Source organism: Monodelphis domestica, chromosome 8 (assembly GCF_027887165.1).
Source record: "Monodelphis domestica isolate mMonDom1 chromosome 8, mMonDom1.pri, whole genome shotgun sequence".
Taxonomy (NCBI): Eukaryota; Metazoa; Chordata; class Mammalia; order Didelphimorphia; family Didelphidae; genus Monodelphis; species Monodelphis domestica.
Window position 1 is genome coordinate 73,288,281 of NC_077234.1, and position 60,948 is coordinate 73,349,228.

At 42.5% G+C, this 60,948-nt stretch overlaps 1 protein-coding gene across 1 annotated transcript; it reads left to right on the forward strand.

Moving 5' to 3' along the window:
- The first annotated feature begins 30,406 nt into the window (after positions 1-30,406).
- Positions 30,407-60,608, forward strand: IGFBP5 (insulin like growth factor binding protein 5). Its single transcript, XM_001363682.4, has 4 exons — positions 30,407-31,611; positions 52,433-52,662; positions 53,384-53,503; positions 55,195-60,608. The coding sequence occupies exons 1-4, from the start codon at positions 31,278-31,280 to the stop codon at positions 55,324-55,326; spliced, it is 816 nt and encodes a 271-aa protein (XP_001363719.1). The 5' UTR covers positions 30,407-31,277; the 3' UTR covers positions 55,327-60,608.
- The last annotated feature ends 340 nt before the right edge of the window (positions 60,609-60,948 follow it).

Here is a 60,948-nt window from a genome sequence, read left to right on the forward strand (position 1 = left end):
ATCCTCAGTATTTGGCACACAGTAAGGACATACCTGATACTTTTCATTTATTGGGATAGATCCATCACACTCAACCTTCAGACTTTATCTCCAGGATATTAATTCATGCTTTATTCTAAAACACTCCAAGGAATCATATCAAACATATCAATGGGTACAACTGGGAGTTAGTAAAATACCCCCCCCCAAGAGAATTCAAGAGGGACAGAAAAGCCTCCCCTCCCTGTCTTGTCTTCAGAGATAAAATGAGCAACCCTGGTTGAAGACATTAGACCCAGAGTCAGGAAGAGCTGAGCTCAAATCTTGCTTCAGACACTAACTTTGTGATCGTAGAAGATGTTTGGCCCAGTTTCCTCAGCTGTAAAGTGAGCTGGAAAAGGAAATGACAACTATCTTTACCAAGAAAACTCCAAAACAAATTTCTCTGTGCTTTAGTTCCCTTATTTATAAATGAAAGGGTTGGACTCAGTGGCCTCCAATATCCAAATTGATGATCCTGTGACTCTTGGGGGCCTTTTCAGGCCAACGAGGAGCTCATGGGATCTTAGAATGTTAAAGATGTATACAATGGTAAACGATCTGGTCTGAGCTCATTTTGGTGTGTTTTATGAGGCTCCAAGACCTTGCTCAAGGATTTGCTGCTGGTGAGTCTCAAAGCTCAGTTCAATGAAGTAGATAGGTCCCACCACTCCTCAAAACAACCAAGTACTAAGCTCCCTGACTGCCTTAGGGGGAAACAGTACAAAGACAAATGAGACAGAGCCAAGACAGCACAAAGGGAATTGGTCTTGCCCAGACCAGACAGAGATTCAGGTAGATCTGGTCCTAGTTGATACCTGGAAGGGAGAGAGAAAGCAGGGATCCTGCCCTACCACTTGAGCCAACTGACTACCTTCAGGCTGGGAATCCCACGACCAAGAAGAGGACACAAGCTTGCTGGAGTCCTGGGGTCAGTTCTACCATCTGAATCTGAGTATAAGGAAGCTAATGAGGTGGCTGGGACCCAACAACACTAATCTATGGGAGAACGTTGTACCCTCAGGGACTGCAGTTAAGCACATTTACACAAAGAACAGGCACCCAAGGAGGGTTGGAGCTGTTTCTAACTCTGAATACTACTGGAGGGCTTGGCCTCTGAGTGCAAGGTCTACTCCCTGGGCTGGGGCCTGAGATGACCTTGCCCCCTCTCCATCCATACTTTCCCAGTATGCCCAGCTATGGCCGTCACCTAACACCATTCCAACCCTGTCAACCCAATTACAGTAAATACAGTGACCACCCAAATCTCTATATAACAAAAATATTCCCAAACCTCAGACTAGAGGATGACCTATGTAATTAAAAATTCTGTTACAACCAAGGAATTTTGGACAGCTTCTTAGAGTTGGTTGTGACGGAATGTGACCCCAGCACTCCCCCCTCACCAACCAAAATACATACACACATACTCAAGGGATAGAGCATGGTATGAGAAGTGTTACACCCTCTGCACAGCCTGGGATCAGGAGAACCAAGGCTTCCTTTCCTCGATATACCATCTGGGACGATTCACCTCTGCCAAATTTCCCAGAGCCCCCACCTGGAATGGAGATTGTCTCTGCTCACACAGATGTCCAACCTGGATCCTTCTCTTGCCTTAGCCCTCCAAGGTAGTAAATAGAGGATTCAGAGGAAATTGGGGAGATCCCAACCTCTTTCTTAAGATCCCTATGGCTTTAGGCATTACTCCACCTCATTGAATCTCAGTATCCCTCTCTGGAAAATGAGGAGGTGGTACTAGATAACTTTAAGGTCCTTCCCAGCTAAGTCCCATGATTAAATTTCTCCTCAGTCATGCCTTAAGTTTCTGATCTCATTATGCCTCTTTCCTCTTACATGGGCACTAAGGGGCGAAAAAAATTAAATGAGGGTGATGAGAACAGCTCTAAATTATGATAAAAAGAAAAGGCTGTGTATTGCTCCAAGAATCCTGGGGCTAGCTCATTCCCCCAAGTGACTTAACAGGGAAATTTAATTAAGAAGATAATTCATGGAGGCTTCAAGAGAGCTTTGGAAATGTTAAAGGAACAATCTCTTAGAATCATCCAAACACAGAAAAACATGTCCATTTGTCTTTAAATGACAAAAAGAGAAGACAAGCATATAAATAAACCTTAATATATTTTAGTACTTCTCAGTTCTATATTTTCATCAGGGTGGACCTGTCATCCATTATTGTAAATTACAATGCCTCTAAAACTTCATATATGGTCTCTGAGCACTGCTGCAGATGTGAAAAAGTCATCACCAGACACCAATCTGACTAGGAGCCTGTCTCCAAACTTAATTGAGTTGGTCCTCATGTAATGGACATACTGTCCACTCTTGTAGAGGGAGGGGGTGTTCATACCCCACAAAATGTAAGCTTCCCCAATGGAATATATACTTCCTGAGGGCAGAAAATGTTTTCCCTTCTACTTATCCCCACAACCCAGAACAATGCCTTAATACATAGTAAATTTTTAATAAACCCTTGTTGGTTGACTGGTTTCCAGCTTGGTAAGGTAAAACCAACTAGGACTTGTGTTACACACACATACACACACACACACACACACACACACACACTTCATCAATTATGAAGCTCTCTTGTTTTCTTCATGCATCTAATACCCACTTATCTAAAGACTGGTGGTCTGGTGTCTAGAATTACCCAGCTTCCTCTGATTCTCCTTGCCCTCCAGGCTACTCGTACCAGGTTAAAAGTAACAGACCTTAAACCAAGTGGTAAATTAGAGGTGGGATGAGTTAGCATGTGAAGAGTTCCTCCAGTAGATGAGAACAATTTATTCCAATGGCTATGAAGCAAGCGCTATGGAAAGCTTAGAGCTTGGCCAGACATTAAAGATGCAAAGGTCATCCACTGCATCCTGGGCCATCACCCACTGACCTGACTTCTGCCTCACCACTTGACTTAGGTGTCTCTGGAAGAGAGAGTGAAGCGGACAACTTTGTGAGACTGTGCCTCACTTAAATTCAATTTATACTCAAGCCAATTCATCGTCCAATGATGTCATCTGTCCTCTTCAAAAAAGACAAAGGGGGCAGCTGGGTAGCTCAAAGATTTGAGAATCAGACCCAGAGATGGGAGGTCCTGGATTCAAATCTAACCTCAGACATTTCCTAGCTGTGTGACCCTGAGCAAGTCACTTAACCCCCATTGCCTACCCCTTACCACTCTTCTGCCTTAAAACCAATACAATACACAATAGTGATTCCAAGAAGGAAGGTAAGGGTTTAAAAAAAAAAATAAGCAACTCTCACCAGAGTAGTCAGGGATTTAAAGAGAATGGAAAATGGAAACTAATCAAAACTCATAGACATTTGGAACTATAAAGGGATGTCAAGAGATCATAGATGCCTAGATTTTGAGCTAAAAGGGACATTGAAGGCAATCTGATGAACTAAGGCCCAAAGAAGTTATGAGATTTGCCCAAGATTGAACAGGTAGGAAGCAGTAGAACAAGGAGTCAAACCAAAGTCATTTGACTCCAAACCTAGTACTCTTTCCATTGCACCAGTGTCATTCATTGACTACCTCCTGCTTCCAGGGAGAGCTCCAATCCTTTATGAAATAAGGAATTAAGGGAATTGGGAAGGAAGAGAGATTAAATGAACCCCAGGTCCCACAAACAAGTAAGGATGGAGAGCTAAAAATGGTCCTCTTTCTCCTTCCTCTACTTCCCCACCACACACACACACACACACACACACACAGTCTAGAGCATTGATTTTTGTTGTTGTTGTTTCTCAGCTGACATCATCATGATGTGCAGGAATAAGGTCTGAACGGAAGGGAGGGGCACCAGCTGTCTTAAGCATCCAATACCAGAGCTCCAAAACAGGTATCTATTGCACATTCAAGGGAGCTTTGAAAATGTTTAAGGAGTCATCTAAAAACAGGAAAATATTTTTTCTTGTTCTTAAAGGAACAAGACAAAAAAAATCACAACTAAACCTATTTCACCTATTTCAGTATATTAATTCTCAGATCTGCATTTTCATCAGCATGGGCCCACTCTGCACTTCTGCAAATCACCAACCCTCTAAGACTTAGTAGATGGTCTTTAAGAGCTGCTGTGTCTAAAAAGTCATTCCCCAGAACTATGTTTAAAAGGTTTTTGGCAGTACAAGGCAGGGCAGCTATGAGAGAGCTCTAAAAATTGTCCCATGTACAATCTAGGCTAAGGTCTAGGAACAGGTAAGGCAGAGAGCAGCTATCTCTTTCTGGGAATCTTTTTAATGGAGAAAACCCTCCCTCTTCCTAGTTTCCTTCACTGGGCACATGTTAACAAGACTACCTTGTGCCTCTGATTCACTCCCTCAGGTGAGCTTTGCCCTCAATGGGCCTCTGTCTATTGAGTAAGAGTTGGCAAGAGGTGGCTGTGGGGGATGGAGTGGCTCCTGATATGGCCTGCCTCAGACAGTAAAATCACCAATTATTATTGAGACAAACTGCAAAGCCTGAGCCTTCTCTGTCTAATCCTTTCCTTCTACAAGTGTAAAAACTAGATATTCTCAACCATCCAAGTCCTATATTTCCCAGGTATCTTGTTTTTTTAAACCTTACCTTTTGTCTTAGGATTGTTAGATTTGTGAAGACTTGTCTTAGAATGGGTAGATTCTTGATATTGACAGATTTGATTGATAGCTTGATTGATTGGTAGAATTGATGGATTGGTTCCAAAGCAAAAAAGTGGTAAGGGCTAGGCAACAGGGGTTAAGGGACTTGCTCAGGGTCACATGGCTAGGAAGTGTCTAAGGACAAATTTGAACCCAGGAACATCCTTCGCCAGACCTGACTCTATCCACTGAACCATCTAGCCCCCTTTATTCACTAAAAATCTTAGAGAATCATAAGGATAATGTCTGTGAAGGCACTGTGACCTTTCAGGAGGAGAGGGATAGTCTATATTTAAGATGTCAGTCTTCCTTACAAGTTGAATATCTCCATCTTCTTTCTCTGAGAAACTGAGAGGAAAGCATCTAGACTGAATAGAAGATGGGGAAAGGAATTGGAGAAAAAAGAAGGGTTACTAGACTGGGTGAAACAATGGATTGGAGCTTACATAAAAGGAGACTGGTTGAAATTAAATATGAGAAAGAACTTCCCAGCCATGAGTAGTTAGGTAGCATAGAAAATGGCCAAAAATTAAATGGAATTTCCTCCCACTGACATCTTTCAGAATACAAGAAAAACACTCATATCTATGTATCAAGAGGCAAAAGTGGGGACCATTACTCCACTCCTGGAGATATTAAGTTGTGAGCCTTGAAGCCTGGGAAATCAAAGGGGGACCTGCCAAAAGAGGAAGTTGGTTAGAAACAATTCCTATATTGCTCTGCTCAAAATAAGATGAAGGATCTGAGATTAGACACCAGGTCTCAGGAGAGAAGAATCCCATTAAGCTAAGGAGCAGGTCCCTTAGCCTCTCCTGAAGAGAACCACCTCCCAAGAATGTTTCCCTTTTACAATTAGAGGTCCAAGGGGAAGAAGGAGATGAGGCATCCCAGAGTTATCTAAGAAAAAGAGCAGAAGGGGTAAAAAGAACTAGGTTATCTCAGGGTGATGAAAAGAATATTCTTTTGATGGTGACTTGCAGTGAACCTGAGTGGTCAGAATGGTCCAGTTATGGCCATTTGGGATGGGAGGGTGGTATAGCTAAGGGACAGCAGAGAAAATGAAGGTAAAGCCCCCCCCCCCCCAATCTGCTCATTTTTCATTCTTTGTTTCTATACAAAAAGTTCCCATAAATATATGTATATGTATTCATATATATATGTAATATATATATGTTTGTGTATAAAATAGATATATACATGTAGGTATATATTATAATAATCATATATATGAAAAATATCCCTGCTGTTGCTCCAGTAACAGAGAAAAACCAGAGTGAGAGCTCCATGGGACTGTTGCCAGTACAGGAGGATTCCATCTCCCTTTACCCCCTCGACACCAACATTGCCATGACCAGAAAGGAAGATGTGAAGCCTGGTAGCAAGTAAAATTCAAAACTCCTAGCAAGGGGCAATCCAGTCTTCACCAGAACTAGGAAGATGGGAACAAGATGGTACATTCTGGAGGATGGGGGTGGGGTGGGGGGCTCGTGTGTCCAGGTAGAGGGAGGAGTTGTTAATGGAACCATGGAAGCATTTCTGGAAAGAGATGGGAGAGAAATGGAGGTCAACTCAGGAAAGCAAAGTTACAGAAAGGAGAAAGACAAACTCACCAAGCTACAAGAAGATAGACGGAAAGACGGACACGAATGATCATGAGCCAGATTCTGAAGTTGAGGCAGAAACAGGGCGGCTTTCTCTTGTTTACCCAGTGGAGCACATCTGGTTTGCTCAGTGAAATTCTGACTTGGGTCTTCTACCCAATTTTCCATCTGAGCTGAATGAGTTTCAAGGAGGTGGATGCCTGGCCTGAGACAGGAGCTGTGAGTCACAGGCAGATCTGAGCTCCTTCCCTCTGCCCCTCCACTCGGCCCTCCACCAGACCACACAGCCTTTGTCGGTCCCTTTTGCCAAGTCTGGCTTAGCCCAGAGTCCAGGTAGGCCACATCAAAGGGACTGAGGAGAGTCAGGGCTGTCACAGACCCAATTTGGGAGTGGACCTCAGAAGTCCTCTGAGCCAAACACTTCCCATCAATTTTCTTGAATTCTTTTTCCTTCTCTCACTTTACTAACACTTTGAATAACCTTTGGAAGATGGAGCTGGAAAACCTCATTCTTCACTGGGAATGTTGACCTCTTCAAGAAGCTTCATGAGGTTGTTTTTTTTTTTGTCCAGAATCTGGGAAGGATTTGTGATTTCTGTTGGACAAGGGCACTCCCCGTGTTAACTCCTTCCACCTAGCAGATCACAACCCTTTTCACATATAGCGACATTGTACAAGTGGGGTAGGGACTGCTTCATTTTGGTGTTTTTATTCCCAACACATAGTTTAATGGTTGGCATGGAGTAGATGATAAGTAAATACTTGTTGATTGATACATCTAGAACATGGAAAGGTATCATGGCAGAGTATATCACATATTTGGCCTTGGATCAAGAAGACCTGGCTTCTGATCACACCTCAGCTATGTGACCAGAGGGAAGACATATCTTCTCTGAGACTGAGCTTTCCTATCTGTAGAATGGGGGTAATAATACCTGCGCAGGACCTATCTCACAGAGCTACTTGTAATTTGTCAATATATGCCTTGGTAGGGAAATTCTGAGAGGCAGCTGCAGCTTAGTGGTTAAGAGCTTGGTATCAGGAAGACCAGAGTTCAAATCCAATCTCAGATACTTCCTAGTTGTGTGACTTTGGGCAAGTCACTTAACCTCTAACTGCCCAACGAAGTGATTTACTGGATCAACTGGGAAAGAAATGTCAAAGCATTACAGTATCCATGCCAAGGAAACCCCATGAATAGCTATGGTCCATGGGGTCATAAAGAATTGGACATGACTGAATGACTGCACAACAATGGAGAAATCCTGGGGCATAGCCAGATTATAGGATCTTAGAATTAGAGCTGGAAAAGACTTAAGGCTCATCAAAACCAACCACCTCATTTACAAATGAAGAAGACAAAGGCCAAAGAAAAAGTCTCCAGGACTCCTAGTCCAGGGCTCTGTCCACTCTATCATGTAGTCTCTTGTGGATTAAATGACTTACCCAGGGTAACAAATGGTATTTGCCTCCACTGGTTGGATGGGGAATGGGTTTTAGAACAAAACTAAGTTCTCCATATTTTTAATTGGCATTCCAGTATGTACTAGGACATATCATAGGTACCCAAAAATGTGTGTTGAGTTGAATTTAATGAAATAATTAGGGGGAATCTGGGAACAACATAGATCTTAATTTTTAAAAAAGACAATTTGGAGCAAGGAAAGCTTTATGAAGACTAGAAAGGGAGGTGGGAGGGGAGGAAGGACAGAGAATAACCATCATTAAGTCAACAAGAATGTATTAACTTCCTACCACATTAAGCCTTGAGACCAAAAAGGCCAGAATTGTCTGCCTTCCAGGAATTCACATTCCAATGGCAGAGGTAACATGTAAATAACTTTTGTTGTTGTTCAGTCCTTAACTTCATGACCCCATTTGGGATTTTCTTGCCAAATCCACTAGAATGAGTTGTCATTTCCTTCTCCAGCTCATTTTACAGATGGGGAAATTGAGGCAAACAGGGTTAAATGACATGCCCTGGGTCATGTAGCTAGTAACTATCTTGAGCCAAATTTAAATTCATGAAGATGAGTCTTCCTGACTTCAGACCCAGTCCTCTATCCAGTGAGCTACCTAGATGCTCCATGTAAATAACTAGGTACAAACAAGACACACATACAAGAGATGGGAAACATCTCCAGAGGGACCACTGGAGGAATCAGCAAAAGTCTTCAGAAGGTCAGATTTGAGATAAATCTTAGAGGAAGAAACTAAGAGCTGAAGGTGAGAGGCTTCTAGGCATGGAGGGAGGGAATAGAGCTGGGGGTGTGGTGGGGAATCAACACAAAAGCACAGAGATGGGAGACCATGAAAACCAACACTGGACAAGGTCATAGGAACATAGGATTCAGGTCAATAAGGGATGTTCATGTACCTGAGACCCAGAGAGGTTATATTGCCTACTGTTACCAAGACAGTAAATAGTAGAACAAGGTTTTCAGCTGTTCTCAGGGTCTAAAAGAAACTAAAGTGGGCATAGAGTAAGAACCCAGCTTAAAATTCTTAAGTTCAAAGAGATCTTAAAGACTTCTCTATTTAACGCCTTTATTTTATGGGAACCAAGGGGTGAAAAAAGGGAAATAACTTTCTCAGAGTGCTATGGCAGGACTAGAATCCACATCCTAGTATATTGTTCTTTCTACCACAGCATAAGAGAAATCAAGTAATTTCTCTCGTCCTTTCCTTTATTTTGGAAATAAATCTGAGGAGAATTTAAAGGATGTTTTATGGAAACAGGCTAAAGTTGTATGAGCCTAGTTTGATGGCAACAAAACAAGGATTTGAGGATGGCTAAAGCACAAAGGATAGAGCAATGGGCCTGAAGTCTTCCTGACTAAAGTTCAAATCCAACCTCAGACACTTGCTGTGTCACTTAATCTTTGCCTCAGTTTCCTCATCTATAAAATGAATTAGAGAAGGAAATGCCAAACCACTCTAGTATATTTGTTAAGAAAATCCTATAGTCCTTGGGGCCAAAAAAAGTCAGACATAATTGAGTGACAAGACAGGAGAAACAAAGAAAGTTAAGGATGTTGGTCAAAGAGAGCAAACCAAGGTATGCTCTTAGATCTGAATTTTTTTTTTTTGCCAAATTATTTGATTTACATTTCTGTGAGCACAGAACGATCTCATCATTCAGACGCCACTAAAAAGTGTGTCATCATTTAGACACCGCCTATCAAGAAAGGACTAGTTAGTTAATCAAATTAAAGTTTCAGCCAGCTGAATCTCTATTTTTTTACTACTTTACAGAATAAACTGTTTCCTAGCATCCTTCAAGCAATGAGATGCTAATTACAAACCCTTATCCATTCATTAAAGCAAACCACCTCAATTTCCAGCCCTCCCTTCCCCATCTCATAGGAGGTAACTCAGTTAGCCAAATTCCCATTACTGCATGTACTCCAAGTAATAGCATTCATTTCTTTCCAAAGATATATTTCAAAATTCAGGATTTAAACTAATCCAGGCTGGTCTGTCTCATTTAGGCAATGTAGAGACATTTGCACATATCCAATACTGATTGGCTCAAAATAGCCTTCAGGTAGTTATTTACCCAAAATAGTAAATACTGTTTGTGTTTCTGCTGCCTCCCCTCTTCCCCCCCCCCCCCAAAGACGAGGTTACTGCTCCTGGACATGGGCTTTTTTTTTTTAAATAAGGACTTTGAGGACAGTAACTAACATCCATTGGACATGTAACCTCTGGGATTTGATTTCCTTTAAAATGTGAAAGACTTTTTTTTTGTCTTTTTATTCCTGGAAATTAGCAGAGTGCCTAGCACATATTGAATACTTAATAAATTCTTAATAAATGCTTGTTAATTGATGGATGTTTTGGACCCGTGCCTCTGTATAGAAAAGATAACCAAGAATACCCCGATTATGGGTATCACTATTTACCTCTGAGGTTGGAATTTCCTCTTTTATTTTCTTATATTCCATTTTAGATGGTATCCCTCTAAAGAGAATACCTTCTAAAGAACACCCTCCTACTCTCTAACTAAACTTCTTTTTCTTGGAAAAAAATCACAGCAAGAATTCACCAATAGTGACCAAAGATCTAAAGGCCTAGGTAGGTCTTAGTCTTGTCATCCATTATCTTATTTTTTTGTTTTTACCCTTACCTACTTAGAATAAAAAATCAGTATCAGTTCCAAGGCAAAAAGAGTGGGCAGGGCAACACAATTGGCTTAAAGAATAAGTGACTAGCCTAGGGTCACACAGCTAGGAAATGCCTCAAGCCAGATTTGAATTCAAGAATGCCCTTCTCCAGGCTTGGCTTTCTATCCACTGAGCCACCTCACTGTCTGGATACCCCCAAAGATAATGAGTGGATTCATCTTTCAATCCTTCCTCAGTGACTTCTATTCCTCTTTCTTTTCTCCTTTCTGTTCCACCTTTTTTCTCTTCCATTCACCCTTTCTTTTGTTCTATTCCCCAGTTTCACTTCTATTCTCACCTTAACTAGACAAAAGATAAAACAAAAGCATATATATTTTTTAGTATTTGTTATCCTTTATTCAATAAGGTTTTAGTCTTTGTTAAAAAAATTTTAAACCCTTACCTTCCACCTTATAACTGGTTCTAAGGCAGGAGAGCAGTAAGGCTTATGTGGAAGAGAGAAATTGGGAAGCATGAAAAAGGCAGAAGCAGAGGCTGATGACCTATCAGTCAAACGAAGGTTCTATTTGGAATGTTACCGGGAAGAGTGACTTGCCCAGGGTCCCACAGCTAGGAAATGTCTGAGGTCAAATTTGAACCCAGGACCTGCCTTCTCTAAGCCTGGCTCTCAATCCATTGAGCAATCCAGCTGCCCCCCCCCCTTGTTAACATTTTAAAAGAAGGTCAATTTCCCATTTTGTATTTCTAAAGCAAAAAGATCCTAAATGAAATGGCTTTTCATGCATCATCCTGGATTTTGCCTCACATTGGCCAATATCCTTGCAAAGACAAAAACTTCCCTAAGGAGAGCAAAGAATTGTTGGCTATTGGCATGCTATGTGACCTGGGGTAAGCGGCTTCTCTGAGCCCCCCTCAGCTTGTGATGAGATTCAAATGAAATATAGTGGTGATTGGCATTTCCTAAATGTTTGCTTCCTTTCCTCCCTCGATTTTCTATCTGTATGCAGGGCGGAAGTGTACTAAGTAATCTCAAGAGTTCTATCTGGCTCCCAATCTTAGGAAACCTAGATTTAGGCCCACAGTTGGGTTTCTTTAAAGGTTTAGACACACTAGGCAGCGCCAGGAGCTCCGTCCATCCCAGGCGAGGAGCCCCTGGGAGAGGATAAGAAAGAAAGAGGGACACCACCTCCTCGGGTCTCCGGGGGGCTGCTGTTCTGCTCCCAGCCTCCACCTTTCCCCAAAAGCCTGCTTTGAGAGTTGGCCCCTTGGAAGCATTCCTTCCTGGGAGGAGATTCCAAATCACCAGATTTTGTCTCCTCCCACCTGAGCCTCAGAGAAGGCTCGGCACACAGGCTGGGGCAGCTCTTGCGGTGGTATCAGGAGGTGGAGGTGGGGCAGGGATCTGGGCTCCCTGCCTCCAGCTTCCAAACCACAGGTCTCCTTTTCCCACTGTGAGCTTCGGGAGGAGAGAGCTGGGGGAGAAGGAGAGGGACAAAAGGAAAGAGGGAGGGAAGAGGTTGGAGACTGAAGCAACCAGTTTAATCTTACCCCCATGCTTTGGCTCCCCCTGCCCCCGCTGATCCCCAGCTGCCCCCTCCCCTAATACCCATGCCTTTTCCGCCATGTTGTTACCCGGTTGGGAAAGAAATCACAGGGTATATAACTACATATGGGGCTGTAGTCAACAAACCAATCTCAGGACACTAACTGTTCCTCCCTCCTTGACTCCTTCCTTTACAAGCCATGCCAGCTGTTTCACATGTTCAGTTCTTTCCTGAAGCCCTTAATCTCTTTCCCACCCCCACTGATGACAAGCTCACAGTCCACTTCAGCAAAGAGAGATCAAATCCAACAGGTGCCAGCTTCCCCCCACTGCCCTCCGCCCCACCTTCCTCCTCCCCCATCCATCCTCTCCTCCTGCCCAGCTAATGGAAAGACTCCATGCCTCTCCTCCTCTAGAAAATAAAACCTTCCAGATGTAGCATGAATGGCTTTTATTTCCTCCCACTTTGTGAACTCCTGCTCCTGCCTTCATCTCCTACCTCTCCATATCACCAACTGCTCCATCTCTGCCTTCTGCCCCGAGCATTCTTAAAGAGCTCCAGGGCTTCTCAACGACACCTCCATTCTGGGATCGTCCCATCTTCCTTCTTCTCTTCATGGTCAAATTTTTAGTGTGCCCACTGCAGAACTGCCAGCTCCATCATCACCCCCACTGATGCCCACTTCCTGAAGTGTCCTTGCTGTTTCACTGAAAACCTTAGTGATAAGAAGAACTTGGAGGAGAGGGGTAATGAAGTGGCTCAGGGGATAGAGAGCCAGGCCTGGAGAGTCTTGGGTTCAAATCTGTCCTCAGATACTTCCTAGTTAAGTCACTCAGCCCCAGTTACCTAGCCTTTTCTGCCTTGGAACTGACATTTAGGATTGATTCTAAGACAAAAAGTAAAGGTTTGGTCTATTTTATTTTATTAGTCAATTTAGAATATTTTCCCTTGGTTACAAGAATCAGTTCTTTCCCTCCTCTCTACCCCCTCCCATAGCTGACACACAATTCCACTGGGTTTTACTTGTTTCATTGATCAAGACCTATTTCCCTATTATTATTTGCACCAGGGTGATCATTTAGAGCCTACATCCCCAATCATAGCCTCATCGCCCCACATGATCAAGCAGTTGTTTTTCTTCTCTGAAAAAGTAAGGATTTAAAAGAAAAAAGAACATGGAGGATCAATAGGTCTTCTTCTGGACCAATACAATGACTTCTTCTAATTCCTTTGACTACCATTTTGACCATTATGTTCCCGTTCTTGTAGACTTTAGGAACACTTTCCTTTACTTGATCTTTCATATCCCTGCCAACTCTTTCTCCTTGGGAGCTCTTCCTCTTCCCATTAAATAAGATTCAGTCCTAAGACCCCCTGCTCATCTTCTTTCATCCACTTGGGGAGTTCAATTATTCAATTATCAGGAATACACAAATGACCAGCAAACCTGGGTTTATATCTCTCTGTTTCTTGGTGTCTGTCTCTGTCCCTTCATCTAATTTTCCTTTCTCTATCTCTGTCTGTCTGTTTTATGTCCTCTCTGTGTGTCTATCCCTGTTTCTGTCTCTGTGTCTGTCTCTGCCTCTCTTTGCTTGCACCTCTAGAGAGCTCTCCATCAAGCCAACCCTATCCAAAGTGGCATTTCCCCCCTGTACCTTCCTTGGGTACTTTGTCCTTCTCATCTCATCACCTTTCATTCACCGTGACCCATATGTTCTCAGATCCCTAGGTTCAAAAACCTTGAAATCACTTTGAAACTGCTTTTGTTATGCCCCAACCCCCAAGGGACACCTACATCTAGTCAGACCCTAGGTTAGTCCAGTTTTCCCCCAAGAGCATGACAAAGACACCCGGGTTTGTCCAAACATACTCAGCATCACTGAGAGAAAAGATGCCCTAGAAGTTCAATTGTTTTTCTAATTGATGATTATTTTCACTGATTTGTTCTCAAAGTAGTTTGGACTCCCTTCACTTTCTTTTTTACAAGACCTGTGATTTCATCAATGTTTGGAGCTCAAGGTGAGGAGTTTCTTCTGCCAATGCAGATTGGCATCTTCCCTGCAATATTTAGAAAGTTGCCTGAGGTTCTAAAAAGTAAAAGCTTACCCAAAAGCCCTCACGCTTCTCTGTCAGAAGGAGGACTTGAACTGAGTTCCTCCTAACTCCAAGGATGGCCCTCTATCCATTATCCCAAATGCTTCTCATTTGTTCCTCTAACATATTTATACTTTAATGTGTAGTCTATGTATTAGCTAACATATGTCATGCCTTCTAAAGAATAATAATGACATAGACCATGACCCTTTGCTTCTGTGTAAGCACCTACCACAGTCCATGGCACATTGTTTAATAAATGTGAATTTGTAACAATTTAATAAATGAGAATTTGTATGTTATTATTTTTCAAAGTGGGGTTTGAATGAATATGGAAAGTTTAAAAAATGATTACTCGAAATCAAGGGCTTCTTAATTTTTTTTTAATTTAAGGACTTCTTAATTTTGAGACTTCATGAAACTCTTTGGAACTCTAATGGATTCCATTCTAAGGACAATATTTCTGACTGCATAAACTAAAAAAAAAAGTTTACAAAAGAAACCAACCATATCAAAATAGTTATCCAAATTTTTTTTAAAATAAGTCCACCTCAAATCGGGCTCATCACCTTCCACCTGTGTGACCCTGAGCAAGTCACTTGACTCCCCTTGCCTAGCCCTTTACTGCTTTTCTGCCTTGGAACCAATATGCAGTTTTGAATCTAAGACACCAGGTAAGAGATTAAAAAGAAACAAATATACTGATGCCAGGTCAAGGTCAGTCCCTTGCATCCCCTGAATCCTCTGAAATCTATTCACCAATCAGATTGAAATACAGTCATAAACTTGAGGCTTTCATGGTCCTAGGTCATCGTCATCACAGCTGAGCTTTTTAATATAACTTTAATTCCCACTCTGGGTCCCTAGAAGAAAAAGTATTGTCTTCATAGCCTTCAGACTGCAGCTCCTGACAGGGAACCCAAGATTCCCACACAGAATTAAAAGGCAATGGCACAGAACTGGCCTCTCCTGGGCAGGGACCACCTTCCCCATCTGGTAAGATTCCCAACTGGCTTGGGAGAACAAATGATAATGGGGAATTTAATTAATTGTAAACTAGGGAGATTACAACGGGTTTGGTTTTGTTTCTCTTACCCCTCTCTCCCACCCCCTTTTTGGCAACCCAGAAAAGGTAACCAGGGAGAAATCCTGGCCTCGGATTTTTTTTTTTAAGTAGACAGATGAAAAGGAACTGAAAGGCCTGAAGTTGAAAGGGGGATAAACCAAGGCTTAGGAAACACAGAAAAGGGGGATGCAAAATCCAAAGGCTGGGTATAAAATCGCTGATATTAAGGTGATGGGGAAGGGGCGCCTTACTGGAAAGGCTAGTAACTTCAGTTGATAATGACAGTTGGACTCTCTAATCAGGACCCAAGGATATTTTATGTACATGCATTTATATATTCATATACACTTACGTTTATTCAGGAGGCACATTTGTAGATTTCCTCTGTTATGTAACCCGTATCTCCATCTTTGTCACTTCCCTTCTTCCTCTGATGAACTGTGAAATGTGCTCTTTGTTAGCCTAACTGACTCTATTTGGGAATATATCTCTGCGTGAGACTTGGTATAGCCTGTCTGTGTTAAAGCTGCCGCTTTTCTGGAAGTAACTTTTCTAAAAAGTCAACCCTAACTAATGGACAGTGAAGTCTTCTGCCCCCATTTCATTCTCCCCAGGCTAGATGGGTGTTGACATGGTACAGCAAGAAGCTACTCTGTTCTTGGAGCCCAAAGACCTCCATTTAAGTCTGTGCCCACTCACTTACTAGCTGTGAGCCTATAAGAAAAATAGGGTCATCCTTGTCCTGTGTTAGGATGAAAAATATTAGACTGGCCAGCCTCATCATTTCCCTCTTACACTGTTATGAGGACCAAGTGAACTCGTAAGGTGCTCTCCAATACCTGCTTTTGTCATCTACAACTTTCATTCTCTTCGGGGATTTTTGTCCATGGGCCAGTGCCCTTGCTCAGACAAAAGATTCTCTAAGGGAGACAGAGTATCAGGGAAAAGAGCCTTGGATCCAGAGTTCAAATCCCAGTTGTACTATTATTACTTCCATTACTCCCTCTACCCACTAGCCATGATATAGACCTGCCTTTCTGTCACTACGTAATATTAAGCATTTTATGCACTTGTTTTGGGTCTGTTCAACAGGCTATGTATTCTTGATCTCCAATTGTCAGACTGAATATCTTAAATCAAGGGGTTTTCAACCTCCTTTGGGTCATGGAATCAGTGATGTGCTTGTAAAAGCTTACAACTATCTCTCTAGGAGGGGAAATGTACACATAATGCACTTTTTTAAAACCCTTACCTCTTGTCTTAGAATTAATATTGTGTATTGGTTCCAAGGCGGAAGAGCCGGCTAGGCAATGGGGGTTAAGTGACTTCCCCAGGGTCACACATCTAGAAAGGGTCTGAGACCAGATTTGAACCCCCAGACCTTCCATCTCTAGGCCTTGCTCTCAATCCATTGAGCTACCTAAAAGCCCTACACATAACATACTTTTAAATCTAATCTATATTAACATTTCCTCCATATTTTTCTCAAGTCTAGATAATAAATAATAAATTAAGACCTGATTTGTACTATTTGCTGATTTCTGAGACATAAATGCTTGCAACAAAAATTTAATAATTAGCTCTTAAGAATTGGTTCAAGCTGGCTCTGGCACATTCCAGCATGAGAAAGAGAGAGGAGGAGGGGATAAGCCTGCTCAAAGTAAAGATGATTTGAGATGGCTATAACTTTCTGAATTTCCAAAGGTCATCTGAGTGAGCCATCACAGCCTGGGAGACGGAACCCATGCAAAGAACTGGCAAAAGCCAGATGATGAAGAACAAAGACCTGGATGACTTACTGACTTGTTCAACCTACCCCAACAGTAATGGAGATGCAGACTCATCTATCCATTAGCTATGCCAAATAGGTAAGTGAATTTAGTGGGACAAATGCTATATAGAAACTACCTTACAATGGCATCCACTCTTCCAAGAGATTGCTATGGTATAACAGGGAGTGTAGCGCCCAAGTTGGAGGGAAGGATCCTTGTATTTCAGTCCAAATTGGGGGGAAATGTTTATTTTTCTATTCTAGAATATTCAAAGTGAATAACTCTTTATAAAAGCTGTTTGATCTTAGCTGATTAAATATAACTAAAGTTGGTTAAATATAATTGAGGTTTGGACAACTAGGCAATATAATGGATAGAATGCCAACTCTGGAGTCAGGAAGACCCATCTTCCTGAGCTCAAATCTGGCTTCAGATACTTTATTAGCTATGTGACCCTCAGGAAAGGTACTTAGCCTTATTTGCCTCAGTTTCCTCATCTGTAAAATGAACTAGAGAAAGAAATGGCAAACCACTCCAGTATCTTTGCCAAGAAAACCCCAAATAGAGTCATGAAATGTTGATCATAACTGAAAACGACTGAACACCAACTGAGGTTAATATAACTGCTAGCCACTGGCAGTTAAGGGGCAGGAATAGAAGGGGGTGGCAAGGAACACCGGAAGGGAGGCTTGACCTGAAAACATTAGATAGACACTCCCTCACTAGAATCCAGAAGGGGACATAGATATTGCCTTCCTCTGGAGAGCAAGTTCATGGAAAGTGGGAAGTACATTCAGAAGTCACCTAAGGCCATGCTATCATTCTAGAGATGAAGAAACTGTGGCTGACACAAGTGTAGTGATTTCTCCAAAGTCCACAGGTAATAAGGAACAGACCCAAGATTTGATCTAAAGCTCTCTGACTCCAACTCAATCACTCATAACACCACACTGCGCAGAAACATGAAAAACGGGGGCGTGCGTGACTACAGATGGTAGCAACAAGAAGCAGGAGTTTCCAAGTTCTGGGGAATTTGCTGGAGTGGCTGCTCTGGGTGTCTTCTGTCATTGTTGAGAATAGCATTTCAATTCAGTAGATTTTTTGTAAGTCAAACCAGTCTTTGTGTTTAGGAAATGCTTAGTAAATCCTTTTGTTTGGTTCCTGATATCCCATGCTCTATGCGATTTCCCTTTTTCCCCCTCTCCTGGAACAGTGTAAGTTGCAAGATCAAGTAAAAAAGTAAAAGTTAAAAAAAAAATGCCTCTCCCCATTCCCTATGGAGTCAGAAAAGGGACCTTTCTAGTTCTAAACCTATGGTAGATGAGAACATGGCTAATGTGGAAATATGTTTTGCGTCTCTTCATATGTATAATAGAATTCATATATCTTGCTTTCTCAAGGAAAGAAAGAAAGAGGGAAAGAAGGAAGGAAAGAAAGAGGGAAGGAAGGAAGGAAGGAAGAAACGAAGGAAGGAAGGAAGGAAGGAAGGAAGGAAGGAAGGAAGGAAGGAAGGAAGGAAGGAAGGAAGGAAGGAAGGAAGGAAGGAAGGAAGGAAGGAAGGAAGGAAGGAGGGAAGGAAGGGAAGGAAGGAGGGAGGGAAGAAAAGAGGGAAGGAGGGAAGGAAGGAGAAAGAAAGAAAAAGTCTATGATCTTATGCTCCTTTTCTTCCCATCATCCCATATAACAACCATCCCCTTGATTCAATCTAAGAAACCCTTCTTTGATTTCAAGGATCAGAGAGTAACTGAACACAAGCAGCTTTTAAATCAGGAGAAGGAAAATGGCCTGTGGTAGAAAGTATCTGAGGCCACTGTTGGGGAGGGGGTCCTCTCTCCCCATCTACTACTAATAATAATAATACTTCTTCGTGGTGCTTTATGGTTTAGAAAGTGTTTAACATACATTATTTTATTTGATCTACACACACACAGACACACACACACACACACAAACACACACAGCCCTTAAGGAAAGGCAAAATGGGATTTGGAACTAAGGCAACTGTTTTCAAGTCCCCATTCTGCTATCCTGTGTAGCCTTGGGTAAATTATTTTCCCTCTCTAGGATATACAGACTGATAAAAGAGATGCCTAGGCTGTAAAATGAGGGTGTTAGACCAAATAATCTCTAAGATTCCCAGTTCTAAGTACTATTTACAACCAACCTTTCAACCTTGTGAGGTAGTCAGTCTAGATATTATATTTAAACACACACATATGTATTCCACACACATATATGTATGTTTATATCACTTATAGGGTTGGACTGGAACCAGCTTGTACTAGCCTCTAAGTACACAGTTAAATTTTTAATGTGAACATTTAGATCTCTGAAATTGGCAAATACTACAAATAAAGGGTTAATTTATTGTTTTGTTGATTGTCAAGACTTAAGAAAGCGATGGGGAAAATGTTATTATGATTTAAGCAATAGATGCAGAAAAAGCCTTTGACAAAATACAATACTCTTTCCTATTAAAAACACTGGAAAGCACAGGAATAAAAGGATCTGTCCTTAAGAAAGTGATGGGGAAAATGTTAATACAAATTCAACTTAAAAGAGTGGGGGGGGGTCAGCTAGGTGGCTCAGTGGATTGAGAGCCAGACCTTGGGCAAGTCACTTAACCCCCATTGCCTAGCCCTTACCACTCTTCTGCCTTGGAATCAATATTAATCAATATTGATTCCAAGACAGAAGGTAAGGGTTTAAAAAAAAGTGTATGATGGGGGGCAGCTGGATAGTTCATTGGATTGAGAGCCAGGTCTGGAGATGGGGGGTCCTGGGTTCAAATGTGGCCTCAGACACTTTCCAGCTATGTGACCCTGGGCAAATCACTTCACCCCCATTGCCTAGCCCTTACCTTTCTTCTGCCTTGGAACCAATACACAGTATTGACTCCAAGATGGAAGGTGAGGTTTAAAAAAGAAAATTGTATGGTGTTGTACACCCCACCCTCAGAGCCCATTGTTATACATTTACCAGCACACTGTTATTTATCTATAACTCCTTGCCTCCCTTGATTTTTTTTGTTTTCCTCCCTTCCTTTTCTTTCTCCTTTTTCCTTATACCTGCCTATATTTTAATCATTGGATCCTACTAATTCACATTTACATAATGGGCTTGACCATTTACACATGGTTTCATAAATAACCTTGTGAAACAGATAATGTGAGTATGATTATCTCCACTTTAGAGATGGAGAAACTGAGACTCATAATTTCCCAAGATCACCCAACTAGTAACTGATGGACTGTAATTGAGCCTGGAAGACCTTTCTGAATCCGTGTTCCTCCCAGGTGAACTTTGGGAGGCATAATCATTGTTATTTTCTTTTGGTGGCACCTGAAGCTAAAGAAGGCACTCAACTGTAGCATTGGTCTAACTTCGTGTGGGAATTTCCTTCCTCCTTGCTGACCTAACTCAACTGGATCGCCCTTTCTGTTTGGCATTTCAAGTGTCCTTGAGTTGAGTCATTGGTTCTCAAAGGTTTTGGAACTCATAAAATTTGGTATTTGACGCATTTTGGTAGCAAAAAATTGTCACAGTATTCAAAGTTTGCTTGGCACTCAACTTGCTTGCTAGAACTTGTTGATGTTGTGAGCTTGGAAGCAGATGCCCTCTCCAGAGGAAACAAAAGATCACGTGTTACTCTAGGAGCATAAAGAAGAGCTCAGCACTGAGGAGCTGCAGGAACTTCAGTGGGCTCAGCAACTTATAGTGGCTGGGGAGTTTTCTTGAGGTGAGAAGGAGGCAAAGGAGGATTTTCCCACTTCATTCATCGAAGAAATATGAGCAAAGTGGGTGGAAGTACAAAATTTTGTTGAAAAATATCCCCTTAATAAAGCTTTAACAAGCACACTGTAAAGCTGTTAAATGGCCAGACCATATACCGCTTTAGAGGAATTCTGAAATGTGGAACAAAAACAAACTTCATTGGATAGGTATCTTGTGAAGCTTACACCTGGGGAATCTCAAGCAGGGTTCAGTGGTGATAAGGAACAGAAAAGAGAAAGAGAAAGAATTCCAGAAAGGCAGTTGCCCTCAGATATTATGGAAGGGAACTTCTCTGCCAGACAATAACATTTTTCCTTCCCACCATCCCTTGGGTCATGAACTCCTCTCAATATAGGTAAAGTTATATTAAAATTATTTAATCTAATTCTGGTTTTTTATTTCTGTCTATATATCATTAATGATTATTTATTAAAACATGACTCCATTAATACATATGATACCTTATAAAATCAGGGTTTTCTGGAATTGATGAATTCAATTTACATTATTCCTATGGGAAAAATTCATTTGGTACTCAATCTTTTTGGTATCTGACCCGACTTCTGGAACAAATTCATGACAAGTACCAAGGTACCATGGTATATGGAAGGGGCTAGCTAAAAGGCACAATGACAAAGAAAGAAGATTCATAACTACCAGTTTTGACACTTGGGTTAGGCAAAGCAGCATGAAGGATTGAGGCAAACAAATGATCTCTTGATTCAATTTGATATAAATACATATAATAAATAACAACTAGTGTTTATATAGTACTATAAAGCTTTAAAAGCACTTTTAAGAATATCTCATTTGAGAGCAGCAAGGTAGCTCAGTAAATAGAGTCAGGCCTGGACATGGAAGGTCCTGAGTTCAAATGTGACCTCAGACATGTCCCATCTGTGTGACCCTAGGCAAGTCAATTACTACTAATTGCCTAGCCCTTAATGCTCTTCTGCATTGGAACTGATACTTAGTATTGATTCTAAGACAAAAATTAAGGGTTTATTTATTTTGTTAATCTCATTAAGGAGGTTATTATAATTCCCACTTTACAGTTGAGGAAACTAAGGCAGAAAGTGATTAAGTGATTTGCCCAGGGTCTCACATATCTGAGATTGTTTTTGTCATCCTAGATTTGATTTTATATTCTTGACACCAGGTCCAGCACTTTATCCACCATGCCACCAGCTGCCACATGAATTGGGATAGAGGAGATGGGAAAAAGAGGCCTTTTGGTAAAGAAACTCATCCTATCCAAGTAGATTGGCAGCTTGTCAGTTCCAGAAGAACATTGCACATGGCCATAATTCAGGGCCATCAAGTGTAAATGACTTAACTATTACAAGCAAAGCCAGGACAGCTCCAAGGGACTCAGGATGAAAAGGCTATTTGCCACTGCAGAAGGAATAGATGGAGTCTGAATATTGATAGAGACATGACATTCTTCACTTTATTTCCTCCATTATTTTTTCTCTATAGTAAACAATATGTGTCTTTCACAATAACGAACACAGCCCAAAGTCACCTATACAGCAAAACTGAATATATTCTTCCAGGGGAAAAATGGTCATTCACTAAGATAGAAGATTTCTAAGCATTCCTGAGGAATAAGCCAGACCTAAACAAAAAAATTGAAGTCCAAACAGGAGACACAAGAGAAGTCCAAAAAAAAGGTAAATATAAATTTAAATTTTTTTTAAATAAAGGGAAACTTTAAGGGACTCATTAAGGTCAAAATGTTTATATGTCTACATGGAAAGAGGATTTCTGTAATTCACAATGATGAACATGGAATTATGTACTGTATGATGACATGTGATCAACTTATATCATACTACCTGCTGTCTCGAGGGGGAAAGGAGAGAGAGCACATGGATCTCAAAATGTCAGAAAATTATTATTAAAAATTTTATTGACATATAATATGGAAAAAGATTACATTTTTGAAAACGTTATTACTATATGGCAGTCACTGGGGATATAAGCACAAAGAATGAAATACCCCATCTTGCAACAAGTTTACATTCTGAGGATACAATGCATACATATGAAAATATGTGATATATAAATATGTAGCTATTAAAACATTAAAATATTGAGCCAGGTGTTACTAACATGAATAATTGTTATAGTATATTATAGAGTTATACGTTAAAGAATATAGAGTTATTAGAATAAAATATTCATATGTATAATATGTTAAAAATACATTCTATCCCCCAAATGAAGGGATTTTGCAAAAGTTCATCATTCCAGAAGGTTGCCTTCAAGGGTGAGTAACTTGCTAATATTTACTCAGTTTCTACTTTCAGACATCTCACTTGAACCCAGTTCTTCCTGATTCCAAAATGAGAATTCCACTATGTGATGCTACCAAGAAGTAATTCATTTTAAGTTTATTAAGCTCTCACCATGAGCCTGGCTCTAGGACTACAAAAACAAAATGAGAAAGTGTCTGCCCCTCAGTACATTTATATTCTAGCAGAGAGAAACAATGTGGACACAAGTAAATAGGAAGTAGGTATACAAAAGGAGAGGGGGGCAGAGGGAGAGAGGAGGAGGAAAGAAGGGAGAGGAGAAACAGAGAGGATTAATAAAGGGTGAGGGTGGGAGGCTAGAAAAGGCTTTATAAAGCTGGCACCTGAGCTGTGTTTTGAAGGAAACTAGTGAACAATGCAGAGGTGAGGAAGGAGTATATTAAAAACATGAAAGGGGATTCATATAAAGGCATGAAGGCTGATAAAGGAATTTGTTTATAGGAAGCAACAAGCAGACTGCATGGATTTCCATTTAAGAGTCCATGGTGGAGAGTAATACAAAGTAAGAATAAGAAAGACAAGTAGAAATCAGACAGTGGAGGGTGATGAATGCCAGGTTGAAGGGTTTGTATTTTATTTAAAAGTAATAGGAAGTGACTGAAGATTTTTGAATGGAGGATGACCCACTCTGATTTGTGTTTCAGGAATATCGAAAGGGAGAAAGAATCGACTGAACGCAGGGAGACGAATTAGAAGGCTATCGCAATGGTCCAAGTGAGAGGTGTGTAGGGTCTGATCTAAAATGAAGGGTATGTGAGTGGAAGGAAGAGGATGCATAAGAGAGATATTTAGAGAGGTAAGCTCTATAAGCCTTGGCATCTGAACTGATATGGAAGGTTAGGGCAGGAAGAAAAGTCGTTATTCTAAGATGGGGAATTTCTCTGATGGAATGATGATGGATGGTATCCAAAAGAAATAGGGAAGTTTAGAAGAAGAATTGGTTTAAGGAAAAATATATCTACTTGAAATATTGAATTGGAGATGCCTAAAGGACAACCAGGTGAAACTGTCCAGCAGACAGCTCAGTAATATGGAATTAGAAGTCAGGGAATTCTATATGATATATAGATTTAGAGGGCATTTTCATAGAGAGGATAATTGAACCCATGGAAACTTATAAGATCATGAAAGGAAAGGGTGTGGAAAAGGAGAAGCCTCTGTTCTTGAGGGAACTGAGACAAATAAACTTAAGTAAAAAAGATAATTAATCGACACGGTGGCTTCAGTTCCACTGAAAGAGAATATTATTGCATTTCCATGTCTTGGAGCAAAACTCCATTGACTCTACCCTAGTTATAGCTCTGTCAAGAAATGACAGCTTTTAGAGAAAACACAGTCACATGTTAACTTGCAAACATTCTAAGAATAGGACACACAGCCTGTGTAGACCTAAACAAAGCTTTGGCAAATATGCAAACCAGCATGAGAACCCATAGGTTATCGTCCTTTTTTATGGTCCTGGGTATAACTCTGGGGAAAATCCAAGTGAAAAATCTCACCACCACGAAGGTCATCAGGGTCGTTGCTTCCTAAAGGGTTACCCTGCCCACCATCCCATAAAATTGGCCTGGAAGAGACATTGATTCCACAGTTGCCTCTTTCTCCTGGGCTACTCCCCAACTTTTGCTTGCCCTGCCTGCTCCTCTCTGCCTCACCCTTTATTGACCTAAGAGGACTGGAACCATATCTCACTTCTTTGTCCCAGTAGAAATTGCTTTACCTAATTAATTTTACCTTTCCAAACTCAGAGAAGCCTTTAAGGCGATCCTTTTCCAGACCCACCCAGGGTCATGATTATAAAGCAGATACACCCTGCAGGGTGCCTTATTTGTGGAGCCTCTGAACTAGAGACTGTCCTTTTATCTTTTAACTCTTTCTTTTATATCTGAAACCACTCCAGAATCTTCTTTTGGGTGAATCTAACTAGTAATCATTCACTCAAGAACAGTATACAAAATAAATTACTTAACTGTCAGCTACATCCCTAACTTTTAGTGACTCTCCTTTTGGACATGAGAGCTTAGAAATATGAGCTAAGGTTATTTTAGACACTGTCATTAAATCCACCCAGAGATATATTGCTCTGATGAGTCTCTTTGTGAAACTAACTCTGAAATGCTGTCATAGGAAGAAACCCATTCTATCTATATTTGGGCTCACAGTATACCTGTCCTTTGTTCTAATTTTGTCTTGGCCTTTGGTCAAAAGCAATAAAATTCTGACCTGATCTGACCCCTCTTTTTTTTCCCCTTATATATCAATCTGTATTTTTTCCAGATTATGTTGATACAATTTTTAATAATCATTTTCTGACATTGTGTGATCCAGGTTCTCTCCCTCCCTCCTATCCCTCTACCCTCCCCAAAATGGCAGATCATTTTATATAGGTTGTACATGAATTATCATTCAGTACATATTTTCATGTTATAAAAGAAGGCACATATCCCTTATGCTAGAAAAAAATAATTGAAGAAATAAAGTGAAGAAGGGTATTTTTCAATCTCTTCAATCTAATCATCCAGACTTCTTCAGGTCCTTCTATGGCCATTGAAATTCTTTTTCATCCTGAGTCCCCTGAAATTGTCTTGGATCCTTGTTTTGCTGATAATAGTTAAGTCATTCAAAGTCATCTGTGTGCAATGTTCTCCTGATACTTCCCATTTCACTTTACATCACTTCATATAAATCTTTGAATGTTTTGGAGGTTTTTTTGTGATCATCTTGTTCATCATTTCTTAATGTACAACAGTTTTCCATCACAAGCATATACCACAACTTGTATAGCCATTCCCCACTTAATGTATATCCCCTCAATTTCTAGTTCTTTGCTGCCAAAAAAAAAAAGCTGCTATAAAATAAATATTTTTGCACAACTAGGTCCTTCTCTGTAGTTCGTTGTCTATACTAAACTATTAATGAGCAAAGGTACCAAATGGCAAAATCCTACGCATGAATGGGATTCAATCATTTGAGCTTACTGGAAGCCTTTATAACTCATTTCAAAGAGAACAATTTCTTCCTAGATCAGGGTCTGGAAAAAGGGACCATTGAGTATTTGAATTGTAAAAATTAAATTATATCTCTACTAATAAAAATATATTTTATGAGGTTTATTAAGGATTACTAGAAATCAAAGATACAAAATAAAAACCACATGCCCATGGCTGATTAGTCCATTCAAAATCCCCGCGCTTAGCTTACCACTATACTTGTTACATCATTGCAATGGAAGAGAAAAGCATGAGAGGTGTTACTGCCAATTAAATACCAATTGTAATCTCGCCAATGTGGAGACTCTGGTGAGATTATAGGGAATTCTGGGAAATACCAAAGACTTCTGGGGATTGAAGTCTAGGGTTCAAAATCTCCATTTTTACAGAATCTAGTCCTTGTCCCCTAGTTTTCCAGATCAAGAAATGGAAGCCAAGAGAGGTGAGATGATTGATTCAAAGGCACATAACCAGTTAAAGGAAGAACAAGGCCTGGATCCTAGGAAGCCATGAAGAGAAGAAAAGGGAATAAGCATTTATTAGATACCTATCATGTGCTAGAAAGCACTTTACAAACATTCTCTCATTTGATACTGCTTAGTCCAACTGCCAAGGTGGTCAAAGGGCATTACTGATCCCAGAGCATGAAAAAAAAAATGCCCAAGGAGCATTCCAAGGCTGATCTGGGAGAGGCTATGTGGTAGAGCTGCTTCTCATAGACTCCAAAGACTCCACTTTGTAGTGTTGAAGACCTAAGTCCAAATTCTGTCTCATTCATATTAGTTGAGTTCTCTGGACATGTCACTTAATTTCTCTGTGCCCTAAACTACTTTTGAAGACAGAGCAGTTGCTGTTATGCCTTATGTTGGTGAAAGAAGTTTCCTCACCAGAAGTTCCCCAGAGGTCTTGACCCCCTTCAAAACCCTCCCCAAAAAATTTGATTTGGGCCAATATGAACTCCTACATTGATGGTAGTGACGTGTGTCTGAAGTGAGGGGAGATTTCCACTCACTTTCCAATGGCATATATCAGTAACATTTTCCCCTACAAGTGGATATAAGGGCCAAACAGTTCAGTTCCTTCTTCTGGTTCCCAAGAAGCCTGGGTCGAATAATGTATTCATTCTGCCACCTAGCCTTCGGTGATTTCACTACAGCTAGGCTCCCAAGATGTTCCAAATTTCCTCCTTGGTTTCTGGTACAGCCTCAGTGACTGCTACCTCATAGATAATATTTCTTGAATTTTTAAAAAAAATCCTATCTCTATGTTATGGACAAGCATAAGGGGAAAGAATCAGAGTGTATTCCAATCTGTGTCCTAGGATAGGAGACAAGGATCCATCTCTGTCTTCTGAGTTCTTTAGCCAGACCAAAGATTGAGAGTCATTGGGTCAGCTTTAGAGTAATCTTGCCTCAGAGAAAGGTGAGGGGATTTATAGAGAAGCAAGATAAGGCTACTTCCATGATTCTGTTGCAATTTTTAAAGGATGAGCCTTTCCAACCCATCCTAATGGACTTTTCTTCAAACCCTCACTTGGGATGATTAAGAGTTAGGGAGGGGTGACTAGGGACAGTGGATGTCTAACCCCTGAATTGCTCAATTCCCATTCTAAGCAAGGTGAGAACTGTTTCAAGGTCATCTCAAGAGGGACTAGCCCTTGAAAGCCTGGCTTTGTCTTCAAAGTAAGAAAGAGAAAGAGTTTTGGGGCCCCACTTTTCCCCTCTAGCCTGAGAAGTCTGGAAATAGATCAGACTTCTCCTCTCATCTCACTCTCTCTTTGGATCATGGCTTCTCCACAAGTTTCCCATACTCTTCTAATTTCCTCCCAGTAGTTCAAGAAGACAATGGCAGTCACCACAGAGATACAAATACTACTACCATTTAAAAGAATAATCCACGAAGTCCAGTTCTTATAAAATGCATTATACTTGTTGAAATCTCCTTTCAATCTGCAGCTAAACTTTTAACAACCCCAAAAGGAGGAAACCCTGTCCAAAAAAGTCTTAACTAAAGTGGTTCAAAACTGTCTTGCACCAGAATCAAGGGAACTCAATGAAGAAGACCTCCGTGGTGAATCTGGCCCCTGAAATTAAATGGAGGGGGAATGGGTATGGGAAGGGGTATGGAACTTCAACTTGGAAGGAAGCCAGAAGCAGAACATGTTTCTCCCTGGGATCATAGAATTTTAGGTCAGAGATTTGTCCAATTCATCCCCCAGTCTGGACAAACCCACATCAGCCCTAAACCTGAAAAATGATCTCGTTTTTAAATACTCTGGGGAAGATACTTCCACTTTTCATTGGGCAACCTTTCCATTGTCTTTAAATCCCTCCCTGCTTCTCCTTGTAACAAACCTTAACTTTTCATTCCACCATGGTCCATTTCCCCTAGCCATCCCTCCCTAGAAGTGGAGAATATTGGTTTGTTAGATCTTATTTGTATAGGAAAACTCAGAAATCCACACCCCATACCTCCAATATCTACCCCCCAACACCAAGTCTTCTCTTCTCCAGTGTGAATCATCCTCTGTTCTTTTCACCTTTCCTCAGAGGTGTTATTTTCCCTTCACTGGAAGTTTGCCAGACCAAAAGATACATTGTCTATAGCAGTCACCCCAGGAATATAGGATGGTTGAAACTAAGTAGTTCATATTTCTATGGAAGGAAGAAAAGAGAAATAAGTTCTCCATTCTGCCCAGATCTTGCCAGTGCCCCTGGACCTAGCTGAAATGGTGTGAAAGCAGGACATGGCAAGGCTTTTCTATATTTCTTCTAATCTGTGACTAACAAAAGAGTGAAAAAAATACATACTGCTGGGGTGGGGGTTATGGTAGGTGGAAGGCCCCAACTTTTCCAAACCTCAGCTACAGGGGAGAAAGAAAAAGCAAAAAGCTTGAGACCACTGAAATCTATGTACATAGATGTCTGTATCCTCCCCCTCTCTGTTTAGCAAGGACAGAGAAAAGTGATTTTAAACTTCAACGACTTCATCCTTCATACCCCCTACAGCAGACAGGTGAGAGGAGAGAACAGCCCTGGGAACATCAGCAACATAAAATGGTCATCTACTCAATTCAGCCAGCAAGTTAAGTATTTTTAAGCAAACTCTGCTGAAGGGTTTTTTCCCCTCTTTATCATAGATAAGACTGCAGTCTAGTGGCAAACTCTATGAAATACAGCCCCTGGGCTGAAGAAAATTTCATAAAGAGAGAAGGCAGCTCCTACACACTCCTAATTTTTTTAAATGCCCCCAAGAAATTACTGGACATTTGTTCCTTTCCTAGGTCTCTGAAGCTCATTTCCTAAATCAATTCAGTACCTCTGCAACAGCAAGAGATTTCCTTGCATTTCATTAAGAAAAGGTTGGGTGTGAAGGTTGGAATAGCCCAGCATGTGTCCCAATTGGGGTGAGTTTCAGCTAGGCTCCTAATATTTCTGGGTATGGGAGAGGAACCCTAATTTACACAGTATATCTGTAAGATGGTTATCTTTATTCCAAGAGGCTTCTCTCTCTCTCTCTCTCTCTCTCTCTCTCTCTCTCTCTCTCTCTCTCTCACTCTCTCCTCTATCTAGTTAAAAATCTTTAGAAACAAAGCTGATGGAAATCCAAAGAAGTGGCTGTAAAAGTCCAACAACCTTACACACACACACACACACACACACACACACACACATACAAACAGTCCCAATAATCCCAAAAGTATGCTGTATTTCAATAAAGTAGATTCAGAGATGGCTAGATTTTTCTTACCAATACTCTTAAGTGTTTGCCTTTCCTAAACAGTCAATATTGCTTTAACTCTTTCCTCTCTGCTGAAAATATTGGATTTTATGCTGCACACACACACACACACACACACACACACACACACACACAAAATAACTCTGCCCTTTCATGCTCACTACCCTTACACTTACACACAGGCAGAGTGAGGGGGAATTGGGGCTCACACAGAATCTCTGTGCCAATAATGTAGCCCAGAGGGAATGAATGGTCACTTAAGAGAACCAGGTAAACAGAGATTTGCAAAGTTTCCAGAAGCAATTTTTCCTTTTAAAAAACTCAGCCCACCGCCTTCTCCCCCTCCCCCATCCCCATCTTCCCAAACCTTACATGGTAACTTAAATAGGCATCAGCAAACAGCCGATTTGCAAGGCTTAGAAAAGATTTTTCTTCAACTCTGTATATATAGAGTTGGCTAAAACTAAACTGCTTCTCCCTCCAACTCCTTGAGCCTGGGGTGTGTGAATCTTGGGCTGGGGGGGTGGGGTGGGGGGGGAGGTGAGGCAGAGTTACAGGGCTTATTGTGTCCCTGCCTGCAAAAGAACTGATTCTCCTTTCTGCTTGACCCGCTTTCCAGAAGTCCAAACCCCGCGCCCCTTCCATAACATTCCGGGGGGAGGGGTTCAAGGCTAGAGGGGGAGCCCGCTCGGTGTCTCGAAGTCCTCGCCCCACCCCCCCAGCCCGTGTGAGTGTGCGCTGCAATATTGCGCGAGTTGCTGGCATCTTTTCAGACTGGGTGTCGTGTGCTCTCGGGTTGCAGCGAACGGCTGGCCGGCAGCCAGGGGGACGTCTATTTAAAAAAGACAGCCTGCTCGGCAATAATCAGTCTCTTTAGAAACTTCTCCAGGGGAAAAGTGTTGGGAGAGCTACAAAGTGGTGGTGCTTTTATAATATTTTTCCCCTTCCTCCTCCTTCCCATTCGGGCTTTGCAGAGAACCTGACGATTTGGAAGAGGTGGTGAACGGGAGAAAAGAGGGTTTTTTAATATATACAAAACAATTCTTGCTTATCCTTTTTTGAGGGGCTTTTTAACGGGCGACCATCTACCTGCTCCGTGGCAACCCCGGTCCATTTGATGCCTTCATAGGGAGGACAGGGAGTTCACACTTGGGTGTGATCTTCACATTTTTAAAAAACTTTTCTTCTCAATCTTGGAGCAGATTTTCCGGTGGTTGCTTTGGGCTGAGCTGTCTTGGGGGCTTTTTTCCCCACTTTTTTAAAAAGGCAGGTGAGCTGGAATTTGGAAGGTATTTTGCCATTCCTCATTCTCCTTTCACCTGGCCATTTCGTTTTCTTTGCCCCAAACTGTTGCAAGTCTTGATTCTCGCAACTGAGATCGGCTCTCGCATCATCTAAATCTTTCTCTCCATCACTTATTTTTTAAACCCTTGGTAGGGAGTGGAAAAAGGAGGAAAGCCCTTGTCTTTTTTCCAAGACAATAGGTAGCTGGGCCGATATTAAGGCTTGGCTCTCCACACACACACCCTGCCCCCAGAGTCTCCCCAGCCCTGCACCGTGCCCCAAGGTAAGGGGGAACTTTAGGAAGATGGTGCTGCCTACTGTGTTCCTGCTGCTGTCCGCCTGTATCGGGGCAGCCCAAGGCCTGGGTTCTTTCGTGCACTGCGAAGCGTGCGACGAGAAAGCCCTATCCATGTGCCCCCCGAGTCCTCTGGGCTGCGAGCTGGTCAAGGAGCCTGGCTGCGGCTGCTGCATGACCTGCGCGCTGAACGAGGGGCAGTCGTGCGGGGTGTACACCGAGCGCTGCGCCCAAGGGCTCCGCTGCCTCCCCCGACAGGACGAGGAGAAGCCCCTGCACGCCCTCCTGCACGGACGTGGGGTCTGCCTCAACGAAAAGAGCTACCGGGAACAAGCCAAGATCGGTGAGGGAGCCTTATTCTCCGGGTCATTCATTACACGGCGGGAGGCTACCAGGGAAGTGCTTAAAACTCACTATCTCCTTTTCATTTGTGAGTGGCTTGGAGCCAGTTTAGACTTGGGCGTTGGGATTTTTCTTCAGTACACTGAAGCCACCTGCCCAATCCTGCCGCTCTAGGGGGCTTCGCCACCTCCTTTTGCTGTCCCCCACCCCCTCTGCACTTTTGATCTCAACTGATATTCTCTATCCCACCCCCACCCCCAAACCCCTAGTCTCTAGGCTGGGGTGGGGTTTTCTACTCTTCGAGCATATTAATTTCCCACCAACCCTCCGCCCCCCCCCCCCGCCCCTGACAATTTGTTCCTACCTAAAAAACAAAAAGGTCCGCCGAGAATCTATTTTTTAATTAAGGGGAGGGGGCTCTTTCTCTTTTTTGCTGCTGTACTCTTTGATGTCCCCTCCTGTCCCCCATAACCCGCTCGGTCCGCTTATATAATTCTCAGGACCCCACCTTCATCACCAATGGCGAATTGATTTTAGAAGGCTGTTTTTATTTTTATTTTTTCTCATGCAAGATAAGCGCTTTTGAATTGGGATGAATGATGGGCTTTTTAATTCTTCGCCCGCCCCTCACCCCCAACCCGTTCTGGGAGCTCACCTTCCTGGCGGAGTTTGGCTCATTGCCCAGCCTCCATCCGCAGAGACTGAAAGCTGGGCTACTTCGCCTGGCATTTTCCTACCCATCCTTCCCCACCAGCCTTAGAAATTTGAATTGTACCGCGGGGTAAAGGTGAGGGTGGGAAGGTGGCGGGAGAAAGATTGGCGACTCCTAAATCCCTCCTCCTCCAGCTGTTCTCCATCCCTAATATTCCTAACTGTGTGTTTGGCACATCCTTAAGCGCAGGGAAGTACGGGGGAAGAGACATATTTTATTCCACAGAAGATTTGAGGCGGGGGGGGGGGGGGGGGACACACGCCCGGAGTGTGGGAGCCGGTGCAGCTTAGACTCTCGATCCGTAACCTCCGCCCCTTACCGCCCCCGGCCCTTGTCGGAGGAGCCTGGAGTCCTTGGCTCGAGTGATTGACAGAGCTTGACGTTCAATGAGGAAAGGTCTAGGGCTCCTTCCCTGCCCATCCCCTTTAGACTTCACCTGATCCTTAAAAAAGAAAGGAAGGGAGGGAAAGAGAGAGATAAACCAGGGTGAGAGGGCCCAGATCTGAGCCGCGGGCACGTACGGCCCAGACTAACTGTAATTGACTCCTTTCAGGAGGGTTTAAAAAAACTGCGTTCAGAAATTCTGAACTTGGAGAAGTCTCCTGGCGTAGATCCCGGTGCGCCTCCCTCTCCGCCCCCAACCCAACCCCAGCCTTTGTTGCCCCCCACCCCCACACTGCTGCACGCCGGTGCATTCGAACCCCGCATTCACTCTTTTTCCATAATGCAATGCAAAGGAGTTGTGGTGTTCAGGAGCTGTGTGGTAACGGTTGCCAAACTCTAGAAGAGAAGACGGCTTTCCCAAGTGACATCTTGTGGCAAGGGTGTCCAGCCCCTTAAACCCTTTTCCACCCCCTCGAGAGGGCTTGGCCCTGCAAGTGATTCCAGGAAGTGCATTTTGATTAAGGTGGTGGGGGCGGCGAGTGGGCGGGGTGCAGGATAGGTGGTCGAGAACCCGTTTATTTTTATTAGGAACCTCTTAAAAAAAAAAGGCGACACCACCGTATTTGATCCTCAAAAATGTGGATTTGAACTAGTTTAGCGCGGGGGGGGGGGGGGGGAGAAGGTATGAGTTGATTTCCTGTCTTGGAACCTAGCACACTGTGTGTAATAACCTGGTCACACTGAAACTATGCAAAGTATCTTCAGATAGTATCATGCGCCACTCTTTTATTCGTGTGTGTGTGTGTGTGTGTGTGTGTGTGACAGAGAGAGAGGGAGAAGGAGAGGGAGAGGGAGAGGGAGAGCGAAAGGGAGAGGGAGAGGGAGGGAAGGAGTGGGCGACCGTCTCGGTTGGTGAAAAAGCTGGGGAAATCGATTAGCCAAAGAGAGCAACCTTGGAGTCCCAGTCCTCCAAGAGCCTAGGTTGTGTCCTAAGTATGATGCTATCAGAAACTGCTGCTCCCCTCCCCCACCCCCACGCCTTCGAGCAATTCACTAGTGCCACCCAGTGAACAAGGGGGGCTGCTTTCCCTCGTTTAGCCAGGATTGCGTCCCCGCCCCTTCGCTCCCTGGCCTTGTGGGTGCCTCTCCGACCCCACCCCCATCTCCCCCAGAGCAGGTGTATGACGTACGTGAGCTGGTTAGCTTTGCCCTAAGGCTTCTTTCTCCTAGGAATGGGGTCTGGCCTCATCTTGGGAACACAGAATGTTCAAACATTCTAGAAGGGAACGTAGACATCATCTATCGCCTCGCCCCCCGCCCCTCCCCCACCAACAATTTAAAGGTGTTTTTGAAAACTAGAGTCGGGGACTGAGCAGAGAGATTTAGAATGATTTAATCAGTTTATGGCACCAGGAAGAAATAAGATTCTTCTTCTCGGTTCCTGGTCTTTGTCGTCCCCTAGACTTCCACCCCTTTGAGAGATGGGAGTGGAAGTGGAAGGAGAAATATCCAAGGTGACTGGGTTTGTCCTGAGACTACAAAAAGAAAAAGGAAGAAAAGAAAAAAGAAAAAAGAAACAGCATTTCTGAGGTCAGAGGAGGGAGGTGGAAAGCAGCCATGGCATCTCCAATGTAAAGTATGAGAATAAAAAAGAAGGGATGGGGAAAGTATATTTTCATAGGCCTGTTGCTGAGCAACTAGAGAAGGCACTCAGGAGCTGGACTGCTATCACTCGTTTGGCCACAAGTCCAGAGGCAGAGAAAGAGCTTGAAATGAGAAGTGTGTTGAGTGAGCTAGGCAGTGAAGATTTGAGACAAAGAGAGTCCCAAGATACTCACCTATATGTAAATAAAAACAGCGGTACAATCATCAATCAATCAGCAACAGACATTTATTAAGCGCCTACTGTATTCACTGTGCTTGATCCAGTATGAGGTCATTAAGCAATTAAGGGGCAGTTGGAGTAGGCTTTTAAAATATTCCACCTAATTTTAGGCACCACCCATCATATGTCTCTATTTATTAGGGCAAGACTCTGTGAGCAACATTTGTGACCGAGAGATCTGAAGCTGAAAGCCACAAAGAGAACTTGGATTTAAGCTAAAGAGAGGATATGTACAGAGATCAAACTTTATGAGAGTACCATATTTAATAGCTAAAAAAGCATTTTTGATACTGCCATATATACATGTATTCATACACACACACACACACATATATATATATATATACAAAAATACACACACATAATACTACATCCCAGTAGGATGGATGCCCAGCATTACAGGAAGGCAAGAAATGATTGTCCAGAAGTTGGGGAGGGGGGGGGTAAAGATGAAGGGCAGGGCTCAGTTCAATAATTCAAGCTTCCAGTCTCTTCAGGAGTTAGAGTAGAGAGACCTAGCTTATATTTAATTTCATTTTATGATTGTTTTACATAAATTTGATCCTCAGAACAGCTCTTTGAGGTGGGTTGAGCAAATGTTCATTTCTCTACTGAGGAAACAGGTTGAAATAAGGAAACACTTAGGTGAACTAACTTTACTCAAGAAACAGATGTGAGACATATACCACACTGATTTCTGTCTACTTAGGGCAAGGACAAAATATGTCTAATTTAAAAGAAAAAATGGGGTGCTCATCATGAGGGTTGGGGGTATCTTTTGGCCAGCAGGTGGGGAGAGTGGGATAAGGTGTCAGCAATCCCCCCTTTTTTCTGGCTTCCGGGATCAGTCTAGCCACAGTTCTCTGCCTAGTCCAAAAGTCATGTGGAAACTGAGTTCCAGAGCTGATTTTATTAGCCAAATTCATGTCCACTGAGTTGAACAAGCTCATGGAAAAGTGAGGGAGCCAGATTCCTTCTTCCTTTGCTTTCAAAAAAAAATGCCTTTGAAAGGTTTCCTAGTGAGCCAACCATAGCTAGAACTGGGAGAGCAACAGACAGACTAAACCCTAACTGGATATTTTTTCCCCTCTTTTCCAATTTCCTCTTTTTTAAACTTTTTTTTTTGCTGTATCAGCTCAAGAGAAGATGGCAGTTCAACAAGGAAAGCTACCTTCTCCCCTTTTCTCCTTTTTTTTTCTTTCCTAATACTTTCCCCCTTTCTCTATCTGCCTACATACACCCTTTTTCTGGCTCCTCCCTTGGTTTCTTCCTTGGCTTTGCCATATGGGCTACAGGTTTTACAGACATTGGAAAGCTGTAGGTTGATTGACTAGAGCTCGAGTTGGAGGTACCCGAAGAAGTTTCTGGGAAAATTGTATTGACCTAAGGGTTAAGGATCAAGGTCAGAGCAGGGATCATGGGATCAGAGAACCCTTGCTTATGAGGGAGGGGGGAAAGACTGGAGAGAGAGAGAGAGAAAGAGAGAGAGAGAGAGAGAGAGAGAGAGAGAGAGAGAGAGAGAGAGAGAGAGCACATCCCATTGACCATGAAAACTCTTAATATGAATGATAAAACCCCTCCAACTTTAGAGGAGGAATTACCAAACCCTAGACTCTATATGTCCCAGAAACTAGAAACCTGTGATGAAATTTGAATCCTTTCTCATCTAAAATGAATTTAAGTGTAAATAAATAAATTTTTTAAAATGAATTTTAAATGTAGTAGATGAAAAAGGTCAGGGAGAAAAAGATCAGGGAGAGGAGGAGGGAGAGAAAAAGGGTGATTACAAGAGAGAAAAGGACCTGAAGAAGGCTTTAATTTTGTTTTTGTCACAGAGAATTTTCCTTCTTTGAAGTCACTGGTTATAGAGGCCATTCTCATACTCCCGGAGCTAAACATAGACCTTCATAGATACAAACAAATATGCATCTTTGCTAGTATTATTGACTTGTATTATTACCTTCTGAATATATCCGCAGAATCCAGGGGAATTCATTCATATTCAAATTCAATTAATTCAAATATAATTACCATGGGTCTCTATTTTCCCCTAATATCCAAAGAAATATCCCCCCACCCCATTTTAATGATCTTTGTTCTGTAGTTACCTATCTCTTCTAAAGTCACTGGTTGGTTTAAAATTCTAGATTATGAGGGAAGAATGAGATGAAAGAAAATCTAGGAAAGGAACCAGAGACATGATCGTCCAAGGCTGTCAACAGGTGCTTTGACTGGTTCTGACTTCTCAGTCTATAGGTATTAAATTATTTGAATCCATTTCTTTGGGGGAAATCTTTAAAATGAATAGAATATCCTGTATACCCACCCATACCCTAGCAGCAAGAGCTCTCATATCTAATCTTCCTTCATCCTTTTCTACCATTCTCTGGGATGATAGGGTCACCTCTCATTATCAGGAGAAAAAACTCAGAAACAGGGGGAAAACTTCTCAGAAACAGGATGAAATGAATTTTGGAGGGTCCTGCCATCACTAGGATTAGTGAAACAGTTTTCAGCTATGGTTTTCTTGTGTTTGATTAAACAAAAGGAAGAGAGGAGGCAGGAGAGAAAAAAAAATTGATGTGTGGAGAGATAAAGAGCCTGAGCTAATTTTCTTTTATTGAATATTCATTTAAAGACCAGAAGACTCTTGGGTTGAGAAATTGAAAGGCATATCCATCCAGTTATGCTGAATTTATACTGCCCCTAAGAAAGAAAGGGCAATGCATTCCTGCCAACTTGATATTGTGCTGTTCTTGGGAGAGAAGAAGATGCTGGACCTGCCAAGGGCACCATGAGGTCAAAGTCAAGTTAGTAGCATCAGAATTGTCCTAATGTCTTTGGAAACCAAAGCAAGTATCCAGAGATATTCAGCCTGTACCATAAGCAAAGATATAGATCCCAGAGTTACCACTCTGTGCCTTATGGCAGTAGGAAAAATAAGATCCCTGTGTTTGTAGTCTTTCCTTGGCCATGTTTAGGAATGAAGGAGGGAAGCCTATTTATACAGTGGCTTAACACCCCTAGATGAATCTTGGAAAGTTCCCTATCTGAAAAATGAGTAGCCACTTGTAACAACCTATGGTTCTACTTAGGGATCTTCCCAGAAATCTGGGATAATACCTGCGCATGCTATTCCTAGCCCTTATTCCTGCCAAATTCTGAACCTACAACAAAAAGCTGAATTTGCCCTTATGTTCAGGAACTCTAGAAAAAAAGTAGTATGATCCTAGAGAGATTGGGGTTTAAGAAGGGGCCTTTCCTACTCCCCTATAATAACAGTGAAGATGCTCTCTCCTCACAAAGCTCCTCTCTTTTCCTACTCCCAAGAGTTCTAAAAACCCTTAACCTTTAAACCCTTCCCTTGGTAGAAAAGCTGTAAGGGGTAGGCAGTGGGAGTTAAGTGACTTGCCCAGGGTTACACAGCTAGGAAGTGTCTGAGGTCAAATTTGAACCCAGGACCTCCATCTCCTATAATATAGGCTGTAATTTTCTCTTCCCTCATTTTCAGATCCTACCAGTAGTTGAGATTCCTATTGGGGTTTTCTTGGGAAATCTCAGCTTTTAGCCCTGTCCTTAACCTAGAACTAAAATAGGCAACTTTGCCCAGCCCACCCCTCTTCCAGCTTCCAGAAGACCATTTTAAGGGAGCCAAAGAGTCAAGAAGATTCTTCATCCTCTGCTCTGCTTTGATTTCCTGACAAGACTTCGCTTGTTTGACCCAAAACAGATCCCAAACCTTAAAATACAAGAGAATTGGGGGGAGAGGAGATGTCACAGGGCAAGAGAAGATCCCCACTCCATCCCTACTATTCCCCTCCTTCCCACCCTGGGGACTGTTCAGAAGGTATATTTAATTACTTGCCTGAGTGTACAGTGCAGAAAGGGCTGCCCTACTCTGTTCTGGGCAGCTCCAGTTCTGATGAGTCATGTGTGGAAATGTCCCCAGGACCAGGTCAGAGAAATAAATAAATGTGTAACTGAGAACTAGGCTGCTTCTTCCTCTTCTCCTCCCCCTCCTCCTTCCTCAAAGTTCTTCACTATGGCCCCAGCACCCAATCCTCCTAGTTTTCTGATTTTTCTGTATATTTGTAGATAAATATATATATGCATACATATATAGATTATATTTTAAGACTTTGAGATATATTGTGCATATATGTATGAGATGTGAATGTAATGGGGGACCCCGTTATATTCAAGGACTTGGATCCAGATATGCAAGAGGCAACTTCCTCAGCTCCTAAATTTAGGGATTGAACCCAGAAAGTGAAGAGGAGTCTGTTTGGTTTATCATTGTCATTGCCTCTGTCCATGTATCAGCTTTCCATTTAGTAAACAAGAGACTGAAAAGAGAGTGGTAAGAGAACTGGATAGGATAGAAGAGCAGGGGATACTTTAACCATCCATTCAATAAACATTTATGAAGTCTTTATTTATATGCCAGGCACTGAGAATATAAATACCAAAATCCAAATGGCCTCTGCCTCAAAAAGCCAAAATTCTACTGGGTAGATTTGCCACATATACAGAGGTAAATTGCTACAAAATACAAAGAGTTCCAATAGCTTAATACTGGACTATGATTTTGGGGATACCCCAAACACTTTTGGAGTGGGGGAAGAGTCAAGAATGGCCAGTTCTGAGAGGTCATATTTGGAACTAACCTTTCAAATATAGAAAGATTTTTCTATTTGAAAGTTGCCAATACCTAATGAATGGCTCACAGCTAGGAAGTGTCCAAGGCCAGCTTTGAACCCAGGACCTACATCTCTGTGATTTTTAGGCTGTAATTTTTTCCACCTTCATTTTCATCTCCCACCAGTGGGTAAGATTCCTAAGGGTTTTCTTGGGAAATCTCAGCTTTTAACCCTCTCCCTAACCTTTTACCCTCTCTAAAGCCAGAAAGAGGTCAACTACAGATTTTTTTTTTGCCTTTTACCCTATCTAATACCAGAAATAAGTCAACTATATCATGGGGAGGATGGGGTTAACCATAAGGAAGAAGTTCCCTGTGATGAAAGCTGTCCAGGTTTGAACTAGTCTCAGGAGAGGATCATATCGTCTTCTTTCCATTAGCCTTCTTGACTATGGTTCAGTATAGTGTTTGTCCAGAGCAGAAGTAGATAGAGATAAAGATTATTTGATTACTCCTATCTCTGATAGACAGCTACTGAGCTTCACAGAAACCTGAAAGTTTGGGGCATATTGGAACTCCAGGGGAGAGAGTAACTAACACACCTCACAAGAGAGAAAAGTGTCGTTCAAGATCATTCCCGTTCTCATCTTCTCCAGTTACATTTTCTTCACTGGTCCTGAAAGATAGTACCATTTCCTCCTTTAGCGTTCCATCTGAGAACTACCAAAATGGTACCAACAATAAGACCTTCCCCTTTGGAGGTGTTAGGAAGAGGTAGCCTATGTGCTAATTGGCATATTCTCTTTAATCCTTAAGATCCTGTTTAACTGAGCCAGCCCTTCCCAAGATGCTATCTGAACCATCTTGACAGTCATCATTATTTTTCAAACTTTCCTTCTCTGTTCCTTCTCACCAGACATAGACTTTGCCTCTAGAAGGGAATAGTCGAGAGGGGTAAGACCCACCACTCATCTATCTCCCAGCTGAAAACATCAGGCCATCCCCTAAGAATGGTACTGAGTTACCCATCAGCAGGGACCACTGAATTCAGATGAACTGAGTCATAGAAAGGACCAGTTTGTCATTCCTGTTCATAGAGTCATGTTTAGAGCTGAAATAGAGCCCCAGAAGGCATCCAGGCCAAACCCCCAGTTACATAAGATGAGGGAAACGAGATTCAGACAGGTCGAGGCACAAGATCATAAGGGTAGTAGGCAAAACCAAGACTTCGGCTGGGTTCTTGTGACTTAAATTCTCATGCTCTTTCTCACTGCCTCCTTGCTCGTAATGGCACAGCTGAGGCAAAGGGAGGTCTCGAACCCCTGCCTTACCAATTGACTCAGAATATACCATCTCCCCTGCTGTTCTAGAGGGGAAGGCACTCGGCCAGAGGGAGTCAGGCTCCCCCACTCTGACAGGTCAATACGGGTTTTTGAGCCTGCCCTAACAAGCCAGCAAATTTTCCCCTTGCATCTTCCTTTCAGCATGACAGCTGTCTAGGTTGGTTTTCCTCTTGGAAGGCTGGTGCTCATTTCCGTTCCAGCCTATAATTCAGGTTAAAAGAAGCCCAGAACATGTGCGTCTGACACTGACCACAAAGGAAAAGAAAACAGTCCCTTCCAAGAGCCTGGGGAAAGACAGACTCTGGCCAGTGACAGAGTGGGTAGGAGGAGGAACCAGGGAGGGGCATTATGAACCTCCACCCAGTCCTCACCAGCTCCCCCCAACACACACACACACATACACACACACACACACACACACACACACACACACACACACACACACCTTCTCCCTCTCTGCAATTGCCATTGAGTCATTTGGCATGACGGGCTAGGAAACTGTCAGACCTCAGGAGAATGAGACGATTTTTATACTATGTTCACAGTCATCATCATCATCCAGTCTTTTGGTCTCCCAAGTGGTGGCAATATTCCCAGGGCCAGGTCCTAGCAGGGGGCAGACTGGTTGGCTAGAACATTAGGGCACAGAGGCGATGATTCACCAGCTCATTCCTTACCATCTATATCTAAACCCAGGTTTAGGTGGGCACCTCCTGTAAGGAAGATGAACCTGGAAAAAACTGGGGAATGTGTTCCCCTTTCCTTCTTTCTCCTTAAAGGCAGGTAGGTAAATAATGAGACCTCAGGGTCACATGGACCATTGAGACCTAGAACTTATTCCATTTTTCAATCCTATTGATAGTTGCCTTTTTTAATGATTCTAGACGCATTTCTAGAATCCTAGAACCATGAACTGTTGGAACTCAAAAGTCTTAGAGATCATCTAGTGCCAACAATTGTTACGATAGAGAAAGGTCCTGGGTTCAAATCTGTCTCAGCTATTTCCTAGCTGTGTGACCCTGGGCAAGTCACTTAACCCCAGTTGCTTAGCCCTTACCACTCCTCTGCCTTGGAACCAATACTTAGTATTGATACTAAGATGAAAGGTAAGAGTTTAAAAAAAAAAAGATAGAGGAAGCAGGGATGAGATCAAAAGAAGCCCAGCCCATTCTCATATTCAACATGCACAGGTTGGCCATCAACCCTTTGGTTGTGAAAACTGAACCAACCTGTCTGTCATCAAGGGTGGTCTTGGCAAAAGGCCAGGGGCTTCCCAGGCTCTGAATTCAAGGTCAATCTCAAGCTCCTGACTTGTGAAGTCATACCCATGCTACAAGCAATGGCCCTGGCTCTCAGTTCCCATTTCCATTTGGAAAAAGGGTGGGAGTAGATGAGTTGCCTCTGAGTAGCAGACAAGTTCTTATGGTAGAGCACTTCATAGAGCTTCAGATGGGAGAGATAGATTTGGACTTCAGGGAGTAGGCTTTCTAGAGACCTTTGATCAATGTTACCAGAAGTAGACATGAGAGTCACTACTCTGTTTCTCCCTTTTTCCTTTGGGGAATGGCCAAGACCAAGCTTTGAGCTATATGTCCCCTGGGATAGTTTTCCACCTTGTTAAAACCCTATCACATCAATATTTGTTCAGCTAGCAAACCCTGCTATTATCTAGAATTAATTGTGAGTGGATGGATATCTGCCAATGGTCTTTCTGTTTACTGCAGGAATAAAATATAAGGAACATCAAAGTAACTTCCAGTCTCTCTCATCAACAATATATCATCCACATGGCTGCCACAACAGTCCTTCCAAGGAACAAATCTGACCATGTGAACTCCTTTGCTCAAGACTGGTCAGTGGCTCCCTATCACCTCCAGAATAAAATACAAATTGTCTAGGTTTAAAGACCTTCAACCCTCTAAATTCAAACCTACTTTCCCAACCTTCTATCACATTAGTCACTACTTGCATGTTCCCAATCTTATCTGTAATCCTTTCATGCACTGTGTCCCAGGCAAACTACATTACTAGCTATCCTCCCATCCCCCATTCCATCTCACTCCTCCATGCATTTACCAAGAAGACACATAGCCTGGCACCTTCCCCTACACATACACCCATGCCTGGAATTCACTCCCTTATCAGCTCTCAGTCTTAAAATCATCTTCTTCCTTTATAGATACGTTCCCGTGTCTGTCACCTCCTAGGGAAAGCCTCCTTCATCTCCCCAGTTATTCGTGTTCTCAACTCCCTTGAATTTCCTTGTGATTAGGCTTGTGATGCTTCTTTGAGGATCAGAAAGATCTGTTCATTTTTCAGTCTGTGTCCTCATTGCCTAGCATGGTGCCCAGTAGAGACTCAAGGCTCAAAAAAAGCCTCATTAAATGGAATTAAGGAGTGTTTTCTCTGGAAAAGTGAGATGAACCTCTACAGAGATTATCTAAGATGTATGCGGGTGTCTGGGACATCATGAAAGTTGGGGGTGTTTATTGTACAGGAGGAAACCCATAAATGTTGGCTGAGCCCAGAGGTACACTCAATTGGACAACCTAAGACTCAATCAGGAGCAGGGTATAGAGACTCAGTGAAGGAAATTATTTATAGCCCCATGGAGTTCAGGGGGATGGGAGGAGCCAGAGCAGGATAAAATTAAGCATTATATCAGCAGAGTCATTTTATCTTAGGATCAATTTCTGGGATTAGAGGGCATCACCTAAGAGCTTGGGGACCAAAAATAAAGCCCCTGGGGATATCTTGAGAGTGACCTCCTGGGCCAGGGAGCTAAAGATGTAAGGAGGTGAACAGGCTACTTGGAATCAGCCCTGTAGAGGAGATCCCCAGCCTCTCTGGGCTATTCTAGAGGAGAACAGTTTGGAGCCCACTCTCTTCCATTTTTCCTAGGGTCTCCTGGCTCTAGTTCATATGGGCATAGAGTTAGAAATGGAAGAGACTTTATATACCCACATGTCCAGTTTATAATTAAGGAAGCCAAGATTCAGAGAAGTTAAATAATTTGCTCAAGATCACACAGCTAGTCAGCATCCAAAGTAGGATTTGAAGCCAGGACTTCCTGACTCCTTATCCAACGCTTCTGTTAGCCAGCTTAAAAACACCAAGTTTGTTCATCCCACAAAGAAATATTGTATTTACTCACAAGAGGCAGCATCGATTTCGAGTCAAGAGACCGGGACTTGAAGTCTGACCAGCAATGGGTGACCACATAAAAACTGCCTAAACTCTCTGAGCCTCAGTGATATCATCTGGAAAAAATGAAGATAATAATTTTTGACTTTGATACACTTTGTATACCTTAGAATCAAAAGTCTAGAATTGGAAGGGAACATCAAGCCATCAAGCCCAACCAGCCGTCTCATTTTATAAATGAGGCTCAAAGAGGTTAACTGTCTTGTCCAAGGTCCCAGATAATAAAATGGCAAGATAGGAACCAAAGACCATTGACTCCCACTCCAGCATTCCTTCCTCTGAACCACTTTAGCTCCCTAAAACCCTATATAAATGCAAACTGCTGTTGCTTTCTCCAAAGCACAGCTCTCGGGAGAATGGATCTGAGCCTGGAATGAAATTGCCAGTTGAGTCATTGCATCTCCTCTATTCCTTCTAGGCACTTAATTCTTCTGACGTATTTGTCTTCCAAGAGGGTGGGAGATGGGAGTTTCTTGGTGCTCACTGTCTTCTGGTCTTACGATGAGGGTTATTTAGGATTATGCAGCCAGTCAAGTGTTGCCTGTTCCAAACCAAAACATCTGTAGCTCTTTCTCTATACTCTTTTCTCTCATCTTCACTTTATAGATGGAGAAGCAGCATCATAAGTTACCAAAAAGAGGTAATAGGGGCAGAATACCTGAGGAATGGGATAAAAAGGACATGGCTGTCACTGTAAGTTGTTATGAGTCTAGGAGGGAGAAGCCCAGACCCTCTTCTCATCCAGTTCTATATTTATTATTCCTAAAGGCTCCAACTCACTTAGAGGCATTCGGAGCCTTTAGGGCTTAATAAATATCTGTATTATATAAATATATTATATCATTATATGTAATATATAAATTTATTAAATATATATAAATATAAGATATTTATATATTTTTATAAAATATAAAAATATATAAAATATAAAATAAAAGTAAATATTAATTAATATCTGTAGCTGATGTCTGCTGGATTCAGTTTTCCTGGCTGTACATTTGGGTCTTTACTCCTAAATGTCATGGTGGAAAAAAAAGGAAGAAGGCACCAACCAGGGTTCTTGTTGCAAGATGGAGTACTGTGAATAAACTTATCTCTTCTGAAGCCCCTAGTTCCCAAAGTTGCCTTTGGTTCTGGAGGCATGGAATCTGAGCATCAAAGAGGAAGGAGAGGAGGACAGGGACAAAGGGGACATGGGGGAGGGAAGATTTGTGAATTGTGCCCCAACTGTTCAAATTCATATACAGATGAACAACTGGGCATTTTGGACAAATTATTCTGGTGCTCGTAGGACTAGACAGTGCCCAAGACTGAATTAGCTCTTTCCTCTCTCCCACCTTTGACCAGGAAAGAGTTAATGTCCCTTGTCTTCTCCAGAGAGTGCTCAGGCCCTAATTGAATCACCAGACTGAGCAAGCTTCTTCTTGTGGGGTGAGGGGGAACCACTGACAAGCTGAGTGCTGACTAGAGAGATGAGAGGAGAGAATGGGAGAGGAGGGGAAGCAAGACAGAGAAGGCAGAGGGGGAAAGAGCCAGATAAATAGAGCAAAGTAGGAGAGAGAGAGAGAGAGAGAGAGAGAGAGAGAGAGAGAGAGAGAGAGAGAGAGAGAGAGAGAGAGAGAGAGAGAGAGAGAGAGAGAGAGAGAGACAGAGACCTTAAACTGATCAGCATAAGCAGAGACAGAGGGAGATGGGGCTGGAGGAAAGAGAAGACAAATGTAAAAACCTCCTCCCTAAGTACTGAACCAATTTTAGCCAGATTACTCCAAATTTAAGTTCTACAGGAAGGGGGAAAAGCAGAAAATTGTGGATTAGCACATTGTCTGGGGGCCCAGGACAAGGAGTATCTGTCCCCCCCCCAAGTCCCCCAAAGATTTTAGACTCTGGAACTGAGGGAACAAATTGTCTGAGGCCCCCTGCCCTCCTCTCCCCAGGCACGGGTGGCATCCGATTCCAAGGAGGCAGAGGAGTCTCAAAACTGGGTCAAGAAGCCAAAATTAAAGGGGCTGTGGTTGGAAATTTGGGGAGAACAGAGGGCATAAATGCTTATTAGACTCCTTTCTGGGCTTTCCTCCACCCCAAAGTTGGAAGTAATGTGAGAGAAGCTGACAGCCCCATCCCCTAGATCCACCACTCTCCAGCCCTCAAAAGGATAAGACAGCCCATGGGGGCCCATTAAGTCTGTTGGACTGACCTGAATTTCCAAGAATGGAACACTAAGCTTTCTGCATGCACCCTATCCCTCTTCTACCCCCCCCCCCCCCCATCTTGCCAAAGAATTTAGACAGGGGGAAGAGAGTTCTGGGCATGTGGTGGGTTTTTTTTTTTTCCTTCTCCAAGACAATTTCTGTTCCAGGTGATCCAGTATAGCCAAGATATTGCAGAGCCCTTTTTGTTACCATTCTCTTCCCTTCCCAAATTTTGCTCACTGCCCATCCCTACCCTACCCCCTTTTAAGCAGCCCACTCCAGTTCTCATGTGGCCCCTTAAGTACTGGAGAGAACCACAAGGAGAAGGGAAAGTTTGGATGGGATGAGCAAGGCAGGCCCACAAATTCCAGGTTGAAGAAGTTGTTTATATTCATCATAATTTATAACTCAGCTCTGACCCTGGACGTCAGGCTGTGGGCTGGCTCTGGTTTTCTCTGGCACGTTTCACTGCCTCCCTCTACTGGTCATCCTGGGGCTCTACCCTGTTATTAGGTGGACAGCCACTGGGACGTTCAACCAAACAGAAACATTGCCAAGCTCTTGACCCAACTTCTTACCTGACTTCCTCCTCCTCTTGCTTTAATTCTAATATGCTCGAATTTCGAGCTGGAAGGGACTTTAGAGATCTTTACCTTCTCTGGTATGTGGATTCATGTATGTAGGATGATATTGAAGTAGTTATCAGAATATTATTTAAAAACAAATTCGTAAGCTCCAGGCTAAGAACTCCTGATCGAAGCTACCCATTCTTATTGTACAAAGTCGAAAACTGAGACTTGGGAAACAAGGATTCAACTCCAGACCTTTTAACTCCAAATCTAGGGCTGTTCCTCAAAAACTCTTCAATCCCCCCAACCTTCTTTTCTCCAGGCTATCCCACCAGTTCCCTTTTTACTTTCCATCCTTTTAAATCATGACTCTCTCTCATTCCTTCCTTCTCTAAACCCCAAGACCATTTCTAGGAGTCAATTAACTCATTAGCCCACAACTAGATACTTTGCCTTTTATTAATGCCCACTTTACTCTTTAGACTTTATCTTCTTACTCTCCCAAAGTCTGAGTCCTCTGGAGTCAAGGCCATCCAGAAAGATGTAAAAAAAAATGTATGAGATCCAAGATAGCCCTAAGTCATAGATTTAGAAGTCATCTACTCAAATCTTTCATTTTACAGATAAAGAAACTGAGTTTCAGAAAGGCTATAATAAGCTCATAGATGTGGAGACGAAAGATTACTTGATTAGTAAAAGAAGGTATTGGGACGTTTATATAAGCTTTAGGGTTTATTCAATGAACCCTCTTTCCCCAAGAAAAACTTACTAAAATAGTCAGCAGAACCCTAAGATAATATTAGGAAATTTGGGATAGATTAACTTGAAATGACTTGCCATTTTCAAATTACTGGGAAAGGATATCTATTCATTCTAAGGAGGCTAATGAATGACTGTGAGCTTTTCTCTAGGAAAGAGAGAAAAGGGGAAAGATTTAAAAATACAACAGTTCTGATTAAGTGCTTAAGATTAAGATGGTACAGGAGCAGCTAGATAGCTGAGAGCCAGGTCTGGAGACCAGAGATCCTGGGTTCAAATCTGGCCTCAGACACTTAATTCCCATTACCTAGCCCCTACCACTTTTCTGCCTTGGAATCAATACACAGTATTATATCTAAGGTAGAAGGTAAAGGTTTTAAAAAAGATTAAGACGACATGTTCCAGAGTTGAAGGGCAAAAGATACCAAATGAGGTGGACAGGGATGGGCTGTAGCTTCTTCTTTTCAGGAGAGCATTCAGAATAGTTGAGATCAAACAAGAGGAAGGGTGCTTCATCAGGTTGAGTATACTGTACAGGAGTCTGGGTTGGGCAGAATAAATGACTGCTAGAGAAGATAGCTGGAGGCAGTGAAATCAGTCAGCACCCTATGCCAGCTGAAGGTGGCAAAGAAAAAAGACTCATCCTTGGGCTCTCTTCTTACAGAGGTCAGCATTCTGGAACTCCCAGCTAAACAGGTGCATCTGGGGAAGGAGAATCTGTCAGCTGCCCGGGGCCAGGTGCTGGCACAACCCTAGAGGAAGGAAGCCCATTCTTTTGTTTCCCTTTCAATCACATATTCCCAGCCCTTTCTGCTTCTCACCCACTCCAGTTTCAAACTGGTTTAGGGTAGGGGATTGGGAGTCATTTACCTCCCTCACTCATAACTGGACTTGAATATTTTTAAAAATATTTTTCCATGGTTACAGGATTCATGTTCTCTCCCTCCCCTCTTCTCTCCTTCTTCCCAGAGCTGACAAGCAATTCCACTGGGTTATACATGTCTTATCACTCCAGACCCCTGATCCAGAATATTCTTAAGCTCTTGAGGGGAGCTCTTTACTCTCTATTTTCATCCAGTTGCCTTCTAACAATGAAAATGTTTATTAAAAATGGAGAGAGGTTGAATGATGTATTTCATGGAGTGATAAAGAGCAATAAAGCTAGAAAGAACTTGAGAGATCCTTTACAAATTAGTAGACTGAGGCCCAGAGAGACGAATGACCAGCCCCCAATTCATATTGATTTTGAGTCCTTGGATTCAAACCCAAGAACTCTGCTTCTAAATCTAAAATTTTACCTTTATATAAGATAAAGAGATCTGAAACCATCAGGTTAAGAGGCCACTTGAAAATGATCACTGGGTGATTAGACCCCTCTAAATCTTGCTTTTGATTTGCTCTTGATAAGCTCACCTGGTTGCTCAGCTATGGACCTTTTCAACCCTCAAGGTTTGTCTTATTCCTAATTCTTACTACCTATGAACTTCAGCAAGACATTTAACCTCCTGTTTCCAAATCTTTTCAAATATGAGACTTGGGTTTCAGCTCCTTTCTAGCTCTAAGATCCTATGGAAATTCCATTCTTCCACACATAGAACAGTTATATTCAAAGTAGTCCCCGTTCCTAAGCTCCAATTGCCTCTGGAAAGCCTGACTACCTGAAAACAGGGCTCAAGGATGTATTCGCTTGATGTTCCCTCTTTGTTAGCCATTTAAACCTTAAGAGGAAATAGTTTATAAACTACCTTTCTGAGAACAGGTATTGGCTTTAGGAAGAGTAAGAAAAAAAAGACTTCAACCTCAAAATTTAATTGTGTGCAGAAATCAACATTGCTTAGCTATAAGATCTTCCCATTCATTTCATTTCATCCCCTCCAATCAGCTTCAAAGTCAATGCAAGCTCTAGGCCAGAAGAGAGAGAGGAAGGTGTGTGTAATAAATCATGTGTCCTCCTGCCATCTCCTGATTTCCTTAAGAAGATACACTTGTCTCCTTACTATTAAACTGATCTAGCCAGAAAAACCAAGGACCAACCAGAACTACCTTTCTTCCCACCAATCCCACCTCCCTACTCTGCTCAGATCTTGTCAGCTAAGGACCAGTTGGTCCCTAAAGCAATGATGGGGCACTCTTTGTTCATCTCATGCCTCAGGAATCTGTTTGTAGATGACCATTCCTGGCCTTTCCAACTCTGAAAGGCTGTGATTGTATTCTGGTGAAATTTGGCATTCTTTGCCATTGGGCATCAGCCTTGCTTCAGGTCAGTAACTGAGCTACTTCAACAAAAGGAATGGATATTCTTTATTTTTTTATTGTCAACATGCACAGAAATCTCCTCCTAACAATGTTTCTCTTGCCTTCTTTGTTGATTCCCAACATTCTTGTTCTGGCTGGGCTTCTTGTCTCTCTCCCATTCTACCAGTCCTTTCCTTGTTCTTTGATGCTGGACTGGTAATAACCTGGAGAGCATATGGTTAAAAATGCCATCCGATGGTGCCCAGGCTAAATGGCAATGGTGGCTATATCCTGTGTCTCCATAGTATGTAGGAGTTTGGGATTGGAGGGAAGATGAGAATGAATTGAAGATGGTACTGTTGGTCTCATCTCCTGTTGAGCTCTTGGGACCTTCTCCAAGAATTTGATTTCTTTCTTCGCTTTACAGATGAGACTCAAATATGAGAGGAAAGGAGTGAGCATGCATATGTATATGGGGGGTTTTCAGTTTCGTCTAATTCTTTCTGACCCCATTTGGCCTTTTCTTGGCAAAGATACTGGAGTGGTTTGCCGTTTCCTTCTCCAGACCATTTTACAGCCACTTATTGGCTGGATGGCATTGAATAAATCACTTAACCTCTTTGTTCCTTTTTATATCCTTTAGTAACTTTTTATTCCTTAGTTTCCTGATCTCTAAAATAGGGGTAATAACACCAGGATTGCCTATCTCACATGGAACCAAGACTCAAAATGTAATAATGAATTTTGTAAATAATATAAATTTATTTTAAAAAGTGTTTTGCAAACTACAGAATAATAGAAAATATAAGATAAAACAGAAGGTGGGGAACAAGAGGGAGGGTGCTTGGGGAGATCAAAACTTACTCCAGATTGGCAACATCACCTGAAATATGGAAATAGTATTTTAAAAAAAGAAAACCCCGTTTCGTTAAAGGTCATAAGTCAGCTAAGTATAGACTCATCAGCCCTCTCCTATATATAACCGCGTTAGCCACAGTCCAGCTGTCAGACTATCTTGGCCTACAACAGGGAGTCCTAAGGAACACTCTAGCTTGGTTGGGACAGAGATCACAGAACTAGTTTGGGATGTAAGGGCTAAGGCAGGGAAAAAGAAAGAACCCAAGACCTTCATTTCCTGTCCCTCTTTCCCTCTACCTTCCATATAACTGCTTTTTCTTCTGCAATCTTTGGCATGTTTCTATCACATCTCTTTGTTCCTTATGTCCCTCAGTCTCCTATTCTCCATGACCAGATGGGTCTTCTCTCTTAGTAAATCTGGGATAAAAAGAACAAAGACTTAAACAAAGAAAAAGCCAACTAACCTACTTTCCACATTCTGTAGCCATCAAATAATAAGTGCTGACAATATAGCACTTTGAGCTTTAGAGACATATTCTCTCATTTTATCCTCCAGAGTAAAGACTGGTCCTTTCACCCTTTCTTTGTATCCTCAATCTTCCCTATGTAGTTGGTGCTTAATAAATGCTAGTTGAAAGACCCTAAGAGATAGGTGCAATTATTATGCCCATTTTTTATAGATAAAGGTGGACGGCAGTTAAGTGACTTACCCAGGGTCATCTAGCTCTCAAGTATCTGAACTGAATTTACACTTAGGGACGTCATGATTCCAGGTCAGCATATCATTTGCCACAAGTTAGTGAATTAAATACAAGTATTTTTTTTTTAATCCTTACTTTCTCTCTTAGTCTCAATACTGTATATTGGTTCCAAGGCAAAAAAATGATAAGGACAAGAAACTAGGACATATCTGAGGCTGCTGCAGGTATTTTTATTCCTATTTTATAAATGAGGAAACTGAGGCTTAGAAATGAAGCATCCTTCCCATGATCTCATGCTTTTCATTGGGATTTAAACCCAGATCTTCATAACTTTCATGTCTACTTAAATCAAGTTGCCCCCAACTTCCAGGCTCCTCCTCAGCATGATCTTCAAGGATACGTGCCCTGTTTTTTTTTAGATTTCTCCACTGAGACCTGAACCTTCCTCTATCAGATCTATATAAAACAAACCAAAAAATAAACAAGAGAGGTAAGATATGAATGAAATCTTGGAAAAACTAGAGTTAATAGATATATGAAGAAAAATAAATGGGGATAAAAAGGAAAACACCTTCTCTTCAGCAGCATGTGGTACATTCACAAAGACTAACCATGTACTAGGGCATAAATTTCTCCAATGCTCCTACCCTTGTCCTCCTTTACCCAGACTCTCCACCCTAGCCAAACAAAACCTGGCTCACCTTGTGCTCTTGTCTCAGCCTATACCTGATCCCTTCACCACCACCCCTTTTACTCACCTTGTCTGTATCCAGAATGTTCTCCCCTTATTTCTGCCAAACCTCTTGAATCTTGGCTCCAAATTCATCTCCCTTGAAACCTTCTTGAAATAATTGTACCCATCTCCAGTGACTAAAGAAGCTCCCTCAAACTTAAGAATATACCTCTAGAGTTGCTTCAACAAGTTAGATTTTCCATTGGCTGCCAGCCTCTCTCTCTGTGTCTCTCTGTCTTTGATATGTCTGCCCTGTCTCCATCATTAAGTTCTTAAGTTCCCAAAGGTATCTTCTCCCTCTTTATACTCCTTCCCAATACATATGGAGTTCCTAGCATGAGATATCCCACTCTGGAGCCCATTAAGGTTTTCACAGGATTTATCCTCAAAACAGCCCAAAAGGTGAGGAGGACACATTTTTATTCCCATTTTGTGGGTGAGAAAGCAGGCTTAGAAAGAGAAGTGACTCTCAAGATACAACCATGATATGATACAAGAGTTGGAAGCAAACCTAGGTTTATGGATTTATTTTTTTTTAAACTAATTCCAAACTTCTTCCACTGTGGCACTTGGCAGGCCCTCAGGACTAACCTTCTTTTTTCTCTTCCCAGAGAGGGAATCCCGAGAACATGAGGAACCAACCACTTCAGAGATGGCTGAGGAGACCTACTCGCCAAAAGTTTTCCGGCCCAAGCACGTTCACCTCTCTGAGATGAAGGCTGAAGCCCTGAAGAAAGACCGCAGGAAGAAGCTGACTCAGTCCAAATTTGTTGGAGCTGCTGAGAATACTGCCCAGTCCCGGGTCATCTCCGTCCCTGAGATGAGACAGGAGTCTGAACAAGTGAGTTCTTATGTAGAAAACTTCCAGTTTGCCTTTCTTCCACTCTACCACTCATGCCTTAGTCTTGACATTTCCTTGGGATAGCTCGAGATCCCCTAGTGGGTGTTATGGGGAGGGGGAGGGAAGGAATACCATGATTGATCTTGGAAAGAATCAATATAGGTATAGATACCCCAGGCAAGAGCGTCTGGACCAGGGGAGTAGCCTGAAGACAGGGAGAAGATTTTATCAATCTGGACAGGTTCTAGTCAGTTGAAGAAAACTTCTGCAGTTAGGATCACTGAATTTCCAAGACTCACCAGAAAGAACTAATCTTGGGTTGCCTGCATGGTCCATAGGATTGTGTGGCTTCTCCTGCAATGGGAAGCCTACCTAGTTCAGCATTGGGACCCTGTTCAGGAAAGGTTTGCACAGAGACTTGATCCGTTCAGAGAATTCAGAAAAGATGAAGAAGTGTGTATAGAGTGAGGAAAGGGGGCAAAGACAAGGAGGAAGGGCTTTAGGCTCTCTCCAAACCCTGGTCCAACATGGCGCCATGTTGTAAAAGCTGGAATTAATGTAGGAAAAACCCTTTGATAACAATTGATGAAAAAAAAAGGGACTTGAGTCTTGTAAAAGACTCATGTCCTAGGGACCATGCACCCCTGCAGAGGTACCCCTAGACCTTACCTCTCTGCAGTCCCAAGGGATGCCCTAACTTCCCTTTTATTTCTCACTCTAGGGCCCCTGCCGCAGACACATGGAAGCTTCCCTTCAAGAGCTCAAAACCAGTCCTCGTATGGTGCCTCGAACTGTTTACCTTCCCAACTGTGACCGTAAAGGCTTTTACAAGAGGAAACAGGTAAGCATTACTCCCTCTATCTTCCTCCCTCTATCGATTTCATGGAAATGCAATTTAATGTAATCATTGTATGGCACCAGAGGTCAAAAAAATTAGAGTGAGTTTAGCTCTGATCAAATTACTTAGGTCCTGCTGCCCAATCTCTGTTTGCCAAATGAGCTGGTTCTCCCCTGCCCTCTTGTTGATCTGTAGGCATGGGGACAAAGATGAAAGCCAAAGCTGTGAAGGTACTTTGAACTTCTAGGAGAAACAGATATAGAAATCTGAGGTACAAAAATTGTTTTTCATCTTTCTGATAGTTTTTTTCTTACTTAAAGAGAAACTTAAGACAAGGATTCACTCCATGAGACAGAATTAGAACAGGGTTCATTGTGAAGTGGCTATCCTATGAGTTAGCCTCAAGAGAAGAAAAAATGGAGACCCCATTTCCTACAAGAGTCTCCAAGATTGGGCAATATTACTTCCTGAAAAGGATAAGGTCAGAGATTATAGCTATAATGAAATTAGGGAGGCTAGGGAATATGATTTATGGAGGACAAATTCCACTGGGAGGAAGAAAAAGAAGAAATCCCTTTCAAGTTGATGATGGGATGGGAGGGTATCTAACAGGAGTTTTTAAAGTATTCATTGAATTATCAGTGGATTGCAAATTAGCACCAAAAAGGGAAAGAAAGGTGCTCTTTTTTAAATACCCTTACATTCTATCTAAGAATTGATACTAAGTACCTAAGGTGTAAGGGCAAAACAACTGAGGTTAAGTGGTTTACTCAGGGTCACATAGGTTGGAAATAGGATGTGAATCCAGATTTGAACCCAGGTCCACCTGACTCCAAACCTGGTGCCCTAATCACAGTGCCAATTGCCCCACAATACATTTTTTTTTCTATGAGGAATAAAGTCAAACCAGTACAGATTTCATCCATTCTACAAGTTTTTTATTAAATCCCTTTGATGGGCTCAACATTATGCCAGACACCATACACAGAAAAAAGTCTGTGGTCAAAGGAAGGGCAGTAATGGACATACCGAACAAGGTAGATTTCAGTTACTCTGGCACCCTGTTAGGACCAGCTTGATGAATGGGCAAAGTCAACAGTGGGATTGGGGGACTTACACCATCCTGACCTTCTAAAATCACCTCCTCCTATCCAGGTGACAAGCGTTTAGGATGCCCCCACCATAAAGAATGTACTCATTCTTTTTGGGTTGTCATTGTTGTCCATTTACTGATGCACATGTGTATAGACACAGGTACATGCACACATATACACACCCAGGTGGTAGTTTCTTAAAATGGAAACATGCTAGGGAGTGGAAACCAGCCTTATTGAGCTATTGTCCTTACTTAGCTTTTGTGAGCCCTTAAGTGAAGTGTTGACCCTAGGCAAATTAAAACAGTGATGGGAGAGGGGGGGAAAGGAAGAAGCCACCAATAAACACATTTCCTAAATCATAAAAAGACAGTGTGTTTATTGTCATCTTCTTCCTACCTTCTGTGTTCCCCTGAGGCCAGAAAACATTGGTAGTGAAATATAAGGATGTGTGACTTAATTCTAACTTGGGGGAATGAAACATGGCAATCAGGGGAAATGGAGAACTTCACGGTTCTTTTCACTCATCTAATAACCCTCCCCACCACCCCAACCTGAAACCCAGAGCCAATCTGTGTCTTTTTCACCCTCTTTTCCCAGTGCAAGCCATCTCGGGGCCGCAAACGTGGCATTTGCTGGTGTGTGGACAAGTATGGGATGAAGCTACCAGGGATGGAATATGTCGATGGAGATTTCCAGTGTCACAATTTTGACAGCAGCAATGTTGAGTGATGCATCTGTCCCATCCCTCTTCCCTTTCCCCTTTTCCTTTTCCCCACCACCTGCCCCTTTCCCACTCCAGCCAGTGCCCCTCTCCACCCCGAGGATGCCACTCATTTCATCTCATTTAAGGGAAAAAATTATTTGAAGAAACTGAGGACCTCGGAATCTTTAGCAAGTTCTCAACCTTTTTTTTAAGCAACAACAACAGAGACAGAATAATCCAAGAAGACACCCCCTTTTTTTTGGGTTGATAGGGGGAAGAATGGGATGGTAAAAGGAGAATGAACGGAGAAGGGAAGAGAGGAAGAGAGCATGTATGCAAGAGAATCATTAAGAAGGACACAAAAAGTAAAGAAAAGCAAGAAAGAAAAGAGAAGTAATTAGCAACCTGTCTCAGCCCACATCCTGCTACCAAGAAGGACCCTTAGCTGGGAAACAATTTTACCTGGGGAGGATCTGGGTTATTAGGTGGGATCCAATGGCTTGTTGAGGGTGTTTTCAGTTTGGTTTGATAGAAAGAGGAAAGAGAAGAAATGGCAAAAGGCAAAACAGGGATCTGCTGTCCTGTGTCTCCTCCAGTCAGCTCCCAAGGCCTCATCAGGCCTCGCATTCCTCTGCCCTCACCCCTGAATTCTTCCAAGGTTTGTCTAAAAATGAAAATGCATTCCATTCCTGTTTTTTTTTTTTAATCCAAACTTCAGAGTGATCCTAGCTAGGTAGGATTTTCTGGACAGACATATATTGACACATTATATGCATGAATGTCTGTGTGTATCTTTCAGTCCCCACACAGACATAACCAGTCATGACTATATGCACAGCCTTGGAAAATGCCTTTTCTTCCAAGGTGACTGAAATAATGCCAAGGGTGTGGATATGGATTTTTTTTTCAATTCTTAGTGTAGCCTCCATAGGGTAAAGATAGACTGGCAAAGCATTTGTGTGGGCTTGTATTTATCCACAAGGCTATATGTCTACATATAGTGATGTATACTTTTATGTCTTTTTTTCTCTTTTCTCTCTGTCTTTCCTCTCTCTAAATGGTTTGCATTGAATTTCCAAAAGTAGCTTCAATGGGCCCAGAGGAATCTTCTCTCAGTATGGCAAAGCCAAGAAAAGCCCAGATTTATTTTTCCCTAACATAAACCAAAATACCAGCATCATCCAACTGCCATTTGGGGGTCTTTCCCAAACAGAAAGCTCAAGCATGTACTCTCTGTGGAGTTAGAAGAGAGACCCGTCGGCATTTTGCATCAATGCTTTCCCATGACACTGTGTGTCTGAATGGGCATGAACCCAGGCATTCCCTGCCTGTATCCACACAGACATGCCCTTCTCTCCCCCACACGTCCCATTTTTATTTCTCAAAGTCCTGCAGAAATAACCCTCTGGCTTTCACATGAAGCCGAGTTATGCCCGTTAGCTCACAACCATAACCCAAGCCACAGGTTATGAGATGGCCATTTGTGGTTTTCCAGTCTTTGGGTTTCAACTGGATGGAGATTGTGTTTTGAAACCCTCTTTCTCAGCCTTCACCTTGGAAGAGGGAGAAAGTGGTTGAAATGAGAAGTAGCTAAGAGGGAGAAAAGTGGGGAAGGTCTAGATCAGAACTTCAGATTAATTCTGTCCCTGTTGGAAAAGTAATTCACAAGGTCCTTCCCAGTGCCTTGAAAGTGGATAGACAGATAGCACCTACATGCCTGTCCCATTCCAGCTCCAGAGCATAACGAGGACAGAGACTCCCCAGATTTCCCTCCCTACCCCAGAAGCCAGGAGAAAAAAAAAAAAGGAAATACACTGTCCCAGCCTAGGAGACTTTGCTTTCCAAAGGAGAGCTAGACTCTGGCTATACTGAGCCAGAAGGTTTGAAAAAGGAGGAGATACCAGGAGAGAGGAAGGACAGAATATGGCTTAAATAGGTACCCAAAATGGATGAAAGCTGGAAAAAAGCTGGAGAGTCAGAAGAGATGAGAGGGGGTGGGGTACCCCTGTGGTGCTTTGGTTTGAAGGGACAAAACTGCTAAGAAGCTCCCTTCAGACTCCAATAATCCCTGCCTCCCCTGTGGTGGAGCAGGTTTGGGGCCAAAGCGTCTTTCTTTCAGTCTCTGATTCCACTCTGGTCAGTTACTTCTTCCTTCCTCAGAAGGGAGGGACAGGATGATGCCAGGGCAGTTTTGGCTGGCATGGGTCATTTGGGCTGGTAATAACAAGAATTCTGACTCAGCTCTCCCTCCCTCCTTCCTCTTCTGCTACAGGAATGGGAAAGGATGTTGTTCTTCCTTCGTGCATGGGGTAGTTTTGAGGCTAAATGCTGATCAGAAGGAGACAAGGAAGGGGGCATGGACACTGGCAGAGAATCTATTCCTTTATGGATAAATCCCTTCAAAACACATACCTTTACCCGGTGTCACAATCCCAAGGAGAGCCACCTCAATCTGGGGAGAATATAACAAACAGGGAAGGGAACATCCAAGCACATAGAATATAAGGAATAATCTAAAAGGAGTGGACTTAATTCCTACATCCCCCCCAGTAGAACATTTGGCATGGGAGAGGAGAGGGAAATAAATATTCTTGAGACAAAGGGCCAGAAGGGGAGGGCAGCAACAGAGCCACATCTGGGCTTTCTCTGTCTGCCTACTCCATCTCTCTGCACCAATCCTTATTCCCACCCACCCCACCCCTAGACATTCCCCACATCTACATAGGCCAGTATCTTTAATCCTTCCTCAAGTTGTTCTCTAGTTTCTATATGTATGTCTCTGTCTGTGTGTGTGTCTCTATCTCTCTGTCTCTATCTATCTATCTCTATCTCTTTCTCTCTCTCCCTGGATCTTGAGCAATCCATCAGTCTGGGATTTGCTAAGCAGATGCGGGGGTGCCATTTCCCCTAAGACAAGACTGAGCCAGGAATCTCACCTCTGTCTTTTCATTTTCTACCCCCCTCCGCTCCCCTATCTCCATTTTCCTTAATGCATTTTCTCTCTTTTTCTTTTTTTCTGTCCTCTTTTTTTTCTCTTCTTTCTCCTACCCCCTTGCTTCATTATCCCAATGTCTTGTCCCGTTGAATAGAATGCTCCCCCACCCTTGTCATCCTCTACTCCATCCCTAGAGATTAGACATAAACTTATTCCAGGTTTCACAAGTGAGCACTGGAAGTTGTTAAATTAATGAGGATATTTACTATAGGAAGGGGAAGTCAATGCACTGTTCAAAGTCCAAATTAAAGGGAATCTTTTTTTTTAGCTCCACAAAGGAAATCGAGGCCATCCCAATCTCTTCCATCTTTCCCAATCCCCTCCGTCCACTTCTGTAGGTTGTTTTTAAAATCAAACCCACCAGAATCTTGGGGATAGATTTGCAGGGATGGGGGCAGCTTAGCCCAAATCTACTGACCCAAACCCTAGTTATCCCATTGGGGTATCTAGCTCTTAGAGACTGTATGACGATGTTTCTGTGAAGCTGTTTATTCCTCAAAGGTGGTCACAATTTCTGGGACCTAAACTGAGTGTCCCAAACCAATACCCTGACCTGAGCCTAGGGAAGGTGGATTGAGAAATAATAAAGAGGGGACAGACAGGGGCATTGCTGTCACCCCTTGGACCCATTGCCCCTGATAGGAAGGGTAGTTAGGGAAGACAGGTCTGAAATGACACAGGAGTTCCTAGCTCCTATGAAATCTTCATCTCTAGTTCCTGAGGTTGGCCATTTGCCAAGCCTTTGTTCATCCCTGATGCTCTAGGCTCTGGGTTATCAGGGCATCCTACCAGCCTCCTTCTAGGCCTTGCTTAGGAAGGTTTCTGGTCCATCCCCTCCTTCTTCACTCTTCTTGGAAGTAGAGGAACTCCCTCCATATTCTTCCTGCCTCAGCCACTTCAGTAAGGGATGATGGGTCTGAGCCAACCTTCATTCCCACCACCCCCACCTCCATCCCCAAGGCAATAGGGGAGTTTGGAAAGAAATGAACCCTGATGCATATACATAGCTTAAACTGACAGCCAGGTCTATACAAGACTGGAGACATTCATCCCTAAGAGGGAGAAGGTGGGGAGAGAGATCTCACCAGGTCCTCAGTCCATGCCCCACTTCTTCCCCATTCCTGCCCAAGCAAGTCTCCGTGGTGATGGAGATGCCGAGCTGATCCACTCCCATCCCAGCCAGGTCAATAATCATGGCAAGCAGCCTCCACTGGTTACCACAGCTACACCCAAATCCTGAGGAGAGAGTAGTCTTCTCCCTCACCCTTAGCATTAACTCTGAATAGGTACAGTTCAAAGGTTAGCAACTCATTAGCTTAGTGGGCCAATAGAAGGGACCTTTGGTACCTCAGACAGGTTTTTGGTGTGCTAGATGTGATGTTTGAGAAAGGAGAGTTCTGAAATGGGAGGGACTGGGGATGGGACAAGGAGAGAAGGGTTTCCACCAACCAGCAACCTGGGCCTTATCCTGCCCTCGTTTGTTTGTTTGAAAAACAAAACAAAACCACTAGTGTGCAAGGCTTTATATTGCACTATCTCTCAACTGCTTTCTTATTATTTTTTTATTTCTTTAAAAAAACTTTCTTGACTTTCTAATAGAGTGTGTCCTTAAGTCATTCTTCATAGGCTCCAATCCTCCCTCTCTCTTTTTCTCTCTCCAGACCTGCAGAGGGGAATTGGGGTGGGGGTCAGGGGCTGATGGGGCAGAGGTAGGAGAGGTGAGGGGGAAGGGGCTACCTTATAGTTGTGTGCCCCACATCCTAGCCTTCCCCAGCCCCTGATCATTAGCATGAGCCCTATATCTCCTCCTCCCAGCACCACCACCTAGGCAACTATATGGATAGTGACAGTTATCAGACAACGCACCCTCAGATTCCGAGACTCCAACCTGGTTCTTTTTTTTAAGATAGCAATAACCACGACACATTTTACTTTAATTCTTGATAGCTTTTTACATACGTACCATAGCTCTGTTCTCTCTTCTTTTTTTCCAATTTTTTAAAATAAAGAAATATTCATAATCTTTACCAGTGAAAAGGATGGAAACGTGAAACGAACAAAAAAAAAGCTCAGTGTGTGGAAAATAAAAACGAAACGAAACAAAACAAAACAAAAAAAAACCTGAATGTGGAAGAGCTTAGCTCCTGTTTAGCATTTTGTACTTAAGAAAATAAAAAACAAAGGATCTCACATTTTATTAAAAAAGTGAAGATTGCTGTATACTATTTATTCAACTTATAATTTATGTTACTCTTTGATCTTTGTCTTTTGTCATGACAAAGCATTTATTTAATAAAGTTATGCATTCAGTTAGCCTGCGTCAGCTTCCTCCAAGGACCTAGGAAAGACAGGGCAAGCAAAAGGGTGAGGGGTGAGCCTAGAGTAGATGAAATTCAGATGAGAGTAAGGTTGGGGGGTGAAGGATAATAATTAACATGGACCTTGGTTATCTCTACTGTGAGAATTAGGCTTCCCTTCCAACTGCAAATCCAGCTATCATAAATCAGAGCTGGGAGGCCCCTTCAGAGAGCTTCAGAATCCTGGAACAAGTCATTCAGATGAAATAATCCAGTGTATCTGGTACCCCTGATCTTGGGTAGAACATCTGATTCTCTCATATCCCAAGGATAATTACAAGTGGGACCTAATCTCC

Bases quoted from the DNA above. Each gene is read 5' to 3' on its own strand.
- IGFBP5 (XM_001363682.4), top strand. From the start codon at position 31,278: ATGGTGCTGCCTACTGTGTTCCTGCTGCTGTCCGCCTGTATCGGGGCA. The intron at 31,612-52,432 runs GTGAGGGAGCCT...TTCTCTTCCCAG, and splicing joins CCGGGAACAAGCCAAGATCG to AGAGGGAATCCCGAGAACAT. The intron at 52,663-53,383 runs GTGAGTTCTTAT...TTCTCACTCTAG, and splicing joins TGAGACAGGAGTCTGAACAA to GGCCCCTGCCGCAGACACAT.